Raw genomic sequence first — 72,089 nt, forward strand, 5'->3', positions numbered from 1 at the left:
GGCTACCCCAAAAATTTCTGAATTAGAAAAAGAAGACAGACTTTTCATAGGGACTCCATTGATGAACTTCTTTATGGAATTTTCTATCCCTTGGATTTTTAAATGGACTATTGAAGTCACTACAGATTCAGATGGTATGCCATGTATTTGTAGATTATTTCATACTAAATTCTGGTCAAAATTAGTTCAGAAAGACCAAAATGGGAAGCTTTATGGACAAGATTTGTTAAATGATATTGGTGAAGCCATCATTAAATATGGCAGATTTGATAAAATCAAGATTCCAGAAGAAGAAAGTCATTTTGCCAAAATGACTAAAAAATTGCAAATTAAAAAGGGAGGATTATTGTCCCAAGAAGAACTTGTTACGGCCTACATGGAACAAGTAAAAAGAGATCTTCAGCAACAATTTGGAACAGATGATGATGATTCCATGCCAGAAAATTCTGGAGAGGAGAATTTTTTTAATGATGCTCAAAGTCTACACAGTACAGCTTCCAGTGACATTCCAGACATTATTAAGAAGGCTGAAGAAGAGATTATGCAGTTCAAAAATAAAAAGAAAATTTAAACGGACTGCATAAGAAAGCGACCGGCAGACAGAATGATGGCATAAACAGTAGATTTCACTGTGTCAACAGTTATTTCACTATTCAATCGTTGAAAATTGGATGGTAACTGTAGATTTTTACTATTCGGAACTGTGTACTTTTTGACTTTTGCACATTTTACTGTGCACTTTTTCAATTATAAATGAATGCATTCTGCATTCATTTGGTTCCTAAGTTTTAGAACCCCTTTCTCTCTCTACTCTTAATACTCTCTACCTTCTCTCTACCTATAGTACTACTTAGTGTGTAATAGTTGTGAAATAAATAAAAGTTTGAAGTTTGCTGTAACAACCCCAGGCTACTGGTGGTCCTCCAGGTACTTATTTCTTTCTTCTTTATTATATTTTGCTTAACTTAGACCCATGATGGGCTAAGTATTTAAGTGTTAAATAATAACTTAAGAAGATTGTTAGAATATAAAATGGCAAAGACTCTAAAATAAGAGCTTTTCTTTAATGGGTTACGGTTTTGGTCAGGTTAAAGTTAAAATAATTTTATAGTAAACTAAGCTTAAACCATGGCGTTGGTAAGCCCTAAAAGGGGTGTTCCTGACATGGTTAGTGATGGATTAATTGGGTTAAAACCTTGTAATTCCGTTGGTAAGTCCTGTATGGCTGATGATATCGCCTAGGGATGTTCCCGGTTGGGTTTTAAACGATTGATTCGTGGTTTACATAAAATAGATTTGACTTTGTAAAATTACCAGACTAAGTAAAATTTCCAATAACCCCTAAGGTTATATAAAAGAAATACATATCCCATTATATCTATATTACACACTTATAGTATATATAAAAAATTGAAAGTATGAAAAGTTATTATTTTAAATTGAAAATCAAAAGAATAATAATAATAATAATTATTATTATTATTATTATTATTATTTTGTAAATTATGAATATCAAAATATATAGTTAATTAGATAAAAATAAAAATATAAGTTATATAATACTTTATATAAATAAAGGAAATCAGTTTCAAAATCATTTATTTAATCAAATAGCAATCTAAATGGGTTATAGGAATGAGTTTGATTGATATATTTTTCAGTAATGGTGGCCATGGTCAACTTGTGTGTACCTTGACTATTCCATTGGATATACTCTACTTGTATTGGGGAACTCTACCCACTACTATGTTTTTGGAATATATACCCTTTTTGAGGTTCTATACATCTGTCATTTCTTAATGTAATTGTTTAGACAAAGACTCTTCTTTTGAGATGATAAATTTTTCTCAGAACATGGAATGTGAATCAAATCTATTTTTGAATTGTACAATTGTGTTCCCTATTGTATTGAATTAATAAAAAGGAAAAAAGGCCAACGCTATGACCCCCCCCCCATGGTTTGATCCAATATTGGCCGGGAATGAGCACCCACTTTCATAGATCCTTGATTTGACCTCCTGCAATGGTTCTTGCTCTTAAGAAAGCTGAGTGGGGCCAATTTCTCGTACCTGCTCAGTTTGCCCCCTTTCTTCAAGTACCTTACCCAGTTCACTAGGTTGTTGGCTTTCTAAGCACTTGCCCACTGCTCATGCCATCCATATAGACTTAGGTAGATGGGGCGGCTTAGGCGGATGGAGAAAATCATCAAATGTATTTGGTCTCAATTAGAATTTGAACTCTGATCTTTAAAGATTTTTCACTTACTTCACTAACTGCTAGACCACATCCTTGGGTGTCTGAGTTTGATAGCTAATGTGCCTTGCTTTTAGTTTATGTTTTGAAAAAAACGTCACTTTTCATTAAAACTTAACTTTGGAGCTCATAAAACTGCTTGTTGGCATATATGGTGCCATTACATAACACAATTTACTTTTTGATTAAGGAGAATACAATGGACAAATTTTCATACCAATAAATTATGATGAGAATCTTTTTTTTTTGGTTAATATGATCAACTTACCAGAAATACTTTATTAAGATAGGACACCAATGATAAGTATTTAAGTGACTTCAAAATAAATACCATCTAAATATGTTGAAACAACCTTTTTTTCAACGCCCTATTTGCAAAAGTACTTCTCCAAAAGCATTATTCGAGTTTATTTAAGAGTGGTCAAAACATAATAACATCTTCATTGCTTGGCATGAATAGTACTTCCTTGTGACTGGTACGGTTAAGCCTATCAAGCTGTTGCATGAGGCAGAACACAAAATTGATGATTACAGTAATTGCTACATCAATATGTAGGACTTTAACAACTCATAAGAACATGTTTCACGAAGTGAAGGATAATGGATAAAACACAAAAAAAGTCATCCCTTAGTCCCACTCTCACAAAATGAACTCAATTAGCAGCATATATGAAGTGTTAGATGGTAAATCAACGAGTCACACTTCCTCTCTAATTAGTTATTATGAAGCATTTCACAACCTATTTTAAGTCTTATATCTCTTATGCATATCAGACTATTTATTGTTAGATACCTAATATAACGTACTGTTTAAACTTATATCCAATTATATAATGATCCAACTGCATCACAGCAATTATTTAAGCATACTTTATTTCTCTTTTGGACATTTCAAAAAGTAAATTTGTTTCGAACAAGTAATCTTCAATAAGAAAGCAAATTTAGGCCCGTTAAGAAGTATAGTATGTTCGAGCAATAAATATATTCAATCAAAGAATATTTTTTCTAAGTGTTTGATAAATAGACCTCATCAATAAGAAACTATATGGTGTTTATTGTCACGATCCAAAATCCGAGGTCATGATGACACACATCCCAAAATCCAACCTGATGTGTAAGCCTAAAAGTAAAACTCGTATGAGACTTCCAAAGAGGAAGTCAGGCCACAATTTAAACGAAAAGAAAGACAACGAAGAAATTATCCCAAAACCTAATGTCATTAGTATAAAGAACATCTAATACAAGGTCTGAATATGGAATACAATAAGTCTCTCAATATAAGTAAAGACTACAAAATGAAAGATAGAACTAGTGGCGATCTGGATCTCGGGATCTCACCACTAATCTAGAAGTATAGAATCCGCTAGAAACGTTAGTTGCCACGCGGAACACCCTGACTAAGATTTGCATCAAAAAGGAAAACAGAAGTAGGGGTGAGTATAATCCACATGCACTCAGTAAGTTAAGCCGACTGAGTATATGGAATTAATCAAATCTATGAAATAAACTAAGGAACGCTTCCACCTGCATACAGAAAAGTCTCACTCCAGCATTGGTACCGCCAATTTATATAGCATGGCGCAAGTAAAGTAAACCTCTAATAATAACTCATTATCACAATTAACCAAATAAGTCAAGTAGTGCATATATCAATGCAATGCAATATGATAATGCAATGATGTGGTGGTACGATGGAATTAAGACTATCACACAGCCTGTCATATACACCTACCGAGCTGTGCTACCAAGCAGGACCTATGGGCGCCTTACAAACCATATACCTCAATCACAATATCTCATCATCCTTGTCATCTCCTCGTGGTTAAGGAATCACAATGTATCCACTACCTTGCCGTAATACTACCTCGATCAGGGACTCAAAATACAATGGTTTAAAGGTGCTTCATTTTCTTTCTCAAAAAGAATTTCTATATTTCTCAACTTCCCATGTTTCATGATATGATGAATGAGAATGAATGCATCAAAACACCTATGTCATGGAAGCAATATTCAACTCTACATGTAATATAAGGTTCTAAGTTCTCAAAACTTAACTTCAGCATGATTTACACCCTTCATAGATATGATAAGCATAGGAAGGAAATGTACTTGAAATAATTGTTCACCCCTTTTTGAATAATTATGGTACTCAAGTGTACTCAAAAACTCCCAACTCAACCCCTCAGGCGGGTATCACAAGTCAAATAATATCTTTAAGCCTCTCTCACAGGCAAATCATGAATCACATGCTCTCAAAGCAAATAAGATAGCAAATAAGGCCCACATAAGGACTATACAATACAAATAAGCTCACACATGACAACACAGTAATAAATAAGCCTCCACACGGGCATCACAATATAGATAAGACTCCACACGAACATCATAATATAAATACAGTCTCAACTCATACTACAACCCCAACCCAAAGTCTATAACATAAGAATGACTAATTACCCCATCTCAATCACAAAGAAGGATAGCCAAACCTACCTCAAGGATGAAATCGCACTCGAACTGCTAAACCAAAGCTTTACCCTTCTGAATGGCCTCTGAATACTGCCACAACTATCAAAAATAGAATCGCAACGTCGTTACGATCGTTTTGACACTAAAATCATAATTTTTAGAGATAGATTACATTTTGGGGTAAAAAAGGAAATGTAGGGACCACATAAAAAAATTTGGAACTAACACCAAAGATATGTCCTAATCAACCCCCCAAATTCAAATACCAAATTGGAACACAATTCGGGAAACACCACAAAATTAATAAGCAGCAACAATTCCAAAACTAAGCTTAAGACAACAGCTAGAACTAATAAAATACCTCAAATGAAGGTTCCCCAACACTTTTCAATCATACCACTGCATTTCCACAGAAAAACCACACAATTTAGAGTTTTGAATCACTCAAAATGGACCTAAAATAATCAAGAAACAATTTTTCAAAATTCACCATAATTTTATTCCAAAAATGGCAAGAGACACCAACTTTGAATAGCGATTTACCAAAAACGAAGCCCCTATAACCAAAACCAATCACACCACAACGATCCTTACAAAAAACTCCGTAATTTAGCCTCAAGAATCTCTGAAAATGGAGCTAAAATAATCACGAAATTAGAACTCAAATTCATAGCAATCTTAACCCGAAAATGTTAAAAACAACAACTAAATCCATGATTTTGCCTCACACGAAGCCTCTCATCAAGATTTTGATCTTACCAATGGATTCTTCACAAAATGTTCTTGAAGTTAGACCCTTGAATCGCCAAGATCGGGTTTATATAGATTAAGAAATTAATTTCCAAAGTTTTTCACAAATTCACTCTGAAAATACCCAATACAACAATTAAAATCAAGATCTTACCTTAATCGATGCCCCAAATCAGTTTCTGAGCTCATCAATGGGTTCTCCTCGAAAAATCTCACAGGTTTACCTTTTAAACTTCCAATTTGGAACTTTAGAACTCAAGTTATGGAGTGTTGAAGTTGGAGAAAAGATGCTAAAAATGGACACCAACAATCTATTTTTGGCATAATCCAAAATCTCTGATCGGGTGCTCAGGATTCGTTCGAAATCCCGTGCACGCAAAAAAGATATGCTACCCCACCAAATTCGACATTCCAAACTCAATGGAATATTTGAAATTTCCATATGAGGTCATTTTAACAAAAAATAGATCCCACACCTAAGTGTCATTTTAAGCCAAATTCCACAACCGGCCTCAAGATTAGACCGGATGTCTGGAAAAGTGAACGAAGGGTTGTTCTAGACCAAACTTGACATTCCAGAACTAACCACGCTGTCAAAATTTTCATCCGAGTGCATTTTTCAAGAATGTTGACCAAACTCAATCATAGATTAACTTTTAAAGTCAAAAATGTCAAATGACCCCAAACTAGTATTGATTGCCTCGATACTCATGCCGACAATGCTACTAGACTAATTTGTCCATTCCAGAGTTGATGGAACCATCAAAATTCAAATTTGAGGTCTCCTTGACCCAAAACTCAAAAAGTCGCAACTAAACCAACTTAGGCATTCAAAATATCAAAAAGGGCTCGGTACCTCTAAAAATTAAACCAACACTTCTTCTATACCAAAAACCATCCCCGGAGTCCAATGGAGTCATCAGAATTCCATTAAGAGTATCGAAACTCCGAAAGTTGACCAAATTCAAACCTTGGCCTAAAATTCCTCAAATTCCCAACTCAAGACCTCAAATCTCCGTTACAACTCTAAAACTGATTCCGTAAACTTTCCTAGATTAATTTCCACATTTCAGAGCTACTGGAGTCAATGAAATTCCATTCTGAGACTCATAGCTCCAATTGACCCCAAATACCTCTTTTGAACACTTAAAGCTTATAAAAACTCAAAAGCTTACGCAATTCACAATCTATTAAGATTTTAACAAAACCATCTACACAAATTGCTCAAATAACACTCAGGGACACTAACAGGATAGAAAAGTAATTTATCAAGAATTGAGGTATTACATCATCCACCACTAAAACACATGTTCGTCCTCGAACAAAAAATAAAGTAAAGTACCTGTAGGGGAGAAAAACTTAGGATATCTACGACGCATGTCAGACTCCACCTCTCATATAGCCTCCTCAATAGGTCGCTGCCTCCACTGCACTTTCACTAAATCAATATGTTTTGATATCAACTGTCTAGTTTGTCTATCCAAGATAGCAAAAGGCTCCTCCTCAAATTACAAGTCCTGATCCAAAGCAACAGAATCCCACTGAAACACATTAGAATCATTATGTCGGTACCGCTTAAGCATTGATACATGGAACACAAGGTAGATAGTTGAAAGTCTTAGCAGTAAGGACAATCTATAAGCCACCTCCCCATACTTCTCTAACACCTCAAAAGGACCAATAAATCTCAGACTAAGCTTTCCTTTCCTTCCGAATCTCATCACACCCTTGGTGGGCGATACCTTGAGCAACACTCGCTCACCAATAGCAAATGACACATCACGAACACGCCTATCCGCATAACTCTTTTGCCTACTCTGGGTAGTCACAAGGCGCTATTGAATCAACTTTACCTTATCCATGACATCTCTCAATAAATCGGTACCCTAAGGTCGTACCCCAAAAAAATCAAACCATCCCACGGAAGATCTACACCTCCTCCCATATAATGCCTCAAAATGTGTCATCTAAATGCTGGAATGGTAACTCTACAAGAGGAAGAGACTGATCTCAATGAATACCAAAGTCCATAACACTAGCTCAGAGCATGTCCTCAAGAACTTGAATAGTCCGCTCCGACTAACCATTGATCTGAGGATAAAAAGTATGCTCAACTCAAGCTTTGTTCCCATTTGCTCCTACATAGAACTCGAGAATTGAGAGGTAAACTGCGTACCTCTATCAGAAATAATGAAAATGGGCACTTCATATAACCAAACTATCTCACGGATGTAGATCCTAGCTAACTGCTCTGCATTGTAGCAAGTCTTCATCGAAATAAAATGAGTTTATTTGGTCAAACGATCCACAATCACCCAAACAAAATCATGTTTACCCAAAGTCAAAGGCAACCCCGTCATGAAGTTCATGGTAATGCGTTCCTATTTCCACTCGGGAATGGGCATTCTTTGCATAGAACCACATGGTTTCTAATGCTCATATTTCACTTGTTGTTAATTTAAACACTTAGCAACAAAATCAACAATGTCTCTCTTTATGCCACACCACCAATAGTGTTGTTTCAAGTCATATAACATCATCGCCGCTCCCGGGTGAATAGAATACTTGGAACAATGAGCCTCCTCCAATATCATATGTACCCAATCACCAACCTTGGGCACACAAATGCGACCACTAATCCTCAAAACTCTCTCAGGATCAAGAGAGGTTAATTTAGCTTCACCTCTCAATACTTTATCGCGAATAATCCTTAACTTGTCATCGTCAAACCAGTATGCATGAATATGATCCATCAAAGAAGACCTAGCCTCTACAAAGGTCAAAATTCTATGAGGTGTAGAAATATCAAGTCAGACTAACTATCTAGCCAATGACTGAACCTTCAATGCCAAAGGCCTCTCACCAGCCTTAAGAAAGGCCAAACTACCCATGCTAGGTGCTTTTTGACTCAAGGCATCCTCTACCATATTAGCCTTTTCTGGATGATAAAGAATAGTGATGTCGTAGTCATTCAATAGCTTCAACCACCTACGTTGCCTCATGTTCAGATTCGACTTAGAAAAGATATATTTAAGGATAAGGTGATCGGTAAAGACCTCATAATGCATTCCATAGAGATAGTGCATCCACAACTTCAGAACAAACACCACCGCCGCAAACTCTAAGTCGTGGGTAGGATAATTCTTCTCCTGTATCTTCAATTATCAAGAATCATAAGCTATAACTCTACCCTTTTGCATTAATACACTACCCAAATAGACTCCTGAAGCATCAAATAATACAAAAAGGCCACACCCTCATCGAGTAAGGCTAGAATAGGTGCTGAAGTCAGTAACTTCTTGAGATTTTAGAAGCTCTCCTCACACTCATTAGTCTACTAAAATGTCACAGTCTTTTGAGTTAGCCTAGTCAATAGAGTTACAATAGAATAGAAACACTGAACAAACTGACGGTAATAGCCTGCCAACCCAATAAAGCTCCGAATCTCGATAATCGAAATAGGCCTAACCCAATCACAAACAGCTCCAACTTTAGATGGATCAACCATAATACCATCCTCGGTTACCATATGAACTAAGAATGCCACAGACTCGAGCCAAAACTCACATTTGGAGAACTTTGCCTACAACTTCTTCTTTCTTAATCTCTGAAGTACTCCCCTTAAGTGACTAACATGGTCGGCCTCCTTCTTGGAGTAAAACAAGATATCATCGATAAACAGAATCACAAATGAGTCCAAATAAGGCCGAAATACTTGATTCATCAACTCTATAAAAGTAGTCGGGGCATTAGTCAACCCAAATGACATAACCACAAACTTATAATGCCTATAACGAGTCCTGAATATAGTCTTTGGGATATCAAATTCTCAAAATCTCATAACCCGACCTCAAATAAATCTTAGAGAACACCGATACACCCTAAAGCTGATCAAATAAATCATCAATGTGAGGAAGAGGATACTTGTTTTTGATGGTGACTTTGTTCAACTATAGATAATCAATACACATCCTCATAGAACCATCCTTCTTCTTCACAAATAAGGCCGGTGCACCCCACAGTGATACACTAAGTCTAATAAACCTTTTTTTTTAATAAATCTTCCAATTTTTCTTTCAACTCCTTCAATTCCGCCGGAGCTATCCGATAAGGATAAATAAAGATGGGCTTGGTGCCCGGCTCTAAAATCACAAAATCGATATCACGGTCGGGAGAAACATCCAATAAGTTTGTAGGAAGTATATCCATAAACTCTCTCACCACCCTCATGATCTCTAAAGGAGATGACTCTTTAGTAAGATTACGTACATGAGCCAAATAAGATAAGAAACCTTTACCCAGCATATGACACGCACAAATACAAGATATCACCCCTTTATGATACGAACTCGAGTTATCTTTCCACACCAAGCTGGGCAGACCAGGGTAGACTAAGGTCACGATCTTAGCATAACAATCTAATATAGCATGATAGAGAGATTACCAGTCAATACTCAATATCACATCAAATTCAAGCATGTCTAATAAGATCGAGTCTGCTTGGTCTCTCTACCTAAAAATATCACTACTCACCTTTTGTATATCCGATCCACCACTAAAGATTCACCTACTGGGGTAGAAATAGTAATAGGCACAGCAAGGGACCCACTCACCTAATCAATACCCACATTGAAATAAGTCAACATATAAGAGTAGGTAGACCCTGGTTGAATAGTAGAAGAATCACACTTGGGCAATTATTTGCCTCATGCTCAAACTCACCATAACAAAATAATCTCAGTAAACTACTCCCAACTCATCATAGGAGGACCGACAAGTCTATGAGCAAGAACCGCCTCCACCATTCCTTATCTATTCCCGCAACTGTAAAGAGAAATAAGACATTCCATATGTCTTCAAGACACCCAATTTTGAACAACCTATCCTAAAACTTGTTCAAAACGATATAAGCCTTCTCATTAGTGAAAACATCAAACTTGGGAGGAAATACCCTGACGAATCTCTCCAAAACTCTTCTACTCTAAAGTAAACATAGCAAGGCTAGAAGAAATAGGTGGAGTCACAGGTCTAGAAGGAATAAAAAGTAGGGCTAATTAGATATCCAAAATTTGAAATCCAACACTCAAAGTTTAACTAGCCCTTTTCCCCACCTTTTTAGTTTGTTGATTCACATCTTCATGCTCATAATCAGGCTCGAATGGGGAATCTCTAGATCATCCTCAAGCAAGAGTTTCCCTCTCAAACCCGACAATTACTTCTAATGCGGAAGGAATAGATCAGAGGTATACAATATTTGATATGAACAAATTGCAACTAAACCAACTTAGGCCTTCAAAATACCAAAACAGGCTTGGGACCTCTAAAAATTCAACCAACATTTCTTCTAGACCAAAAATCATCCCCCGAATCCAATGAAGTCGTTGGAATTCCATTCTGAGTATCAAAACTCCAAAAGTTGACGAAAGTCAAATCTTGGCCTAAAATTCTTCAAATTCCTAACTCAAGATCTCACATCTTCATTCTAAAACTGATTCCGTAAACTCTTGCAGATCAATTTCCACATTCCAAAGCTAATAAAGTCAATGGAATTCCATTTCGAAATCCGTAGCTCCGGTTGACCCCAAGTACCACTTTTGAACAATTAAAGCTTATGAAAACTCAAAAACTTACACAATTCACAATCTATTAAGATTTTAACAAAACCAACTACACAAACTGGTCAAATAATATTTGAGGAAAATAATGGAGAGGCAAAATGGTAATTTTCATAGAAAAATAATTTCTCAAGAATCGGGGCATTGCATTTATGGAGATAGATATGTAGTACCAAAAATAAAATTTGAGACTGAAATGATGTTTAACTCCAAGCAAAATATATCTTTTAATTGGTAATTTTAAGCATATATATTGGATCAAATTATTGTTTTTTGTATGAAAGTCATCGGTCATAAAATTGGACCTTCTAAATTTAGTGGATGCATATTCTAAAAAAAAGAGTGAGGAGTGGTCTTGATTTCAATTAAAATTAAATGGTCAAACCAGATAAATTTCCCATTTGAACTCAAGGTCATCATCACGTACAGGACACAACTCGACTTCTCATGACAATGTCTAATTTATCAAGCTATATTGTAAGTTAGACAAAGAAACTAGTGGTCTACATAACAGCTCACAAGTTGAATAATTTTAGAGTTCAATAGAGAACGCATAGAAAACCACACCCCATAATATTTCAACTACAAGGATCACTGGTAATTGGATAAAGAAAGGTGAAGTGGTAAATCAAAAGTAGGATTTCAAATCAACTTTTTTCTTTCATTGGTTCTTCAAAAACATTTCACTTCCTTGTTTACTTCTTTTCATCTTTTTCCCCTTATTCCTTAAGGATTCGTACTCCTATTGTGTAACACCCCTCAAATTTTTTCCAAAGATTCGGACCCTTCTTATGTTTGGGAGGGGTCGAACCCGAGTATCTTAAAGTATATTCAGACCCATGATTTGAATTTATTTGTGCATCTTGAGTCTTGATTGATAATTGATTGAGAATTTGACTGATTGAATGACTGAGTTTTGATTGTGATTTTCACCCCGAGTCTATTTTTGACTTCTCGTCATTCGAGGATGAATGATCCCAAGGAGGAGATAATGTAACACCCCTCAAAATCTTTCCAAAGATTCGGACCCTTTTTGTGCTCGGAAGGGGTCGACCCCGAGTATCTTGAAGTATATTCGTGAGTTAAGATGAGTCTCTGAGGGACTGAGCAGTGTTAGAGGTGATGTGGGATCACCAAGGACCCCTAAGACCGAGCTAAGTCCAAAAGATCCATCGTGGCTAAGCTTAGGATGAGTTCATATAAGGGTCGACTTTTAACGACCCTATCTTTTGAAGGACGTCAATCTGGGTGGCCCACGACCTATCAAATTAAAGGTCGTCGAGTTTTCTTTCCAATGCCACCAAGAACATAAATTTTGGAGTTCGGAGTCAAAAGATATGACGATCCTAAGATGAACTAGCACGGCAGGAATTTCATTTTCAAGCCTGGGTTGCAATTGCTGGAAAACTGGGCTTGGCACCACAGTGGCGCGATGCGCCACTATCATGCCAGAAACATGCCTCAGTAGTTTGGGCTCTGGCGTGGTGCGCCACTAAAAGTTGTGCAGGGTTTTTAGGCCAAATTCCAGAACTTAGAACAATGGCCTTGGCGCTGTAAGGGCGTGACGCACCACTATCGCGCCAGAAACATGCCTCAGTAGTTTGGTCTCTGGCGCGGTGCGCCACTACGAGGTGTTCAGGTTTTAGGCATATTCAGCCTGGCACTGCAATGGCGCGACGCGCCACTATCGCGCCAGGTGCATTTTTAGCCTATTTTTAGAACTTTTGAGGAGGGGCAATTTGGGAACTTACCCAAATTATATATTTATTGCCTTTGGTCTTTTGGGAACACATTTCTCAGCCTCACTCTCTCTCTAAAAAGCCTTAGGAGCTTCTCTCTCTCTTCTTCTTCTTCTTCTCCATTTCCAACCAAAAAGAATCCAAGAGCTTCAAGATTTGAGTCCTCCATTGAAGACCCAACCACAAGGTTTTCTTCAAGTCTTCACTAAGGTATGTAAGGCTATCTAAAACATGGGTTGAGTCCACCCATGTGCCCTACTCTTGCTTCGAGGTTAGATGTTCATAAAAAAAATAGAGTTTCTTAGTATGATTTATGCTTGTATAAACTTTATCCCCTATGTATTTGATTTTATATGTGTTGATGTTGTTGAGCTAAGGAGTTCCTAAATTGAGCCTTTATGTGAGTATGAGTCAATGAAGATGAAGTTGTTAAATATGTTTTATTAATCCCCTTAACTATGTAGATCATGATAAAGGATGTTATTTTCTTGAAAATGTTGCTCAATATGAAATGTCAATTTAAAGTCTTGAAATTGTGATAAGCCTCAAAGATTTTCTCAAATGGATGAAAGAAATGATTGATTATATCTAGATGATGCTATATATGTGAATTTAAATTTCTTTTGGAGATGTGATTGAGATTGATCGGATAGTATGATTGGAAGAGATTGATTGTGATAGAGTTGATGAGTTGACAAGGTTGTAATGAGACTTGTCGATATGATTTGATTGAGTTGATTGGATAGAGTTTTATGAGCATTGAGTCTTGGGAGGAGTATCGAGAACCGAATTGGGCAAGAGTATAGTCCATACTCGAACCCAATACCTATGTTGCCAAACGTAGGGGGGATTGAACCATTAAAGTGGGATGTTTCCCCGAGAGATTTGTCCTGACATTATAGGACTTGGTTGGATTAGATCCATGAGTGTTTAATTCGTTCATACCCTGGCAAAGTATGAACGGGCGCGGCAACAACGTCGTTTTGTTGTACCTTCACTGGCTCATAAGTGATGGTTGTCGGATAAGAGAAACTCTCAAATAGGTCTTGATTGTACTCTGAGTCAGATTGAGTTGAATTGTATGTGATTGGTCCCGTCTAAATCATATTTTTATTTAGACTTTGGACATTTGATTGAGTTGTTATTCCTCTTGAGTTGAGCTCCCGAGTTGATAAATTCTTCCTTGATGTTTGTTGTATTCGGCCATTTTACATACTCGTACATTTCATGTACTGACGCCATTTGGCCTGCATCGTTTCATGATGCAGAGACAGGTACTAGAGATCATCAACCAGCGCTCTATTGAAGATCCACATACACCCTCAGCTAGTTGGTGAGTCTCCTAGTTTCCGGAGGATGTTGAGCCTTCATGTACAGTTTTGTTGACATTTCCTTATTTTGATTGTTGGTAGCCATAGACTTGTCATTGTGACCTCTTAGACTTTGATAGAGGCTTCATAGACTGGAGTGTGGGGAGGTCGAACTGTTATTTTGAGGAGTCTTATTTTATTGTCTTGTTGGGTTATAAAAGTTTGGCCTTCGGCCCCATATATGAATAGTATTTCATTAATTGAGTTTCCATTAAGAGAATGTGATTGAATGAATGTGTGACTGGACCAGGTGGTTTGCTCGGAGGTCAGAAATGGCCTTCGGGTGCCGGTTACGTCTAGGGTACCCTTCCGGGGCGTGACAAACATGGTATCAAAGCACAGAGTTCAAGTGTCCTAGGGAGTCTATGAAGCTGTGTCTAGTAGAGTCTTACTTATGGGTGTGTTGTGCACCACACTTATAAGCAGGAGGCTATAGGACATTAGGAATTGTTTCACTTCTTTCATACTCTGACTTCGTGCGATAGAGTTAAAACTCTATAAGACTCCTTTCTAATTCGTGCGTTTGTACGTTACAGATAATGCCCCCTAAACGTACGGCTAGCTAGAGAAACATTGATAATGCTGAGATGACCCAGTCTGAGGCACGCTCGGTAAGGGCTAGAGGTCGACCTGCGAGATACTCGGAGGCACCCCAAGTGCCAGCTACTCCACCTGCACCTACATCAGAGGCAGAATTTCGAGGGGCAATTGCAATGTTCATGCAACTAATAGCTGCCCGAAATGGTAACCAGAGTTCGCCGACTCTCAACTCTAGTTCCCAGGAGACATCTGCTGCCATTAGAATTAGAGACTTTCTGAGGATGAATCCACCAGCATTCACGGGTTCTAAGGTGGATGAAGATCCCCACAACTTTATTGATGAGATGTGGAAAATTCTAAAAGCTATGCATGCTACGGAAATTAAGGGGGTTGAGTTGGTATCTTATCAACTCAAAGATATGGCAAACATTTGGTATAACCAATGGGAACAAGGTAGGGGCAAGCATGCCGAACCTGCTAGGTGGGATGAATTTGAGAGAGCCTTTCTTGACCACTTCTTTCCCCGAGAATTGAGGAAAACGAAAGTGGAGGAATTTGTGAATTTGAAACAGGAGGGTATGACTGTTAAGGAGTACGGCTTAAAGTTTATCCAGCTATCCAGGTATGCTCCCAAAATGACCCTAGATATGAGGTTAAAGATGAGGAAGTTTGTCTCCGGTTTGGAGAGACATGTGAAGAAGGAATGCAAAGCGGCGTTGTTAATCTCCGATATGGATATTTCAAGGTTAATGGTGTACGCCCAACAGGTGGAAGAGGAGAAGAGGAAAGACAGAGAGGAACATCTGAGCAAAAAGGCAAGATCAGCTGGGAATGAGAATGAGTAGAGGCAAAGCAAGGACAACAGGTCCTTCTTCCAGAAGAGGCCTTCCAACTATGCCTCATCTACCGCCAGTGCACCGATACCGCAGAACAGGTATGATCGGCAGGGACAAGGTCGCCAGAATTTTAGACCCCAGGGTTCTCAATTCCAGGCTAGTGTAAGTCAAGGTACGAGGGAGAAGCCACCATGCAGCAAGTGTGGTAGGCTCCACTTGGGAGAATGCAGAGCGGGAAGGGTTGGTTGCTATAAATGCGGCCAAATAGACCATCTTCAGAAGGAGTGTCCAGCATGGGGGAACAGAGCCCAGTTCTCCACCACCGCACCGCCAGCTAGGGGTAATCAGAGGGGCGCTACTTCAGGTACGAGTGGAGGTACAAACCGCTTATATGCCATGGGCAGTCGCCAAGATCAGGAGAACTCTCCAAACATCGTGACGGGTATGATTCGAGTCTCTTCTTGTGATTGTTATGTATTGATGTATCCGGGTGCCACCCTATCTTTTGTGACTCCTTATGTGGCTAGTAAATTCAATAAAATTCCTGAACGTCTTCTTGAGCCTTTTTGTGTGGCCACTCCTATCAGTGATTCTGTCTTAGCTGAGAGAGTCTATAGAGATTGCACGGTGTCAATTCATCATAGGGATACCTTGGCTGACTTGGTTGAGTTAGACATGGTTGATTTCGATGTGATCCTTGGCATGGATTGGCTTTATGTCTGTTATGCCTCTATTGATTGTAGAATTCAGATTGTCATGTTCAAATTCCCTAATGAGGCTATCATAGAGTGGAAGGGTAGTCTTGTTGCGCCTAAGGATAAGTTTATTTCATACCTTAGGGCCAGGAAGCTAATCTCAAAAGGGTGTGTTTATCACATTGTCCGAGTGAAAGATGACAACATTGAGTCTCCATCCCTTGAGTCGGTTCCGATTGTCAACGAGTTTCTGGATGTCTTTCCTGAAGATCTGCCTGGAGTCTCTCCTGATAGGGAGATTGACTTTGGGATTGATATTCTTCCTGATACCTAGCCTATCTCAATTCCTTCATATAGAATAGCCCCAGCTGAGTTGGGAGAGTTGAAGGAGCAGTTGAAAGACTTATTAGATAAAGGATTTATTAGGATGAGTATCTCACCATGAGGAGCTCCGGTCCTATTTGTTCGAAAGAAAGATGGGTCCCTTAGAATGTGTATTGACTATAGGCAGCTGAATAAGGTCACCGTAAAGAACAAATACCCTATCCCCAGAATAGATGACTTATTCGATCAACTTCAGGGTGCCACTTATTTCTCAAAGATAGACTTGAGATCCGGCTACCACCAGTTGAAGGTGAGAGAATGTGATATTCCGAAGACTGCTTTCCAGACTCGTTATGGACACTTCGAATTTTTGGTCATGTCCTTCGGGTTGACTAATGCCCCCGCAGCTTTCATGGATCTCATGAACCGAGTGTTTAAACCATATCTCGATATGTTTGTGATTGTATTCATAGATGATATTCTGGTCTACTCCAAGAATAAAGAGGAACACGCCTATCATCTTAGAGTCATTTTATAAACTTTGAGGGACTAGGTATTGTATGCAAAGCTCTCTAAATGTGAATTTTCGCTTGTATCAGTGGCCTTTTTAGGCCACATTGTATCTGGAGATGGTATTCAGGTTGATGCTCAAAAAATTGAAGCTGTGAAGAATTGGCCTAGACCCACATCCCCGACAGAGATAAGGAGCTTCCTGGGTTTGGCCGGGTATTATCGAAGGTTTGTAGAGGGATTCTCATCCATATCATCACCATTGACTAAGCTGACCCAATAGAAGGCTAAGTTCCAATGGTCCGATGCTTGTGAGGAGAGTTTCCAGAAACTGAAGGTCAAGCTAACCACTGCTCCTGTCTTGACTCTGCCCGATGGGACAAAGGGCTTTGTGGTCTATTGTGATGCATCTAGAATCGGGTTGGGCTGTGTACTGATGCAGAGGGGAAATATGATAGCCTATGCTTTGAGACAACTTAAGGTTCATGAGAAGAATTACCCAACTCATGACCTTGAGCTGGCAGCTGTGGTATTTGTGCTTAAAATTTGGCGCCACTACTTGTATGGAGTGCATGTTGATGTATTCACCGATCACAAGAGCCTGCAATATGTCTTCAGCCAGAAGGAACTCAACCTGAGGCAAAGAAGATGGCTTGAGCTACTCAAGTACTACGACATGAGCATCCTCTACCATCCAGGTAAAGCTAATGTTGTTGCTGATGCTGTTAGAAGGTTGTCCATAGGTAGCACTGCCCATGTAGAAAAGGGAAAGAGGGAATTAGCGAAGGAGGTACATCGATTAGCCCGGTTAGGAGTTCAATTCGAAGAGAACAATGAAGGTGGAGTAAACGTTCGAGATGGGGCCACATCCTCACTTGTAGCAGAGGTAAAGGAGAAACAAGATCAGGATCCCATCCTCCTCCGGTTGAAGGAAGTTGTTCACAAACAAGGGGTGATGGTTTTCACCAAAAGGGGAGATGGTGTGTTGAGGTACCGAAGTAGATTGTGTGTACCTGATGTCGATGATATTCGAGAGAGGATTATGGCCGAAGCGCATAGTTCCAGATACTCTATTCATCCAGGCTCCACGAAAATGTATCATGACTTGAGGGAAATCTATTGGTGGAGTGGGATGAAGAGGGATATTGCGGAATTTGTTTCCAAGTGCCCGAATTGACAATAGGTAAAGGTTGAGCATCAAAGACCATGTGGTTTAGCCTAAACCATATAAATTCCAGAATGGAAATGGGAGATGATCAACATGGACTTTATTACAAGCTTGCCAAAGTCCCAAAAGCAACATGATTCCATTTGGGTGATTGTGGATAGAATGACGAAATTAGCTCACTTCTTGGTGGTTAAGACTACTGATACCACAGAAGATTACGCAAAGTTATATATATAAGAGATCATCAGATTACATAGGGTCCCTTTGTCTATCATCTCAGATAGAGGAGATCAATTCACTTCCCAATTTTGGAAATCTTTTCAGAAGGGATTAGGTTCGAGGGTGAACTTGAGTACAGCCTTCCATCCCCAGATAGATGGCTGAGCAGAGCGCACAATTCAGACGTTGAAATATATGTTGAGGGCATGTGTGCTTGACTTCAAGGGAAATTGGGATGATCACTTGCCTCTCATAGAGTTTGCATATAACAATAGCTATCATGTAAGCATTCAAATGGCTCCTTATGAAGCCTTGTATGGAAGGAGGTGTAGATCGCCCATTGGGTGGTTTAAAGTTGGTGAAGCCGAGCTGATTGGGCCTGACCTTGTTCACCAAGCCATGTAGAAGGTGAGAGTTATCCAAGATAGGCTAAAGACAGCCCAAAGCCGCCAAAAATCTTACACCGATGTGAGGAGGAGAGACTTGGAGTTTAAGGTGGGTGATTGGGTGTACTTGAAAGTATCACCCATGAAGGGTGTCATGAGGTTTGGAAGGAAAGGGAAGCTCAGTCCTCGATATATTGGTCCTTACTGTATTTTGAGGTGGATTGGGAGTGTTGCTTATGAGTTGGAGTTACCCTCAGAGCTAGCTTCTATTCATCCGGTGTTCCACGTTTCAATGTTGAAAAAGTGCTTGGGCGATCCCTTGTTGGTAGTCCCCATTGACAACGTTGAAATTAAGGATAGCTTGTCTTATGAAGAGGTCCCGGTCCAAATTCTTGATCGCCAAATTCGCAAACTGAGGAACAAAGAGATCGCCTCGGTCAAAGTCCTGTGGAGGAATCAACTTGTTGAGGAAGCCACATAGGAAGCGGAGGAAGCCATGATATCTAAATATCCCCATTTATTTGTGCCTACCGATGAGAATGTTGAAGGTAATGTCCATTTCCTTGATTTGAATTCATTTGTGCATCTTGAGTCTTGATTGATAATTGATTGAGAATTTGACTTATTGAATGACTGAGTTTTGATTGCGATTTGCACCCCGAGTCTATTCTTGACTTCTCGTCATTTGAGGACGAATGATCCCAAGAGGGAGATAATGTAACACCCCTCAAAAATTTTCCAAAGATTCGGACCCTTCTTGTATTTGGAAGGGGTCGAACCCGAGTATCTTGAAGTATATGCGTGAGTTAAGATGAGTCTCTGAGGGATTGAACAGTGTTAGAGGTGATGTGGGATCACCAAGGACCCCTAGGACCGAGCTAAGTCCAAAAGATCTGTTGTGGCTAAGTTTAGGATGAGTTCGTATAAGGGTCGACTTTTAATGACCCTATCTTTTGAAGAACGTCAATCTGGTTGGCCCACGACCTATCAAATTAAAGGTCGTCAAGTTTTCTTTCTAACACCACCAAGAACATAAATTTTGGAGTTCAGAGTCAAAATATATGACGATCCTAAGATGAACTAGCACGGCAGGAATTTCATTTTCAAGCTTGGGTTGTAATTGCTGGAAAACTAGGCTTGGCGCCGCAGTGGCGCGATGCGTTACTATCGCGCCAGAAACATGCCTTAGTAGTTTGGGCTCTGGCGCGGCGCGCCACTAAAAGTTGTGTAGGGTTTTTCAGGCCAAATTCCCAGAACTCAGAACAATGGCCTTGGCGCTGTAAGGGCGCGACGCGCCACTATCACGCCAGAAACATGCCTCAGTAGTTTGGTCTCTAGAGCAGCGCGCCACTACGAGGTGTGCCGGTTTTAGGCGTATTCAGCCTGGCGCTGCAATGGCGCGACGCGCCACTATCGCACCAGGTGCATTTTTAGCCTATTTTCAGAACTTTTGAGGCGGGGCAATTTGGGAACTTACCCAAATTATATATGTATTGCCTTTGGTCTTTTGGGAACACATTTCTTAGCCTCACTCTCTCTCTAAAAAGCCCTAGGAGCTTCTCTCTCTCTCTCTCTTCTTCTTCTTCTTCTCCATTTCCAACCAAAAAGAGTCCAAGAGCTTCAAGATTTGAGTCCTCCATTGAAGACCCAACCATAAGGTTTTCTTCAAGTCTTCACTAAGGTATGTAAGGCTATCTAAAATATGGGTTGAGTCCACCCATGTGCCCTACTCTTGCTTCGAGGTTAGATGTTCATAAAAAAAATAGAGTTTCTTGGTATGATTTATGCTTGTATGAACTTTGTCCCCTATGTATTTGATTTTATATGTGTTGATGTTGTTGAGCCAAGGAGTTCCTAAATTGAGCCTTTATGTGAGTATGAGTCGATGAAGATAAAGTTATTAAATATGTTTTATTAATCCCCTTAATTATGTAGATCATGATAAAGGATGTTATTTTCTTGAAAATGTTGCTCTATATGAAATGTCAATTTAAAGTCTTAAAATTGTGATAAGCCTCAAAGATTTTCTCAAATGGATGAAAGAAATGATTGATTATATCTAGATGATGCTATATATGTGAATTTAAATTTCTTTTGGAGATCTGATTGAGATTGATCGGATAGTATGATTGGAAGAAATTGATTGTGATAGAGTTGATGAGTTGACAAGGTTGTAATGAGACTTGTCGATATGATTTGATTGAGTTGATTGGATGGAGTTTTATGAGCATTAAGTCTTGGGAGGAGTATCGAGCATCGAATTGGGCAAGAGTGCTTAGTTTACCAGCTCTATTGGACTACCTTCCTATGCACCTAAACAAAGTCACTTTCCTTCCTTCCACTCTACATTAACGCTTTTTTACGGACCAGAAGAAGAACAAATACCTATGTTGCTAAACGTAGGGGGGATTGAACCGTTAATGTCGGATGTTTCCCTGAGAGATTTGTCCTGACATTATAGGACTTAGTTGGATTGGATCCATGAGTGTTTGATTCGTTCATACCCTGACAAAGTATGAACAAGCGCGGCAACAACGTCATTTTGTTGTACCTTCACTGGCTCATAAGTGATGGTTGTCGGATAAGAGAAACTCCCAAATAGGTCTTGATAGTACTCTGAGTCAAATTGAGTTGAATTGTATGTGATTGGTCCCGTCTAAATCATATTCTTGTTTAGACTTAGGATATTTGATTAAGTTGTTATTCCTCTTGAGTTGAGCTCCCGAGTTGATAAATTCTTCCTTGATGTTCGTTGGATTCGGCCATTTTACATACTCGTACATTCCATGTACTGACGCCATTTGGCCTGCATCATTTCATGATGTAGAGACAGGTACTAGAGATCATCAACCGGCGCTCTATTGAAGATCCACATACACCCTCAGCTAGTTGGTGAGTCCTCCTAGTTTCCGGAGGATGTTGAGCCTTCATGTACAGTTTTGTTGACATTTCCTTATTTTGATTGTTGGTAGTCATGGACTTGTCATTGGCACCTCTTAGACTTTGATAGAGGCTTCAAAGATTAGAGTGTGGGGAGGTCGAACTGTTATTTTGAGGAGTCTTATTTTATTGTCTTGTTGGGTTGTAAATGTTTGGCCTTCGGCCCCATATATGAATAGTATTTCATTAATTGAGTTTCCGCTAAGAGAATGTGATTGAATGAATGTGTGACTGGACCAGGTGGTTCGCTCGGAGGTCAGAAATGGCCTTCAGGTGCCGGTTACGTCTAGGGTACCCTCCCGGGTTGTGACATATTGTTAGGCGTTACTAAACATGATGCTTCCAATACAAAGTATATTTTGACTTATATTATGTTAGAATATTGTTAGAATAGGATTGTGTATAGTATACTACCTGGAAGCGGAGGAGTGGAGCAGATGGAGAAGGAGGCAAAGGAGGTGAAGATTGTAGCGAAAAGGAGAGGGGGAGAGGGGGAGGTAGAGACTTTATATAAATAATAAAACTTAATGGCTTTTAAAATAAATATCATTAATATTAATTACAAAAGAGTCATATCAATCTAATAAAAAACTTGAGCCACCATACTTAAATATTGAAACTTGAAAATCACCCTTTATCAAAAGACCCCATGTCATTTGGCCTTCTTTATAACAAATATTTTTGGTTTTTCTTTTTTCATGATTTTTCTAGACTTTATGAACAAGGCTTTTTTTGGCTTCTTTGGAAAAAAAGTAGTTATTTTTTTCTACTTCTTTCTTTTATATATTTATTTACTTCTAAAAAATCCATGGTATACCAAGAACAAAAGAGTCATCGAGTCAATCATAATTCTGGAAGCATCACTTCTTCATCTGTCACATTCAACTCATTCCAACAAGTGAGAATATGGATTCGAGAAAATTTTGAAGGAATAAACTACATGGTGCTCTCACTAGCTTTTGGAAAACAGATGTTCTTGAATTACCAAATGGAACCTTCAAATTTACCGTAAGTTTTCATAGTACTACCTCAAGGACTTGGCAATTTTAAGTTATCTTTTCTCTAAATTTTCACCCTAGTCTTGTTCTTATTTGCACTTTGCCTAAAATTGAACACCACATCAGCCCCATGTTTTATCTCCATTTGAAATAAAAGGTCTATATATTCCTCACTACCTGTGAATATGAGCACATACTCTTTCAACAATCTCCCATTTTCATCTCCTTGTACTTCAACTCAAGTACATATCTAAAGAATAATAGGATAATTCAATAAAATGTTCTATTTTCCTCGTCATATAATCTGCTTATAAATTCGTCAATTTTCATCTTCAGGCTTCAGAGATATATTGTTTCATATGGTCCTTACATCACTCATTGGCAAAACATAATCAACAAACCATTTTCAAAAATCTCTGTTCCGTATGACGGTCCTAGTGCAGAGGCACTATTTTTTTCCAAAACACTATCATTTTACGTTGTTTTTTTTGAAAAGGTAATTTTTCAACTCTTGTTATTATAGAGTAAGACAGGCAATGGTACCGGAACCGGGATAACCGGATCGGTATCTACTAGAATCGGCCATGAAAATGGTAGTTCCGTCCAAAACCAGATCAGATCGGTCCGGTATCAGTACGAACCGGTAGATCTAATGTAGGCCGTCTCGGTCCGGTATATACTGGGACCGGACCAAATTGGTACCGAATCGGTACTTCGGGTTTCGTCAATTTATTTTTTAAAACTTAGTTAAATAAATGGTTGAAAAATATTCTCAAATAAATAATTTATTTAATATTTCTTCCAAAATTATAACTTAAAAAGCTAAGACTTTTTTAAAAGGTCAATTTTAAATTTTAAAGTTTAAATTTTCAAAGTTTAATTTCAAATTTTAAACTTTAAAAATTTAAATTTTTCAAAGTTTAAATTTTAAAATTTAAACTTTTAAAGTTTAAATTGAAGACAATAATTTTAAAAAATTAAGGCGAATAACCTATAATTTTATTCATAAAAAATTAATTAGTGCAATTTATATTATAATTTACAAAAATTAGAAGAGTATCTAATCTACGCAACCACCTTCTAGGAAGGGTTCTGTTTTAATTAGACCTTGAATTATCTAATAGTTATACTCTCCAAAATAGTCTCGTCTTAATTCTTCTAACATTTCTCTAGTTACTTGATTCGGAAGTGGTTGTATAGCTTGTTTCTCCAATGCATCCTTTCCGTCTTCACTTGAATCTACCAAATATTGTCAACATCATATTCAAATTGGGTAGGTAAACTTGGACGCCCAAAATTCCTACGCTCCGCATTGATCCAATCCCTAAATAATATTGATATCTCTAAGATATTAGATGTTAACGAATGCCTATCTATCCTATTTGAAATCAGGCCGCACTAAAAGCTCCCTCCGAAACTACTAAAGATGCCTGAATAGCAAACAAATCTCGAACAATCCGTTGAAGTTTTGGAAATGTCTTGCCGTCATTCCTCCACCAATTCAAAAAGTCGGGTTTGCCTTCTGCATCCTTAATGTTTTTCGTTCCCTAATTAAGATATTCATCAAAATCTCCACATTAGAGATATCGACATTTGAGGATGGGTCATCAGGAATGGAACGACTATCATCTCGACCCATCTTCGGTTGCTTTCTTCTTGATGAAATATATTTTGAAACACATAGGTCACGAGTCAAAAAGAATCCTTATAGGGTTCAACTCTATCGCACGATGAGATCATGAAATAAGTGATGCTTTTCCTAAAACGCCTCATAGCCTCCTATACATAGATGTGGCGCGCTTCACACCAATGAACAAGACTCTACTCAATGCGGTATGTTAGACTCTAAGTACCATTTTAAAACCTCGAGCTCTGATACCAAGTTTGTCACGATCCAAGCCTAGGGCCTAGACATAACACGACGAATGAGATACCTGGGGGTACCTCACCCAAGCCTCTTAGTATTCATTAAGCATTTCATTGATAATGATAAATAAATTAAGCAGAAAACAAAAGGGATGTAGGGACTAAGAGGTTTCACATTTAATAAGAGTCAAAGATAATATAACATCTTTTTCTATGTCCAACCATACCTTCTACATTAAAGACTTGGCGGGGGCTAAGACATGTCCCTAGCTCACCCTCAAAATAAGTGTCAAGAAATGCCTTAATAAAAGTCTTAATGTTTTACATAACATAAGCTTAGAATAAAAAGGATGTTGTTCCCAAACCATGGGAACTCACTACAAGCAATCTTTAAACTAATTCGAGCTAGCCACGTAGAGGAGGTCGAGGAGCGACGTCGGTTCCTACATGGTGATATCATGTAGGCAAAAATATGCGTTAGTACTTTGAATGTACTAAGTATGTGAGTATGCTATGAAATGAAGAACATAAGAGAGACATAAGTAAACAATATGCATAAGTGAATGCATGAATTAGACATCATCATATGAAACCCTATAATATTCATTTTATGGGAAAGTGACCATATTCGATATTTAAGATCATGCGAGCTATTACATGGAATCAAATATAACTCCTACGTTGGCACGGGGAGTCTACTTGCCGGTAGAACTCCGTCAATTTTAACATTCTTTAACTTTAACTTTATTGGCTAATTGTGGATCCACTAGCCTAAATAGCCTATAAGGGCTCCTATGGTGGCACATAGTTAATGCAACATGAGACTTTACTTAAGAACTCCTTAGGTCGAGTCCCCATCTACATGCTACATTTGGTGCTAGGTCAAATCCAATGGAATAATATTTATATATCATAATAACATAAGCATTGTATAACTTTAGACATCAAATCATCATCGGTGGAATAGCTTATTAAAACCTTTGGTTTATAATATCATCATGACTACCATGCCCTATTTACCATTCTACTAATGAACCTTTATAAGAAAATTAGGTCTACAATCAGTGATGTCATTTCGAGTACCATGCTAATTAGACCTTCTATTTTGGAAAAATGTTCAAAAGCATTGACGGCCTATAGGGAGGTCAAACATATCATATCATAACGTTAAACATTTCATTTGATTGAATGTGAGAATTGTCCTTTCACATTGAAACCTTACTTTGGCTAAGAATCCCTTTCATAAATCAATCATTTCATAAAGACTCCTCTTCATAAGCATTTACTTCATAACATTCATTGGAGTCAAACTTCATTTCAATTTTACTTTATCATAGGAAACTAGGTGGGTTTATTTCAAAAGGACTTTCAAATACATTTAAAGGATACTTGTATGCATGAGGGTGATATGAATGCTTCCAATCAAACATCTTAAAAACAACCCACCATATGCACTTTAAAACTACCTTTCAAACCTTCATATAAGAACATTGATAATCCATCCATTTCATGTAAATAAGAATCAACATAAGTCAATATAAGTAAATAAACTTCAAATATTCAAGAATTTATGCGTTTGGAATCGTAGTATGAAAATCCATAGAAAATCATCACTTGAAATTAAGAGTCAATATACATATAAATCAATAAGAGTAAATAAACTTAAAATATACCATAATCTATGCATTTGGAACCATCATGTGAAATCCCATAAGATTTCATCATTTAAAATTGATATACTAAGTTGAGAAAACATTTGGGCTCCATGGGTGGAAGAACCCATGAATGAAAACCCACATACCTTACAGTGAAACATTAAGAAAACTTGATTCTTGGTCTTCAACAAGAATCCTTGAATCCTTTGAGTTTGATAGAAAAATTGGAGAGGATGATTTGAGAGAGAGGAGGATGAAGATTAGGGTTCTTTGGAGGTGAAAGACTGCAAAATTTGACCCCAAAACATTCCAAGTTCGTATATGTAGATATTAGGTAATTTTCCCAAAATGTCCCTACAAAATCTGGAAAACTGGACAAGTCCGCTATAGGTCCACAAGCGGACGTGTCGCGCACATTTCTGGTCGACAAAAAATGAAATCTGGAAAAATTGTCCAAGTTTGCTGCAGGTCCGCGATGTGGACTAGTCGCGGACCTCTTTGTTCATCTTGGTGTTAGAGATCTTTTATGACCCTAAAACCCATCTAATACTCTTAAAATACTTAGGAATGGATCCTAACTCATATATACAACTAAAAGTTGATGAGTTCGACCCTATACGCCTAAAGAGAATGGTTCGAATCTTGGCATAGAAATTTTTGAGATGTTAGACATAAATATAAAGAGCTTTTAGATACAAGATCTGAATCTGAATACACAGTTTAAGTCTTTGAATATAAAAAAGATTGTAAATAAAAGATAGACTAACGGTGATCTGGGTCCCAAGATCTCACCACTGACCCGATGATGATATATCATCTAGAATCAACTACAACACTGGTATCCTAATTAGTATTTGTATCCAAAAGGATACAGAAGTAGGGGTGATTACAATCCATGTGTACTTAGTAGGTTTAATCGATTGAGTATATGGAATTAATCAAAAGCTATGAAATAAACTAAGGAACTCTTCCACCTGTACACAAAAAAGTTCTACTCCGATTACGCTGCCACCAATTTATATAGAACAACGTGAATAAAGTAGACACATAACTACAGTTCAATATCACAATTAAACAGATAAAACAATTATCACAGGTATCAATGCAATGAAATGCATTATGATGATGTAATGATATGATGGTATGGTGGGATCAAGGCTGTCGCACAACCTGTCGTATACACCTGCTGAGTTGTGCTACCAAGCAGGACCCATAGGGGTCTCGCAGACCATATACTTCATCACAATCTCAATGTATCAACTACCTCGCCACCCAACTCATGGCCAAGGACTCATGATACTAATGTCCCATTCACTTGCCACCTGTCTCGTGGTCAAGGATATAAAAGATGTCACATTTTCTTTCTCAAAAGGATTTCTACAGTTCTCAACTTTCCAATGATCAATAATAGTATGAATGAGGATGAATGCAATCACAATGTATAAGGCATAGAGGTAGTATTCAACTCAACATGTAGTACGAGTTCAAAGTTCTCAAAACTTAACCTATGCATGATATTCACCCTCAATAGACAGTAATGGGAAGAAAATACATCAATTAAGTGTTCACCCTTTTCTCAACATTGTACCACTACATAGGCATGCTCAAAACCGTTAGCTCAACCATTACTAGTCAAATAACCCCTACTCATCTTTATTCAGTCAAGTCATAGATTACATAGTCTCAATCACAAATAAAATATCACATAAGGCCCCCACACGGGCTACACAACACATGTACACACCCACACGAGCATCACAATATCAATTTTCAATCCCAAACTATACTACGACCCCATCTCAAAGTCTACAACATAGAATTTGACTAATCACCCCAACTCAGCCCCAAGAAGGATAGCCAAACCTATCTCGATAGCTGAAAATACACTCGAACACCTCCATCGGACGATCAAATCTCGAATTCAATGTCCGGAATGACAACCCACTATCAAGAACAAAGCACACCTATATTGATAGGTTTCAGAATCGGGGATAAAAATAGTCCAAATATTGACAACTTTTAAAAAGGGTCAAATCTGAAATTTATTGAAGAATCATGGTCTACTCATAATAAGAAACTCATGGTTGAAAAACTCATAAAAATAGGTCAAGAAACAAGGTAGAAATCAATGAAACCCAAATTGAAAATTTCAAGAACAAAACCCCCAAAATCTCAATTAAACTAGACTTATTCAAGGATTAAAGGAAGGAAATTCATAGATAAATAATGGAGAATTGAAAAAAAGACTTACCCATAAGATATTCATCAAGAAATCTACCTAAATTCGTCTTCTCCAAGCTACAAATCGACAATAATGGTGGTTTTACGGAAATTAGATTGTTTTCACGACTTAACACTGTTCACGCATAATTTGTGCATCCCGATTGTGAGCTACTAACTCTTGCGATCGCGAAGCACTGAGAAAATACACTTTGCAATCGCGTCCCCACCTTTCACGATTACAATACACAAAGAAGTGAACCTTCGTGATCGCATGGATAGTCTTCACGATCACATAGAGTAAACATTGGGCAAGTCGCGAATGCGAGGAATTCTTCGTGAACGGGAAGAATAAAATCACCTACACCAGAAATCAAATCACAGCTGAATGCTAAATCTAAAAATGCTCTCGTTTGGACCCTCAAAAATCATTCGGAGTCTAATAAAAATAAATTGGATATGTTACCACACTTAATTTGATATTTGGACTCAATGAAATCGTCAAATTTCATAAAAGAAATCGTTTTAACCAAAATACCCTCCCGGACCCCTTATAGGTGTAAAACCCCACTTTTATCCTAAAGACTCAAAACTCTGATTAAGGTCCCAAGGTTCTAAGTCAATGCTCAAATAGACCAAACTCAAAATTCTAGATGTAACAGAACTGACAGAATTCTCATCCGATGCTCGAATCTCAAAATATTGACCGAAATCAAACCAACTCCTTTAAAACTTCACTTTTCAACTCAAGACCTCAAATTCACATATCAACCCCAAATCTATTTTCGACGACTCTTCTAGATCAAATTTCCCATTTTGGATGTGATGGAACTTACGAAATCCCGTTCCGAGACCTGTAGCTCCATTTGGTACCAAAAATTACTCTTTCACCTCTTAACTCTATAAAACTCAAGAATATGCCCATTTCACTATCTATTAAGACTATAACACATTCGACCATACAAACTAAATAAATAATACTCAGGGGTAGTAATGAAAGGGGTAAAATGGTAATTTCATGCAAATTTCTGAATATGACCCTCAAAGTCATTACAAGATGAAAATTGTAAGTTGTAACGAATCTATTAGTTAGAAAATTGTATGCTTTTACGCAAACATTCGGTACATTCGTTACAACTTACAATTTTCATCTTGTAATGACTTTGAGGGTCATATTCAGAAATTTGCATGAAATTACCATTTTACCCCTTTCATTACTACCCCTGAGTATTATTTATTTAGTTTGTATGGTCGAATGTGTTATAGTCTTAATAGATAGTGAATTTTTAGATTATTTGTAACGGCTCTAGTTTTTTAAAAAATAATTAATTTTTGACGGATTGTACTGGACCGGAACAGATTGGTAAAACCCTCCCCCCCCCCGTCTTTTTCCCTATACTGATCCCCTACCCTTTCTCCTATCGGCACCTTATTAGATCGGGATAAAATTGGACCCCAATCGGGACGGACCGATACTGGTAGGTGCCAATTCGACTGTCAACCTTAGTTCCTATCATGCAACAAAAATAAACGCATGATCAATGATGAAGAAATTCACATTTATATAGAAGACATAATTAGAGAAAATGAAGATTCTGGAAGAAAATGTGACATCCCTGCGCTTTCGAACCCCAAGTTGGTGGTGGATTATGAAGTAGCTGTTGACACCCAATTTTTACTCTCCATATTTAATTAAACCTCCGTATAATAATAGGTATTATTTCAATATTAGTATTTTTAATTAATAATAATTTTTTTGAATGTATACTATATGCTAAATCCTTTTTAATTTCTTTAGTTATTTTGTGGTGGTCCAAACCGCTCAATTTTTGTACAAGTTAGCCTTTCCTAATTAATGACAACTTGGGTCGTTACATTTTGTTCTATCTTTACGCGAGCCAATTATTAGTCTGATTCAAGTGTGAAGGACTAGGTGAACAATGCTATAATTTAAGGTGTATTAATTAATTTACTTATTTTATTCAACATATTTTTTTTAATGTTATAGATGTGGAATCTACCTAATGTGTTAAAATATAGGGCTATTGAGATCGAAAAATTGAAATTGCAGGAAAAGTTAAAAGGCATTTGAGTAGATATATTTTAATGGTTACTTTTTTGAAGATTTGAGTAGATATGTTTTAATGGTTGTTTTATTGAATATTTAAGTAGATATGTTTTAATGGTTACTTAATTGGGACCTTCGATAGGGAAAAGACCATTGCCCTTTTATTTTTCTCTTATCGAGATCCCGAATAAAACATCCCGCTAAGGTGTAAAAGGGTGTTTCTATTATCTAGAGTTTGAAAATCTTGAACTCCCGGTATCTTGAACAAATGACTCATTATCCACTATTGGAGGGGTATATTGCATCCTTAAAAATAACTACGCCCATTCTTACACATATGATTTTGATGCGCCAGAATTACAGCTCTTTAAAGACGTATAAAGTGCCCGCTGTCAAATATTAAACCCGATTAGGTTGGGGTTGAGTCCACAAAGAATGCGAAGGAAATACGTCTACTAGCACTTATATTCAGTTGTAGTCAATATTTTCGGAAAGTAAAAATGCATTAAGTAAATGGGGGTTTTGATTTCAACTAATTAATTAGTAGCAATAGTCATAGTAACAAAGTAAGACAGACTTAGAATTGTGATCAATAGATAAAAACCACTAGAATTGCGTTCTCCATGTTGATACTGAATTTTGACTCTAATAATAATAATAATAATAATAATAATAATAATAATAATAATAATAATAATAATAATGATCACGATAAATTTTATAGTTTATTATACACTTCTAGTTCTGAATCAAATTATTCTTCTGAGTCTGAATCAAGTACTGAAGAGTCTGAAAGTAAAGTTGCACTCATTGATTTTTCTGATAATGAGAATGAAATTTCTCCTAAATATGGTGTTAATTGCACAGGTAATAACTGTTCTTGCAAAAATGATGAGTTTTATAAACTACAGTCTCAATTTCAAGATTTGAATATGTATACTATTACTTCTGATAATGTAATAGAACTACTGAAAGAAATTTCTGATGAAGAAACTAGGAGCAAAATCATTAAAATGGCTTCTGCAATCAGCTCCCAGTCTAATAAATTTAAATCTAAAATTGATATTGATTCAAAACTATACTCCCTAACAGAAGTTTTGGCTCATCTTGATACAAATACTAATACCACAGTAAGAGATATTTCTCTAGATGATTTAAAATTTGAAGTTAAAAAGCTTAAAAAAGAAATTAAATCTCTTAAACAGAATCAGATGATTCATGATCATAGGATCTCTCAACTAGAAACTAATGATACAGACATCTCTTTCATTAATAAACGGAAGGAAAAAATCACTGATTTAGATCGGTTGTTTAGTTTTAGGATCATTTCTTGTTAATTTGTCCCAGAAATTATTATAATAAATACGGTAGAGACCTTGTATCTTTTCATCTGGGGTATATCCTACCTCAGAAAGCCATTTATGAATCCATGGTATAGAAAACTCAATGAAGAAATACATTTAATCGATTTTATCTAAATTGCATACATGATCAGCCAAGTATAATTCTGTTAAAAATGAAGAAATCTTTGTCCATTCTTTATAGAAATTGAGATAGACATACAGTAAAATGTTTACCGTAGGACCGTGGAATGTCCACCATCTTATGAACCAATTGGGGATTGGTCCTTCAAAAACCTTTGAACAAACCTTTATGAACCAAGTGTGTTTGTTTTTATCATTGTTGTAATAGAAAACTTTGTGAAAAGCTTGGATATAATCCCAATAAGTAAGATTAATGTTCATATTATTAACACAAACATGTCGTTCATTCATTGTGGAGATTCCCCGCTCTTCAACAGATAAAATCTATTTGGTGTGTCATCATAATTCAGAGTTTATTTCTATCAACAACCTCATTAGGGTCAAAATCCATTTCTGATGCAGTTGGATCTAAATTAGACAATTTATCAGTAGTCTGTACAATATTAGTGACAGGGTTAATTTTAACTCTTTCAACCTATTTTTCACTCAAAGTATGATCCTGGTTTGCGATGGTATCAGAGCCTAGGAACTTTCATAATACATAGATTATAGATCTGCAAATTAAGTCATATTTATGTCAAATATTGCAGATCTATAATTCATGTATTATGAAAGTTCCGTATTAAAAGTACTAGATTAGAAGAGGTAGATGTACCTCAAAACCTTGATTTACTAAACAAATGGACTATTCCAAAGATTGATATTAAAACCATATATGACTATAGATGGTTTGATAAATTTTTAACTAAATAATTAATAAAGACAACTAAACAATCTTTAACTCTTAATTCTGACGAGCAAACTATTTGTTTATTAAATAAAAGAGATATTGAATCTTATAGATCTAAATTTAATTTTATGCACATAGGCATGGTTCAAATTGTTTTTAAACCCTTAACTCTTAAAGGATTACCAGAAACTTTTCTAGCTGCACTTAGGGATGCTAGAAATTTAAATTTTAGACAATCATTAATGGGTCCTATTGAATCAACTGTGGCGTATGGTCCAATTTATTTCAATACACAACCTAACCTTCAATTACCTTTCTCATATTAATATTCTAGATGCATTAACATTAAATGTTAAAACACATGGTTATAACTATGTTCCAGGTTTTGAGTTAATATGTTTATCTTATAGAATCTATTTCAAACTGTTATCTACTTTGAATCCTCGATATAAATTATATGATACATCTAATCAGACTATATTAGTTGAAACTAATTTTACTAAATCAAAGGTCACTACTAGAAGACCTATTAGGTGGAAATAAATTAATTTCCCAACCACATGGACTTTAGAATCAGTTATAGCACCCAATCAAGTTACCAACAACTTGACTAATATTGAGTATTCTCATATAACTCAAAATCCCAATGGAAAAATATGCATCCAGTTTTATGATAATAAATCTCCGATTTATAAAACCCCTATGTATAACAGACAACTATTTTCTGGATATAAGAAGCTCTTCTTGATAAGAAACTAGCAAACTTAAATGCTAAGCCTATTGGTATTATAGACAACTTTCCAATGGAAGAAGATATTTCGGAACTAAGTTTATAGATGGCCTTCCTCCAAATTATATTTCTCCTTTTTACAAAAATTTATCTAGAGATTTATCGCCATTATATGAAAGGTTTTGTTTTGAGTCCGAATCAAGTACTGAAGAATCTAAAAGTGAAGTTGCACTCATTGACTTTTTTGATAATGAGAATGAAGTTTCTCCTAAATATGGTGTTAATTGCACATGTAATAACTGTCTTGCAAAACTGATGAGTTTTGATACATTTGGTTTTTTAGTAATAAAAAGAAATGAGGAAATCAAACATTATTTTGGCAAATATAAGTATTAGATAATTTGTATTTTATATCTAAAGTATGTCCTAAACTTTTCTAGCCGCACTTAGGGATGATAGAAATTAAATCTTCTTTAGTTTGATTTTAACCTTGTTTACTATAATCTATGTATTATGAAAGTTCCTAGGCTCTGATAGCATCTCAAACCAGGATCTAAAAGACTGGCGGTAGTCCATGTGGCCATCCAGATCTTGCTTGAAACTATATCCCTAAACTTGTAGTAAACAAGGTTAAAATCAAACTAAAGAAGATTTTTTTAGTTCATGGCTGTATGGAAGCTTTCACCTGAGCAAGGGGCCTGTCAGATATTCTGATACATATTATTAATAATCTGGCAACTAGTAGTTCTAACAGTGTGAAAACACTGCCCTTTTTTTTTCTTCTTTTAACGGGAACTTACACCATCACTGCTTTCTAGGCTGAACTAATATAGTAGTGTCGGAATCGACTGTATCACTATTTCAGAATCAAGTCATGGAAGTATGATAAATTCTTCTTAGAAGTTGATTGAGTCTGAGTCTTTCATATTATATATATTATACAACATAGATATCTGGCATAGATATGATATTTCTAGCCGGACATAATCTCGGCTATGGACAAGATTAAGAATTAAAAGATAAAAGATAAAGAGCATACCTTGACTTGAAGGCTATATCCAACTTTAAGCTTTTATTTTTTTAATTATTTATAATGAAGAGAGATGTATACAAGAGAGAAGGTAGAGAGAGAGGGAGTAGAAAACTCTGCCTAAGAAATGAAATGAAATGCCCTTTATGTAGAAGGGCTAAGGAGACACACAGAATAAAAGGTAATCCTCATATGGGTTCTTAAATAGTACGAGTGGGTCCCTTATGTGGGTCTCTAAAATAGTATATCTACTGTGTACATACAGTGTTTCTACTGTAGTTACAAATATAATTTGTTTCCATTTGAAGCTGCTGGGGATATATCCTCGCATGGCTTCTTCATTTTTTTAATCGTTTGATAGTTTTTAATGGCCGTCTCATTCTATTTTTCTTTTCCTTTTACAGCTGTGCGAAGGAAATCTTCCTTAACTTGTAAGGACTCAAGGAACTCTTCTACCTTTTCAAGTTCACTTTCAAACAATATAGGTCTAGGCCCATTAGACTAAGCATCAGCGATATCATCGCTTGCTTCACTTTTCATGGAAGTGTCTGATTTATCATATTGTGTTAATGTTTGAAGTAAATTCTTCTTGACTTCTTCCAAATAATCATTGATCAATTCAGTTTTATCACCTTATTGAACCAAAATTCTTTGGACAATATGTTTGACAGAATTATCAGCCACCAGGTTCTTTTGAGGGTGCTCAATATACTCCTGGAGTTTTGTTTTAATACTGTCGATAAGTTCTTGGCCATAAGGTTGTTTAGTTTTGGGATCATTTCTTGGTAATTTATCCCAGAAATTATTATAATAAACACGGTAGAGACATGGTATCTTTTCTTCTGGGGTATATCCTACCTCAAGAAGCCATTTATGAATCCATGGTATAGAAAAATCAATAAAAAAATACATTTGATCAATTTTATCTAAATTGCATACATGATCAGCCAAGTATAATTCTATTAAAAATGAAGAAATCTTTGTCCATTCTTTATAGAAAGTGAGATAGACATATGGTAAAATATTTACCGTGGGACCATGGAATGTCCACCATCTTATGAACCAATTGGAGATTGGTCCTTCAAAAACCTTTGAACAAACCTTTATGAACCAAGTGTGTTTGTGTTTATCATCGTTGTAATAGAAAACTTTATGAAAAGCTTGTATATAATCCCAATAAGTAAGATTAATGTTCATGTTATTAACACAAACCTGTCGTTCATTCATTGTGGAGATTCCCCACTCTTCAACAGATATAATCTGTCTGATAATGACTTTTGAGAAGTTATAAACATTCTCTTCTGTGGTAAAATGTTGGAAGTCAGCACTTTCTGTTTTAATCAAGATCATTTCATAATATGTTTGAGTCTTGTACGACTCTCCTGGGAAATATAATCTCCGTACCAAATATCGCTGGAAAATCTTCCAAGGTTCATCTTGTCTCTGAATATCAGAATTTTCTAAAAGAAATATAATTTCTTTTGTGGGTACTTCTTCATAATATTTGTTATCATCTATTTCTTTTGTTATTATAGCAAAAATATCTTTTTGCTTTTTTTATTCCAAGTATGCTTTCAGTTGCCCATGTAATGAACTATCTTCTGGAATATCTTCCAGATTAATTGAAGAAATATCTTCTTTTTGAGTTGATGAAGAGGTTTCACCAACTCTGGAGTTTATCAAACTCCTGTTGCCCATTCTTAGAACAGAAAAATTGCTAGATGATGAAGAGCCATATGATGGCCTTAGTGAAGGGGCAGATCTTCCCCTGCCTCTAGCTCGAGTAGTATTTTTGCTTCTGATTATAGACCACGGTGGGTCTGCCATTGCTGCAAATATCAGCTGATATTAATGAAAGTCAAAGAAATTATCAATATCAAGATAATATGGACCATCATCGTCTTCATAAGAATGAATAGAGAAGTTAAAAGGCTCCATTTCTTCTCTTATAATTGTTTCAATTATTTTATCCAAAATTATAATTTGAATATCTTTTCCTAAATAAATGGATTTTAATATAGTGATAAGAGTTTTATTATCAAAGAAGGCTGTAAAATAATGCATGGTTTAACTAGAAAGGTATTCCCTAGATAGAAAGTCTGGTAGAGAATTATCAATTCCCTTTTTATACTGAATATCAAAGTCGAATGGGGCTAACTGAGCCTGTCACCTAGCAAATATTAATTTTGAAGCATCATGTTTAAAATCTTTATCAAACATATATTTTACTGATTGAACGTCTGTTTTAATCAGGAATCGTTGATTGTATAAATCATCCTGAAATTTTAAAACACATTTAACTATACACAATATTTCATGGGTCATAGTTGCATATTTTCTTTGGGCCTCAGTCTATTTTCCTGAATGGAATCTTATAAGATATTCATGTTTATCATTGGGGTTTACTTGTTTAAGTATCCCTCCATAATCAATATTGGAAGCATCAGTTTCAATAATTTTTGGCCAAGCTGGATTAGCCAGTGTTAAATACGGTAAGGATTTAACATGCTGCATAACAAATTTAACTAGTTCCGTTAGACTATCAGTCCAAGGGAATTTATGATTCTTTTTTTAACCTTTCATATAATGGCATAAATCTCTAGACAATTTTTTGTAAAAAGGAAAAATATAATTTAAACTTCCCAAATTTTTTTGAAGCATAGTCCGATCAGTTATAACAACGGAAAACTTAGAAACAAAGTCAATGGACCGTTGAATAGGAGTTATTTTACCTTGCTAAATATTATGTCCAAGAAATCTAACTTCTGTCTGAAATAGACTCATTTTGGGTTTAGATATAACCAAACCGTTTTGTATGACAATCCTTTTGAAAATATCAAGATGTTTAATATGAGTTCCAAACGTCTTGGAGTAGACTAAAATATCATCAATATAAATAATGATAAAATCCAGATAAGGATTAAAGATATCATTCATGATTTTCTGAAATTCAGATATGACATTTTTTAATCCAAAAGGCATTACGTTCCAATCATATTGCCTAAATGGATCATTAAAAGTAGTTCTATAAGTGTGCTCTTTAAAGATCTGAATCTGTCAATATCTCGATTTTAAATTGAATTTTGAGAAGATATTAGCATCATATAATCTAGACAATAATTCTCTTTTATTTAGAATAGGGTATCTAATCCATTTTAAATATTTGTTTAATGGTTTATAATTAATAACCAGGTGGGGAACACCTTGTTGTTTTTCTGCTGCATTATTAACATAAAAGGCAGTGCAAAACCATGGTGATTTTGAAGGTTTAATCAAGATTATCAATCTCGTTTTTACAAAATTCGACTAACTCACCATTCATTTGACAGGTATGTGATTTTGTGGGAATATTTTCTTCAGAAAAATCATCTTCATATGGAAGAGTTACATTATGTTTTTTCTATTTCAGAAAGCACTGGGATGATCGGCACAAACATCAATAGCCAATTGTTCAGAGATTAATTTTTTTTTTAACCTTAGCAGATTTTATTATATCATAAATATTTAAACTGTATATTTTCAGTTGTAAAGAATCTACATGCTTTTGTTTCATATGGATTAAAGCATTTATGTATCTAGTAACTGGTTCAGTTATGAATGAAAAGTTATTTCTTTATTTTTATAACTGGAAGTAAATCCTTTTGCATTTATTTTTGAAAAAGGATATATTGTATTAATAAAAGGGGTTCCAAGTATAATTGGAAGATGCATTTGGTCTTTTACTAATAAAAAGAAATTAGGAATGCAAACCTTATTTTGGCAAATATAAGTATTAGATAATTTGTATTTTATATCTAAAGTATGTCCAGATGCAGATTTAACTGCATGAGTAATTTTTTTAAAATATCTTGAAGAAATTAATTCTTCTTGAATGCAGCTAACATTTGCTCCACTATCAATCATGGCAGTGTTAGTAATGGTGAATTCATTATTAATAAGAATGGTACATTTAATATACCAACGATGAGCAGTTACTATCTGAAGCATTTCTAAGAATGAATTTTGTTTAGGTGAAGGGTCTTCATTATCACCTTCACTTAGATCTACATCAGTGATTTTTTCCTTTCCTTTATTAATGGATGAGGTGTCTGTATCATTAGTTTCTAGTTGAGAGATCCTATGATCATGAATTATCTGATTCTACTTAAGAGATTTAATTTATTTTTAAGCTTTTCAACTTCAAATATTAAATCATCTAAAGAAGTATCTCTTTTAGAATAATTTTTTGTAAATCTAGTAGATTTATGGTGAGTTCTTTTTGCCTCACATTTTTCTTTACTCCAGCGATATGTTTCTTCCCAACATATCACCTGTAAAATGATAATAGCAGGATTCACTGGCCAATTATGAGGTTGGTGGGATAATTTTTTACGAATAGTCCAAATACCCTATAAATATCGTCGGAGTAAAAAAAACATGAGGCAAAAAAAACTCACCATAAATCTACTAGATTTACAAAAAAATATTCTAAAAGAGATACTTCTCTAGATGATTTAAAATTTGAAGTTAAAAAGCTTAAAAAAGAAATTAAATCTCTTAAATAGAATCAGATGATTCATGATCATAGGATCTCTCAACTATAAACTAATGATACAGACACCTCTTCCATTAATAAAGGGAAGGAAAAAATCACTGATTTAGATCTAAGTGAAGGTGATAATGAAGACCCTTCACCTAAACAAAATTCATTTTTAGAAATGCTTCAGATAGTAACTGCTCATCGTTGGTATATTAAATGTATCATTCTTATTAATATGAATTTACCATTAGTAACACTGCCATGATTGATAGTGGAGCAAATGTTAGCTGCATTCAAGAAGGATTAATTTCTTCAAGATATTTTGAAAAAATTACTCATGCGGTTAAATCTGCATCTAGACATACTTTAGATATAAAATACAAATTATCTAATACTTATATTTGCCAAAATAAGGTTTGCATTCCTCATTTCTTTTTATTAGTAAAAGACCAAATGCATCCTCCAATTATACTTGGAACCCTTTTTATTAATACAATATATCCTTTTTCAAAAATAGATGCAAAAAGATTTACTACCAGTTATAAAAATAAAGAAATAACGGAGTAGGTATGTTTTCATATCTAACAACACAATCATCTTGTTTAACAAGCAATATCAAACCTCCTAAAGGAGAATGTGTTATGTCTAATATCAGCATAATATTAACAATAGAGTAATTTTTTAGAACAATACAACATTATAACAGTATAATATCTTAACTTAAATAAAAAGATAAGGGTCCAACATGCTTTCATACCTTGTTTTACTCGGATGATGTTGACATGACGTCTTTAATTATTTTCTCCTTTTTTGGAGAGCAGAATTCGCACGTGCCTTTGGTATGTTGCCTAAGCTAGCATAATCTTTTATGTGCATGTGGACTTGATTTTAAAATACCTTTTTCTATCATATTGTACTTAGCCTATAAATATCGAGCAGCCACTGGTGGAGTATTCCGCGCCGGTGCTATCATAACTGAGAAGTGCATTTTTTCTCCTCCGTAGGTTCTGAATCCTTTTTTCGCATAGCTATTGATCCCTTGTAATATTATTCGAAGGTCGATGGCTCTTCGATAATGAATATCAGTTTTATTCAATCTATTAAATTCTTTTGTAGTGTTATCATATTGAGTAATATAAAAATATGTAGATTTTTCCAATTGTATCATATGATAGGCAGGGTATCGTTCTTCCTTGGAATAATCTGGTCCTGCTGAGAAGAATTTGAGAACCAAAGTATCTTTGGGGTGATAGTGTCATGACCCAAAATGGGCCATGAGTGGCACCTACACTTAACCTCCTAGGTGGGAGAACCAACGATACAAACCTCAACTTACATTAACAATTCAACTTATAGATCATGACAATATTGTGGAAGCTCAATCTTATTAAAGTCAGAAATAACAAAAGCCACTAAAATCTATTACATAACGTTCCCCAAAATCTGAAAGCATCACATTAAGAACATCTAAATTCTAAAACTAAGTCTGAAAATGTCAAGAATCAGAATAAATAAATAACAAAATGTGTCTGAAAACTAAGGACATCATGCCATAACTGAGAGAATCCATCAAGATCTAGAAAGATAGCTCACCCTGAAATCTTATGAATTGAAGACTGACTAGAGATGAGGTCGAGTTGAAGTCGGTGGAACACTCGCTGCACTCCACAAAATAAAATAAGAAAAGATACAAGTAGGGGTCAGTACAGGACAACATGTACTGAGTAGGTATTATCGACCAACTCAAAAAAGAAATCAATATACATAAAGTAATAGCAGGAAATCAACAATAACACTTAACATGTGGCAACCAATGAACAATTACATAACCAGTTAACAATATCAAGATCACATGAGGACTCAAGCCTCCACATCACACTCTTTTGGAAAATGAGTTATTGGAGATTGGGTAGTATTAAGTTATTTTAATTTGTTTTCCTTTAATATTATCGTGCCGGAACGTGACACCCAATCCAAAGATACCATGATGGAATATGACACCTGATCCAAATATATCATGTCGGAACGTGACACCTGACCCAAATATACCGTGTCAGAATGTGACACCCGATCCAAATATAGCTTAATTTATCATTCTTTATGGTTATATTCTATTTCATTAACAATATTTCATCAAGCTTTTTTTATTTAAGGCATCATTTTTGATAGGGAAAAGTTCAAGATTATGGATTTCACGGTCTTGGGATTTCAGACAAATCACAAGAACATACCAACCATCCAAACCACAATAATTAAATGCATAGTAAACTTCACGCATTACTCAATGACTATCAATCACTATTAAGAGTCTATCTATGATATAAAATAAACCATAACCTACCTCAATTGAAGAACGAAAGTCGAGCGAGCTAATCCATCAATGTCTTTCCTTTATTTGATGCCTCAGAACGTTTCCAATCTATCAAATATATAATATTCATAAGTACACGAGAGTGTAGAGACCCATATTACTATAATCACTTTTCCAAGTCTCAAGCCTAGAGTTAAGTCTCAATTTTCTCAAATATCATCTACAAATGGATATACAATACACCTAATATTTAATTACCCATCTTAATACGTCAAAAATTAATTTGTGATATAATAACAAGGAACGTAAATTCCAAATTATACAAAATAGTACCCAACCTAACTTTGCAAAACCTTAAACCTAATACTAAAAAATATATCATCTACACCTAATCGTTCCTCATGACCACCGAATGATTAGCCTATAATCATCTTCCAGTCATTACCAATTGACCTCAACTCTATAGAAAATTCCGAAAATACTCCAATCCCCTTTCTTTTCGTAAGAATCTAAACCATTAAATAAATAATTTTGGATAAGACTAAGAAATAAAATATTACTAAAAATATTACTTAGAAGTGCACAATATAAATAGTGAATGAGAATGGTTTAATAAATAATAAATTCCCCTCCCCCACCCATCGGTAACCATTTTTGTTCAAAAGATATTTACTTAAGAATTTCAAACATAAGATTTTCTAATTGATATTCTATTAGAATAACCTACGAACATTAGTGCTTTCTGAAGATTCTCACCTGGGGTCACTGCTCGCCGCCACTGCCGCACTGGTATGTCCTATCTTCCAATTTGTTTTCTTTTAAAAATTAGGGCAATTAATTATGTACCAATACATAAATAAAAGTGAAATCACACTAACTTATTAATAATATAGAACAAGTGGTAAAACATATTAACCAAATTATTAATTTAGCCCACCAATAAAATTAATTATCTAAAAGCACCCCTCAACTAATTAACCATAGTTATTGAATAGTCCAAATACCCATTAAAAATTTACAGAGTGAGTCTTTTATGAAATAAAAGGTCTTAGTACTCAAAATGACCTAATGGGTCATTACAGATAGTAGGGTTGTTTAGGTAACAATCTCTAAAACCATTTTTTATCCATCAAGGGAGTCTATCAATTTCAGTAAAATCGGGTGTAGTTAGGTATATCGAGTTAATGGCTCCGAAATCATACCAATAACGAATCTCCTGTGGAGAGGAATCTTGCAAATAATTGATTCGGAAATAAATTCCGCCAAAATCGACATATCTGGTGGGAGTATTTTTGAGAGAAAATAAATCTTTCATTATCATTTTCCTGGCTTTCAATTGTGGGTTGTAGAGCGTTTAATCTTTCTTCTATCAAAATTTCTTTTATAGGCCTTTGAGGCCTAAAGGACATTTGCTTATATTTATCAGTTGTTGTGGTAGTAGTAGATGTAGTATTAGATTTTTTGATTTTGATCAAATTGTTGATCATATCGTAGTTGTCACTGTATTGTCCAACTTTGGATGTTATCTTAGCATATATGTTGATTAGTTTGTCAGTAATCTTTGAGTCACAATCGAAATTAGCAATTTCGATAATATTGGATATTGAAGTCTGAATATCATCAAAGCATTTATTAATATCTTCCAGATGTGTTATCAGCTATTGCTTAATATCGTTGTCCATCTCTTGTGAGAAAGTCTGCTGCAATATTTTTATCAAATCGAATGATTTCAATATCAAAAGAATATTCAGATAACAACATCTTCCATCTAATAAATTTTATATATTCCGATTTAGAAGGAAGATTATTGTGAATAAAGGCTTTTACCTGTGTATTATCAGTTCTAAGGGTAAATCATTTAGGTAGTAGAAAATAATACAGCTTTTGACAACTTTTTACCACTGCCAATAACTCCTTTTCATTGATGTGATATCGTGTCTGAGTGTCTGAAAAGGTTCCCGAGCAGTATCTGCATAAACTTTCTCCCGTCTTATTTTTATTGAAATCATAATCTAACTTTTTAGTATGCCATTCCAGCAGTATTCTGAAGCATCCATTTCTAAAATTAAATTATTACTATCTTTTGGTAGTTGTAACTTTGGTATATTATTACAAATAGATTTAATATCTTTAAATTTTCTTATTAAAACATCGTTGAATTCAAAGCTTTTAGACTTTTTTAATAATTCTTGAAATGACTTTCTTAATTCAGCCAAATTCTGAATATAATCTGAAGCATAATTAAGTATTCCTAAAAAGCTTTGTACTTGCTTTTTATGAACTAATTTATCTGGGAAGACAGATATCTTTTCTACTATATGACTTTATAATTTTATACTATTTCGATCAATTATCATTCCTAAAAATTATATCTTATTTTTTAATAAGCTTGCTTTCTTTTTGGAAAGTGCTAATCCATTTTCTAAGCATAAGTTGGTAAACTTATTTAAGTGTGTCAAGTGTTCTTCAAGACTATCAGATAGAACTAAAATATCATTGACATAGACAAATATATAGTCATAATCTTTAAAGATATTATCTATCTTTCTTTGAAATATTTGTGGTACATTTTTTAATCCGAATGACATGACTAACCATTTATACTATGCTTGTGGGGTTGAGAAGGTAGTATATTGAATGTTATGTTTATTCATTTTTATCTGCTAGAATTCACTTTTACAGTTGAACTTAGAAAATATCTTTTTGTTAGTAGTTCTATTAATTAAACTTTCTTTATGGGGTAAGAAATATCCGTCAAATATGGTATTATCATTTAGTTTTTTATAATTAATAACCATTCTTGGTTTACTTCTTACTATCTCTACATGGTTTCTTACCATGAAAGCAGGTGAGCTGTGAGGAGAGTTACTAGGTCTTATTATCCTAAGACTTAATAATTATTTAATCTGTTTTTGAAATTCTTCTTGGTCTTCAAGAATATATCTCATTGGTTTTACTCTAATAACTTTATTTTTGTCTTTCATTTCTAGCTTGGCTTCTATCCTATTTTTATCCCAAAATTCTAAGGAATTTTCAGAGAAACATTGTTCTTAGTTTTGTTTAATTGTATCTATACTTTCTTCTAATTTGTAGAAAGTTATCTGATATTCGAGCAAAGAATATCGTTGATTTATTTCTCAAAGATTATCACAATCAGTATCATATTGTAGTAAGGGAGTACTTTTTGGAAAAATCAGTTTATTTTGAAGAAAATATAGTATAACAGTATAATATCTTAACTTAAATAAAATATATCTTTAAGATCTATCATGGCTCTGATATCAACTGGGGGAGGGGGTCCAGAAAGTTATTTTTGTCTGAGTAAAACATACTTCATATGTTTACAAAATGTGGTTTTGTTACACTTGTGAGAGGATTGTTTGGATTATGTCAATATATGCTCCAAAGTGATGTTAATCTTTTTCTTTCTCTATTTGGTTTATTTCAGCAAGTCCATCTGGATTCTCCATATTTAGTATAGTTTATGTTATGATATGAATCATTTGTGTTTGAAGTCTAAATGCATGCTTTTCCAAAAGTTATTGAAAGATTATTTTTTTTCGTATACTAATATTTTATTTTATTTTCTGTTTTGTCTTCGTCTTATGGGTAATATACGGTCTCGTTGCCTATCTATGCTTAATGTTCACCATGTTTGATTGAGTAACATTGTTGCCCTATTTTAAGCATTTCAATAATATATTTTTTTTTCTTTGCTTAGTTTTCTTTATGTGATCCTTTCCAGATTACTTTATTTTAATTAAAATGCCATTGTGATTACAACTAGACATGATCACATTTTAAGTTTACAATAATACATGTGATGTCATTTCAAAGTCGCTTCTTGTTTACAACTTGTATTTTTATATCACCTCAAGTTTCACTTTTACGTGCTTTTGTTTGTTTAATTTTTTGTTTCATTGAGTTATTTATTTTTTGGTCCACAATATGGTATTACTCATTTTTCTCCTCTTATTTTCATGTACAACCTGAATGCTGGAGTGTCTACTTTGAACTCGTTTTGGCCCAAAATATTGGGCCAACAGTTGTTAGGATCATCACAACGTTTGGAGTCTCATAAATTAGGAGTCCAACTTCTCTTAGCCTCTCTACCATTTTGCTTACGTTTCTTTTGACATATTAAATAATTCATACTTGTGTTAGTGTATCTCTTAAGTTCTGATATGTTTAATCCCTTGCCTTTTTATTTTGACTTTTATTTGTGTGATACAATAATATTTGATAAGAAATTTGATAGTATGTTACAAACTCTTGGCAATATCTTTAGAGTCAAATAATAATAATAATAATAATAATAATAATAATAATAATAATAATAATAATAATAATAATAATAATAATAATAATGATAATGACAATGACAATAATAGTAATAATAATATTAATAATAATAATAATAATAATAATAATAATGACAATGACAATAATAATAATAATAATAATGATGATAATGACAATGACAATAATAGTAATAATAATAATAATAATAATGACAATGACAATAATAATAATAATAATAATAATAATAATAATAATAATAATAATGATGATGATGATGATGACAATGACAATGATAATAATATAAATAACTACAACAACAACAACAAGCTAACAGCAAAAAGGAAAAATCTCAATTAAGAGACTTCTGTATACAATTTGTTGTAGATGGTCCTTCTCATTAAACGGATAAAAAGACTAAAAAGTATAGTCAATCTAGGAAAGATAGACCCTATAGAAAATATCTTTCTCTCATGGAGCAAAGAAAAATGTGAAGCAAAGAAATGTCACCGTAAATCTACTAGATTTACTAAAAACTATTCTAAAAGAGACCTTAGCAAAATTAAATGCTATGAACGTGGTCAATATGGACATATTGCTCCCAACTATAAACTTCAAAAATTTAAAGGTTTAAAACTTGATAAAAATCTTCATGATAAAGTTTATAGCTTATTATACACTTCTGGTTCAGAATCCGATTATTACTCTGAGACAGAATCTAGATTTGAAAGATCTGAAAGTGAAGTTGAACTTCTTGATTTTTTTGATCATGAAAATATTTCATCTACTAATTGTGGTACAAATTATATAGGTGATAATTGTCCTTGTAAAACTGATGAGTTTTATAATTATAAACCATTAAATAAAATTTTAAAATAGATTAGGTATCATATTCTGAATAAAAGAGATTTATTATCTAGATTATATGATGCCAATATATTTTCCAAATTTGATTAAAATCAGGCTATTGGCAAATTCAGATTTTGAAAGAACATACTTATAGAACTGCTTTTAATATTTCTTTTGGGCAATATAAATGGAACGTGATGCCTTTTGGATTAAAGAATGCCCATATGAATTTCAGAAAATTATGAATGATATCTTTAATCCTTATTTGGATTTTATCATTGTTTATATTGATGATATTTTGGTCTACTCCAAGACTTTTGAAACTCATATCAAGTATCTTGATATTTTCAAAAAGATTGTTATACAAAACGGTTTGGTTATATCTAAACCCAAAATGAGTTTATTTCAAACAAATGTTAGATTTTTTGGACATAATATTTGTCAAGGAAAAATCACTCCTATTCAACGATCTATTGACTTTGTTTCTAAATTTCCTGATGTTATAGAAGACAGGACTATGCTTCAAAGATTTTTGGGAAGCTTAAATTATATTTCTCCTTTTTACAAAAATCTATTTAGAGATCTATCCCCATTATTTGAACGATTAAAAATGAAATTATAAATCTCCTTGGACTGATAGTCTAATTGTAACACCCCAAAAATTTCTACGCCAAGACCCAAACCATTTTTCATATGCATATAGGATCGAACTTGATGAATTCTAGTTGTATATATGAGTTAGGATAAATTCCTAAGTAATTAAAGTGTGTTAGATGTGTTTAGGGTCATAAGGGACCTCTAACACCAAGCCGAGTCCAAAGAATTTCTATCGGCTAAGTTTTCGAATGAGGTCGTATAAGGGTCAACTTCAAATGACCATATCTCCTAATATATTACGAATTAGGTATTCCATGACCTATCAAATTAAAGGTATTTGAGTCATCTTTCCAAGGCAATCGAGTTTCCCTCATTCTGATTCGGAGTCAAAAGTTATGACCATTTTACTATAGACTATTACTGTAGGAATTTCAGGCTTGGGGCTACAGTGGCGCCCTACGCCACTATAGTGCCCAAAACTAGCCTCGGTAGTTTGGCCCTTGGCGCGGCGCGCCACTATAGCGCCAGCAGGGTTTTTAGCCCATTTTTTAGATTTTGAGGGGCATTTTAGTCTTTTCTTGTAGTTAACCCAAAGTGAGGTCATTTTGGGGACTAAATGATCCTATCTAAAGATCCTAAACCTTCTAACTCTCTCATTTTCTCACAATTAGACTAAAAAACTAAATCCTCTCCTCTCAAAGTTCTCCCAAGGGTTTCAAAAAGAAAATCTAGTGTTCCATTCAAGGCTCTTCAAGTCTCCATTACTCTCAAGCTTGCATTTGGGAATTTTTCTCCAAGGTATGTGGGTTTTCATCTATGGGTTCTTCCACCCATGGAGCCCAAATGTTTTCTCAACCTAGCATTTCAATTCAAAATGATGAAATCTTATGGGATTTTACATGATGGTTCCAAATGCATAGATTATGTTATATTTGAAGTTTATTTACTTATATTGATATATATTGACTCTCAATTCCAAGTGATGAGTTTTTATGAATTTTCATATAACGATTCCAAATGTATAGATTCTTGAATATTTGAAGTTTATTACCTATATTGACTTATGTTGATTCTTATTTACATAAAATGGATGGTTTATCAAGGTACTTATATGAAGGTTTGAAAGGTAGTTTTAAAGTGCATGTAGTGGGTTATTTTTAAGATACTCTCAATTTCAAGTGATGAGTTTTTATGAATTTTCATACAGCGATTCCAAATGTATAGATTCTTGAATATTTAAAGTTTATTACCTATATTGAATTATGTTGATTCTTATTTACATGAAATGGATGGTTTATCAAGGTACTTATATGAAGGTTTGAAAGGTTGTTTTTAAGATATTGGATTTGATGCATTCATATCACTCTCATGCATACAAGTATTCTTTAAATGTATTTGAAAGTTATATGAAATGAACCCACCTAGTCTTCTTATGTTGAAATGAAGTTGAATTGAAAGTTTGACTCTAAATGAAAGTTTATGAAGCAAATGCCTATGTTTAAGGGAGTCTTGTGAAATGATTGAATGATGATGAAAGGGCTTCTTATCCAAAGTAAGGTTTCAATGTGAAAGGACAATTCTTACATTGAATCAAATAAAATGTTTAAGGTTATGATATGACATGTTTGACGTCGTGCCCTAGAGTTGTCCTAAGACTTCCCTTTTCTAACAAATTGTTTCGTGTTCTCTATATAGTACCTCGAAGAAGAGTACCTTCACCTAAAGTAATGGATACTATTAAGGACCGAGTTACTCCAATTTCGTAGCCTCTAGTTCAAGGAGGGGTTGATGCTAATGTGGAACAAATACTTAATGACCCTCTAGCCGAACAAGTGACTAATGCAGAATTTCGTGATGCCATCCTATTGTTGGCTCGAGCAGTGATGGCTCAGTTGAATCGACAAAAGGTGATTCCTATGAATGTAGGTAGGAAGGAAAGGAAGTAGGTGAGTAAGATGAATGCTATAAGGGAGAAATCTAGGGGCTTCAACGATGTGTGCACTAATAGTGGTTCATCTTTTGCTAATGCCCCAATGTCTAGGCCTAATATGGAGAAATATCCTTTTCCCCTTTGTGATAGGTGTGGTAAGACCCACCAAAGAGAATGTATGGCCGGTAAGGAGGGTTGTTACAGGTGTAGTTATATGGGCCATAAGATGAGGGACTATCAGGTGGCTACTAGTAAATGGAGGGAGTCTAAGAGGGCTTGATGCAAAGGTGAGGCTTCACAACCTAAACTCGGTGGTGGTCTTTATGCATCTACTTTTTCCAAGTATTCCAAGTGTGGGAAAAACTATAAGGGAGAGTGCCTAGTGGGGTCGGGTGCTTTCTATAAGTGTGGAAAGCCAGGTCATTATGCAAAAGAGTGTAGAAGTGGTACTACACCTCAAGCTCTAGCCCAGACTACAAGTCATCTGGATTAATGTGCTACTACATCGGGTCATGGTCCGTGCTAAGAAAGATGGTATGCCTTTCAGATTCATCAGGGGTTAGAGGAGTCTCCCAATGTTGGGACTGGTAAGTAAAAGGTTTCTGATTTTGAAGTGCTTGCATTGTTAGATCCATTACCAAATTGTGGGTTGTTGTTTTATTTCTTGCTAAAAGGTTTGATGTATATCTCAAAATATTATTAGAACCCTAGTTGGTGTCTACCCCCATTGGTGAGTCGGTTGTTGTTAAGAAAAAAAATCTATAAGGGTTGTCCCGTGTTTATCTTGCACAAAGTTATTCCTTGTGATCTCATTGAGCTTGACATGACAGATTTTGATATTATTCTTAAATAGAAGGGTCATGATTCGGTAGTAAAGGGTTAGTTCATTTCCTTTCTTAAGGCCCGAATATTAATTTCTAAGGGTTAGGGATATCAACTTTGAAAGTCCTTCTCTTGAGTCGGCTCCCGTGGCTAATGAGTTTTATGACATGAGTGTGAATTCTCATCCAAGTAAAGCCAATGTGTGGTCGGTGCACTTAGTAGGGTTTTTATAGCGAGCGTGCCTCATATTGATGAATGAAAGAAGGAGTTATAAGGGATGTTCATCGGTTGGATAGATTGGGGGTAAGGTTGAGTGGTTTTGATTATGGTAGTGCAAATTTGGTCTGAATCGTGTTTGGTTGTAGACGCTAAGTAAAATAAGACCTTGACCCATCATTGGTAAAGTTGAAGGAATTAGTAGGAGATAAGAAAGTAGAAGTCTTTTCCCAAGGGAGAGATGGAGTATGTCATTACCAAGGTTGGTTGTGTGTCCCAATATAGATAGCCAAAGAGAAATGATATTGAGTAGAGTTCATAGCTCTCGATGGATGGGTTAGGGAAGATTGAGGGAAGAGTGGGTGTTCCATATTATGATAATTATAGTATGCTTGGTCCATTTAAGGTTATAGACATAGAAGAAGAGCTAGATAAGACCTCGTTGTGTGCAATAGTTAGGTAAGAGTATATTGGTGTGACCTTTGGTAGGAGTGAATACCACTGAGTATATAGAGATGCTAAGGTAGACACAACAATCACTAAGTGACGTTGACTTCAAAGGAGCCATAAAGTGGTTAGAATGGTAGGCTTGAATATGTGGTTGTAAATATGTGAGTGATTGTAGTAGGCTATTGATGACTTTTGTTAAGGGTTTCAAGTGATTGTATTAGAGTGGTTATAGAACTAGTCTTGAATATAATGTTGATGGCATAGGAGTGAATGTACGATATATTAGATGTTTCATTATTAGGTCTTGAGGTTTATGAAATATGGTAGTAAGGGGTAGTACTCTTGGAATAGATCTTCCTATAGAGGTATGGGGTCCTAAGGCTTTTTGGTAAGGTGGCCTATGAATGTGATTTGTCGTTGGAGTTAGCCTTCTTTCATCCGGTGTTTCATATGTCATTGTTTAGAAAATGTGTGGGTGATCCTAGTTCCATCGCTCTATTGAAAGTAGTGAATGTTGAAGAAATCTCGACCTATGAAGAGGTTTCAGTTGGAATTTTGAACCGATAAGTTAAGAGATTAAGGAACAGGGAAGTTTCATCTTTCAAAGTCCTTTGGAGAAATCAACAAGTTGAAAGCGCTACATGGGAAGTGGAAACGGATATAATGAAAGGTTACCCTCATATGTTTCACTCTACTCAAGCCTAAGGCACTAAGTTATCCAAGCTCAAGTATTTAAGGCTCCTATGTTTCAATTTTTCCAAAGTCCTCATATGCATGCATTCATGTTCATGAAGTTGAATTTAAAAGTTATGTTTTATGTTTAAGTTTAAAGATTTCATGTTTGATGCATTTCAAGTGTCATTGTATATATGTTGGGTTGCTAGTCCTCGTGCCATGTCCCCTTCTATGCTAATGATTCTCATTCGAGGATGAATGTTCCCAAGGGAGAGATATTGTAACACCCCAAAGATTTCTACGCCAAGACCCAAACCATTTTTTTATGCGTATAGGATCAAACTCAACGACTTCTAGTTGTATATATGAGTTAGAATAAATTCCTAAGTAATTGAAGTGTGTTATATGTGTTTAGGGTCATAAGGGACCTTTAACACCAAGCTGAGTCCAAAGAATTTCTATCGGCTAATTTTTCGAATGAGGTCGTATAAGGGTCAACTTTAAACGACCATATATCTTAATATATTACGAATTAGGTATTCTATGACCTATCAAATTAAAGGTATTTGAGTCCTCTTTCCAACGCCACCGAATTTGCCTCATTCTGATTCGGAGTCAAAAGTTATGACCATTTTACTATAGACTATCACTATAGGAATTTAGGGCTGGGGCTATAGCGGCGCCCGGTGCCACTATAGCACCCAAAACTAGCCTCAGTAGTTTGGCCCTTGGCGCGGCACGCCACTATAGCGCCAACAGGGTTCTTAGCCCATTTTCTAGATTTTGAGGGGCATTTTAGTCTTTTCTTGTATTTAACCCAATGTGAGGTCATTTTGGGGGACTAAATTGACCCTATCTAAAGATCCTAAACCTTCTAACTCTCTCATTTTCTCACAATTAGAATAAAACACTAAATCCTCTCCTCTCAAAGTTCTCCCAAGGATTTCAAGAAGAAAATCTAGAGGGTTCCATTCAAGGTTCTTCAAGTCTCCATTACTCTCAAGCTTGCATTTGGGAATTTTTCTCCAAGGTATGTGGGTTTTCATCCATGGGTTCTTCCACCCATGGAGACCAAATGTTTTCTCAACCTATCATTTCAATTCAAAATTATGAAATCTTATAGGTTCTTACATGATGGTTCCAAATACATAAATTATGTTATATTTGAAGTTTATTTACTTATATTGATATATATTGACTCTCAATTCCAAGTGATGAGTTTTTATGGATTTTCATACAACAATTTCAAATGTATAGATTCTTGAATATTTGAAGTTTATTACCTATATTGAATTATGTTGATTCTTATTTACATGAAATAGATGGTTTATCAAGGTACTTATGTGGAGGTTTGAAAGGTAGTTTTAAAGTGCATATGGTGGGTTGTTTTTAAGATATTGGATTTGATGCATTCATATCAATCTCATGCATACAAGTATTCTTTAAATGTATTTGAAAGTTATATGAAATGAACCCACCTAGTCTTCTTATGTTGAAATGAAGTTGAATTGAAAGTTTGACTCCATATGAAAGTTTATCAAGCAAATGCCTATGTTTAAGGTAGTCTTGTGAAATGATAGAATGATGATGAAAGGGATTCTTAGCCAAAGTAAGGTTTCAATGTGAAAGGACAATTCTCACATTCAATCAAATGAAATGTTTAACGTTATGATATGATATGTTTGACCTCCCTATAGGCCGTCAATGCTTTTGAACATTTTTCCAAAATGGAAGGTCCGATTAGCATGGTACCCGGAATGCCATCACAGATTGTAGACCTAATTTTCTTATAAATCAAGGTTCATTAGTAGAACGGTAAATAGGGCATGGTAGTCATGATGAAATTATAAACCAAAGGTTTTAATGAGCTATTCTACCGATGATGATTTGATGTCTAAAGTTATACAATGCTTATGTTATTATAATATATAAATATTATTCCATAGGATTTGACCTATCACCAAATTTAGCATGTAGATGGGGACTCAACCTAAGGGGTTTTTAAGTAAAGTCTCATGTTGCATTAACTATATGCCACCAAAGGAGCCCTTGTCGGCTAAGCCTTTGTAGCCACCAAATATTAAATAATTGAATGTAATCTGAATAGAGTTCTACCTGGCAAGTAGTCTCACAGTGTCAATGTAGGGTCTTATGTTTGATTCCATGTAATAGCTCGCATGGTCTTAAATATTGGTTATGGTCACTTTCCTACAAAATGAATATTTTAATGTTTCATATGATGATGTCTAATTCATACATTCACTTATGCATATTGCTTACTTACGTTCTTCATTGCATTGCATACTCACATACTTAGTACATTCAAAGTACTAACGCATACTTTTGCCTATATGATATCACCATGTAGGAATCGATGTCACTCCTCGACCCCCTTTACGTGGCTAGATCGAGTTAGTTAAAGATTGCTTGTGGTGAGTTTCCATGTTTCGGGAACAACATCCCTTTTTATTCTAAGCTTATGTTGTGTAGAATAGTAAGACTTTTATTAATGAATTTCTTGACACTTATTTTGAGGGTGAGCTAGATACATGTCTTAGCCCCCGCCAAGTCTATTAGTAGAGGTATGTTTGGACACAAAATGGAAAATGTTTTTAATTTCTGCTTGTTATTATTTACCATTACTAATGAAATGCTTAATGAATGCTAAGAGGCTTGGGTGAGGTACCTCCGGGTGTCTCATTCGCCGTGTCACATCTAGGCCCTAGGCTCTGGTTGTGACACTAACTGAACTGATTAAATCTGTTAAACATCGTATTAAATCTTTACCTTATTTAATACTGGTTAACTCGGCTTGGCCAAATATTATAGAAACTGATGCATCAAACATTGGTTATGGAGAAACACTTAAACAAGTAAATCCAAATAATAAATGTGAATATCTTATAAAATTCCATTCAGGCAAATGGACTGAAGCACAGAAAAAATATGCTACTGTGGCACATGAAATGCTATGCATTGTTAAATGTATTTTAAAATTTCAGGATGATTTATATAATCAACGGTTCTTAATTAAAATGGATGTTCAATCAGTCAAATATATGTTTGACAAAGATTTTAAATATGATGCCTCCAAATTAATATTTGCTAGGTGGTAGGCCCAATTGGCCCCATTTGATTTCGATATTCAATATAAAAAGATAATTAATAATTCTCTACCTGACTTCCTATCTAGGGAATATTTAAATAATTGATTATACATTATTTTGCAGTTTTCTTTGATAATAAGGAATTTATTACTATCTTGAAGGTAATCCCTTTAGAAAAAGATATTCAGAAAATAATTTTGACTAAAATAATTGATGCAATCATTAGAGAAGAAATGGAGCCATTTCACTTCTCTATTCATTCGTATGAAGATGATGATGGTCCTTATTATCTTGATATTGATGATTTCTTTGAATTTTATTAACATGATTTGTTATCTATTACAGAATGGCAGACCCTCCTTGGTCTATAATCTGAGGACGAAACAATCGAGCTAGAGGCACGGGAAGATCAACCCCTTAACAAAGACCATCATATGGCTCATCGTCATCATCATCTAATAATTTTCCAGTCTTAAGATTGGGAAACAGGAGTTTGATAAACTCCAAGGTAGGCGAAGCCTCTTCGTCAAATTCAAAGGAAGATACTCTTTCTATAAATATGGAAGATATTCCAGAAGACAGTCCATTATATGGGAAGTTGAAAGCATATTTGGAATCTAAGAAGCAGAAAGATACTTTTGCTTCTATGGTTAAAGAGGACGATGAAAACAAAAGTTATAAAGAAGGTCCTATAAAAGAAATTATATTTCTTTTAGACAACTCTGATATTCAGAGATAAGATGACCCATGGAAGATATTCCAACGATACTTGGTACGGGGATTATATTTCCAAGTGAGTCATATAAGACTCGAACCTATTATGAAACCATCTTGATAAAAACTGAAAGTGCTGACTTTCAATACTTCACAATAGAAGAGAATGTTTATAACTTCTCTAAAGTAATCATCAAACAGATTATATCTGTTGAAGAGTGGGGAATTTCCATGATGAATGAAAGACAGGTTTGTGTTAATAACATGAACATTAATTTAACATATTGGAATTATATCCAGGCTTTCAATAAAGTCTTTTATTATAACAATGATAACCATAAGCATTCTTGGTTCATTAAAATTTATGCTAAAATATTTGATGGACCAATTCCGAACTGGTTTATCAGATGATAGACATTCCATAGACCTACGGTGGAGATTTTACCGTATGAATACCTGAACTTATACAAGGAGTGGACAAAGATTTCACCGTTCCTCACAAAATTATACAGGATTGACCAAATGTATTTCTTTATTGAGTTTTCAATACCATGGATCCATAAATAGCTCCCAAAAGTCGGGTATACCCCAGATGAAAAAATTTCTTAATTTTTGGGATACATTAACCCATAAGGATCCTAAAACCAAGCAGCCATATGGCCAAGAGCTTAGTGATAATATTCGAGCAAAAATACGAGATTATACCGAACTACCTCAAAAGAAATTGGTAGCCGATAACTGTGTTAAAAACATTGCACAAAGAATTTTGGTACAATAGGGCGATAAGCACGAAATGATTAATGAATATTTTGAAGAAGTCAAAAAAAATTTGCTTCAAACTTTAAATCAATATGATAAATCTGACACCTCTATGAAGAGTGAAGCAAGTGTTGATGATATCACTGATGCCCAGTCCGATGGACTCAGACAATGTTATCCGAGATCGAGCTCGAGAAAGTGGAAGACTTCCTCGAATCACTACATGACAAGGAAGATTTCCTTAAAATAGTTGTCAAGGATAAAGGCAAAGTAAAATGAGGCGATCTCTACGTACCTCAAAAGGCTGAAAAGGTACCGAGCTATGAGAGGATATATCCCAAGCCCGGTCAAAATAAAGAAAATCATTTTCCTATCAAAAGTAGAAACACTGTATATTAACAGTAGATATACTGTGCTAGGGACCCACATGAGGGACCCACTTTTATTCATTGTGTCTCCTTAGCCTTTCTATATAAAGGGAATTCATTTTAATTTTTTAGGCAGAAGTTCTTAGACTTTCTCCCCTCTCTCTCTTCTCCCCACTTATAAACAATTTCTTTGTAATATATCAAGTTTGAAGAAATAAAGGTTCGGGTTTGTAGTAGCCTTCGGTATAAGGTATTTTTCTTTTCTATCTTTCATGTTTTAATTTTTTTTTCTCTATAGTTGTGACTATGTCCAACTAGAAATCTCATATCTATGAAGGATATCTAAGTTGTCTAACATATGCATCATGAAAGAACCAGACTCAGTTAAAATATATAAGCTTTCATCATATTTCTATGACTTGGTTCTGAGATAGTAGTATAGTCGATTCTGGTACTACTTTGTTAATCTAGCCTAGCAAGCAGTGGTGGTGTAAGTCCCCGTTAAAAGCAGAAGAAAAAGGGGAAGTATTTCACTCTGTTAAAACTACTAGTTGCTGGATTAATAATAGTATGTATCGGAATATCTGACATGCCCCTTGCTCAGGTGAAAGTTTCCATACAGTCATGAACTAAATAAAATCTTCCATATTTTGATTTTATCCTTGCTAATTGTAAGTTTAATGATATGTAACACCCCTTAAAATGTTGTATGTGGTATTTCAATTCTAGATGAAAATGATACTACTTCTGTAATTTAGGTATAACTTTTCATAGAATAATCCAAATTAGGTGATTCAAAATTCTGAATAACCCCAACGGTATTATCTACAACTTTCATAGACCATATCTTAAGGTTTGGAGGATACGTAGGTTAAATTAATTAATTTTTGTCAGACATGGTATTGTGATGAAATAGAGTGTTTGTAGAATAAAAATTATATCTCACCGTAGGATGCTCCAAATCGGCTGATTCTTGAATGATATAAAAATATACTTCTAGATCTACAATCTATATGAATAAATCATAATTAAGAAGTTATCTTGTTCAAACGCAGCTCCGGAAAAGGCTTTTCCTTTAAAAGAAGGTTCATCTCACCAACCATGGAAAAATCTAGATCTATTTGACATCACCCATGACATCAATAGTCCTCCATTTGACATCACCCATGAGATCACAATTCTCCATTGAATTTTCAAAATCATCCTTTGTAATTATTTTTATTTATTGTTAGGTACCTCCTCCACACCTAAAAATACCCACTTTCTTTCCTCATTTTATTCATCAAGCTTTCTCTAACAACTTTTTTCTCTATAAACTTCTTTACTCATTCTCAAATATAGTTTTAGTTTTTAGTAGTGTAGAAATATTATTTCGGTGATTCTTATACTTCGGATAGTACATAAAATGCTCCAGCGGGGAGAAAAGGCTAGGGATTCAAGAGTGGTCATTGAGTTCTTCAATTCAGAGTAAAGCTTCAAATTCCAAGTATGTAAGGTTATTCATAGCATTAGATTGAGTTCATCCATGCGCCAAATAATTAAATTCATTATAATTGAGTTATAGTTGAGTTTTACCCTAATTTTTGAATTCTAAATGAGCTAATTCTTCTTCTATTGAGTTAAATATATTTATTCATTGAGATTATTATTATTTTTATCTCTCATATTATTAGAATTATTATTCATGGCTACTTTCTCATGAACCATAATTGATTTGATGTTCATGAATATTTTTATACGTATTTTGAGTAAAGATGATGGCTTTTAATATTTATTGACAAAAATAGTGATTTGAATTAATACTCTATATGTATTTTATTGAGTTTTGAAAGAACAAAAGAATTAAGTTTAAATGAATTTGAGTAAATGATGTTTTGAGCAAGATGTTTTGATGTGTAATGATTGATAAAGAGGTAATAAGATGAGTTTGTTATTTTTTCAATAAGAATAGATGATGATGTTAATATGAACATATATTTTTGGAGTAGTATTGTACACCGAGTTGGGTAAGAGTTTAATTGAATCAAACCCTAAAAATACGCAACCAGCGTAGGATGGAGGCTATACCTCTTAAGTCCCCAAAAGAGGACTTTGAGTCAATTTCTATTGTGAGTGAGTTTCCTAAAGTCTTTCCTAAGGATCTACCTAAAATCCCTCCTGATAGAGAGATAGACTTTGGTATTGATGTCCTTTTTGATACACAACTTATATCCATTCCTCCTTATAGGATGGCTCCCATTGAGTTGAAATAATAGCTGAAAGACCTCTTAGATAAGGGATTTATTAGGCTAAGTATCTTGCCTTGGGGTTCTCAAGTCCTATTCGTGCAAAAGAAAGACGGGTCCCTTAGAATTTGCATTGATTACCAATAACTGAACAAGGTCACCATAAACAACAAGTATCCTCTCCCCAAGATAGATAATTTATTTGACCCACTTCCGAGTGACACGTGCTTCTCTAAGATAAACCTCATATCAAGCTATCATCAGTTGAAAGTGAGAGAATGTGACATCCCGAAGACAGCTTTACAAATCCGCTATGGTCATTTTGAGTTTTTTGTTATGTCCTTTGGATTGACAAATGCTCTTGCAGCTTTTATGGACCTCATGAACTGGGTATTCAAGCCATACCTAGATACATTTGTGATTTTATTCATCGATGATATTTTGGTCTACTCTAGAATTAAGAGTGAGCATGCTAACCACCTTAGGATTGTCCTTCAAACTCTTAAGGAGAGGGAGTTATATGCTAAGTTTTTGAAGTGTAAGTTTTGGCTTGTGTCTGTAGCATTCCTAGGCCATATTATACTAGTGATGGAATTTGAGTTGATACTCAAAATATTGAAGCAGTTAAGAACTGAACCAGACCCACCTCTTCAACTGACATAAGGAGTTTCTTAAGTTTGGCTGTTACTACAGGAGGTTTGTTGAGAGATTCTCATCCATATCCTTACCATTGACTAAGCAGACTTAGAAAAAGACTAAGTTTCAATGGTTTGATGCTTGTGAGAAAAGCTTTCAAGAGTTGAAAGCTAGATTGACTACTACTCTAGTACTTTCCCTACCTGAGGGAATAGACGGTTTTTTAATTTATTGTGATGCTTCTAGAGTTGGGTTGGGATGTATGTTGATGTAGAAAGGTAAGATTATTGCCTATGCCTCCAGACAACCTAAAACTCATGAGAGGAACTACCCCACTCATAACCTTGAGTTGGTAGCGGTGGTATTTGTCTTAAGATCTGGAGTCACTATTTTTATGGTGTACATGTGGATGTATTCACGAACCACAAGAGCTTGCAGTATGTATTCAGTCAGAAGTAGTTGAACTTGAGGCAGAGGAGATGGCTAGAGTTGCTCAAGGATTATGACATGAGCATTTTATACCACCCAGGTAAAGCAAACATAGTTGCCAATACTGTAAGCAGGTTATCCATGGGAAGTACGGCCCATGTAGAAGAGGAAAAAAAAGAGTTGGCAAAAGAAGTCCATAGACTTGTGCATTTAGGAGTTCAACTTATTGACTCTAGTGATGGTGGTACAATAGTCTGTAATGGGGCTGAATCATCTCTAGTTGCAGAGGTGAAAGGAAAGCATGATCAGGACCCCATTCTCCTTCAATTAAAAGACGATGTTCACAAGTAGAAGGTAATGGCTTTTGCCAAAGGAGGAGATGGAGTGTTGAGATATGAAGGGGGATTATATGTTCCAAGTATTGATGGCATTCGAGAGAGAATTATGGCAGAAGCCCATAATTTTAGGTATTCCATCCATCCAGGTTCGACAAAGATGTACCACGATTTGAGAGAAGTATTCCGGTGGAGTGGAATGAAGAGAAGTATAGCAAAATTGGTGTCCAAATGCCCGAACTGCCAACAAGTTAAAGTTGAGCACCAAAGGCCTTGTGTAGTAGCTGAAAATATAGAGATCTCAGAATGGAAGTGGAAGATGATCAACATGGACTTCAATACTGGTTTACTACGAACCTGCAAACAACATGACTCTATTTGGGTGATTGTGGATAGGATGACCAAATTGACTTATTTCTTGTCGGTTAAGACTACAGACACCGCAGAGGATTATACCAAACTGTATCTTAGATAGATTATTCGGCTGCATGGAGTTCCTTTATCTATCATCTCATATAGAGGAGCTCAATTCACTGCTCAGTTTTGGAAGTCATTTCAAAAGGGTTTGGGTTCAAGAGTGAACCTTAGTATTACTTTTCATCTGCAGACAAGCGGCCAAGAAGAGCGTACGATACAGAATTTGAAGGATATATTGAGAGCCTGTGTCATCGACTTTAAAGGTAATTGGGATGATCATTTACCTCTTATTGAGTTTGCATACAATAACAGATTCCATTCGAGTATTCAAATGGCTCCTTATGAAACTCTACATGGGAGGAGATGTAGATCATCAACTAGATGGTTTGAACTAAGTGAAGCTAAGTTGATTGGACTAAACTTGGTTAACCAAGCTATGGAGAAGGTACAATAATAGATGATGTTTTTTAAATTTTTTACCTGATTTATGAGAAGGGCCTACAACAGCAAATTGAGTACAAAAATCTCCTAATTGAGACTTCTCTGTTTTACTTTTTGCTTTTAATTGTTGAGCTAGTTTAAGCTCATTGCATATATTTAATCCTTCTTGAGTGCAAGTGTCAATTAATTAGCCATAAGTGAAGACATCATAAGGAATAGCAGAATGAGTTCCTCGTAGAGTTTTTTGAACTCTTTCTGCAAATAAAGGAGGAAGGCCATCTATGAACTTAGTCTTCAAGAATATACTGAGCATCCCCAAAAGAACTTGGTGGCTGATAATTCAGTCAAACATATTGCTCAAAGAATTTCAGTTCATCAAGGGGATAAAACTGAACTAATCAATGATTATTTGGAAGAAGTCAAAAGAAATTTACTTCAGACCCTAACACAATATGATAAATCAGACACTTCCATGAAAAGTGACACAAGCGATGATATCGCTGATGCTCAGTCTGATGGGCCTCGACCTATATTGTCGGAAAGTGAACTTGTAAAGGTAGAAGAATATCTTGAATATCTACAAGATAAGGAAGAATTCCTTCGTACAACTGTAAATGGAAAAGGAAAAGCAGAATGAGACGGACACTAAAAACAATCAAAAGATTGAAAAGATGGCGGGCCATGCGAGGATATATCCCCAGCAGCTTCAAATAGAGACAAATTATATTTGTAACCCCAGTAGAAATAATGTATATACATAGTAAATATACTATTTTAGAAACCCATATAAGGGACCCACTTGTACTATTCAGGGACCCATATGACGACTACCTTTCCTTTTATGTGTCTCCTTAGCCCTTCTATATAAAGGGCATTTCATTTCACTTCTTAGGCAGAGTTCTTTTACTCCCCTTATCTCTCTACTACTATCTTCTCTCCCTTCTCTCTTATAAGCATAATCTATTGTAAGATATTAATAAAGGTTTGCAGTTTGGAATAGCCTTCGAGGCAAGGTACGTTCTTTATTTTCTGCTTTAATTATTGTCTTCTTTTATCCATAGCCGTTGTACTTTGACTGTCTTATCTATCTTATCTTATCTTATTAATTTATTTATTTATTGTAGTTATGCCTCTTTTTTCCCGTACCACTCTACTACGACTTTCCCTTTTGCTATTCCTGTTTTCATCTTGTTTTCTATATGTTTGCCCCTATCTGACCTTTTATCTTGTCCTCTCTTAAAGCCGAGGGTCTTTCGGAAATAGCCGCTCTACCTTTCAAGGTGGGGGTTAGGTCTGCGTACACTCTACCCTTCCCAGACCCCATATTATGGGATTATACTGGGTTTGTTATTATTGTTGTTGTTGTTGTTATTTATCCATAGTCGTGACTATGTTTGGCTAAGAACCTTCATATCTATGCCAGATATCTAAAGGTATATGATATATGTAATATGAAAGACTTATACTCAATCAACTTATAAGAAGAATTTATCATAGTTCCATGACTTGGTTTTGAGATGGTGGTACAGTCGATTCCGGCACTACTATGTTAATTCAGCCTAGCAAGCAGTGGTGGTGTAAGTCCCCGCTAAAAGAAAGATAAAAGGGGCATATTTTCACACTGTTAGAACTGCTAGTTGCCAAGTTAATAATAGTATGTATCGGAATACCTGACAGGCCCTTTGCTCAGGTTAAAGCTTCCATACAACCTGAACTAAATAAAACTTTCTTCTATTTTAATTTTGATCTTGCTAACTACAAGTTTAAAGATATAATTTCAAGCAAGATCTGAATGACCGCGCGGACTACCGCCAGTCAATTTTAGACCCTGATTGCGATGGTATTAGAGCCTAGGAACTTTCATAATACATAGATTATAGATCTGTAATATTTGGCATAGATATGACTTAAATGTTCTATGGATATTGGAGAAACAAGTATTAAAAGTACTAGATTAGAAGAGGTAGATATACCTCAAAACCTTGATTTATTAAACAAATGGACTATTCAAAAGATTGATACCAAAACCATATATGACTATGGATGGTTTGATAAATTTTCTACTAAACAGTTAATAAAAACAACTGAACAATCTTTAGCTCTTAATTCTAACGAGCAAACTATTTGTTTATTAAATAAATGAGATATAGAATCTTATAGATCTAAATATAATTTTATGCATATAGGCAAGTTTCAAATTGCTTTTAAACCATTAACTCTTAAAGGGTTACCAAAAACGTTTTTAGCCGTACTTAGGGATGCTAGAAAATTTAAATTTTAGACAATCTTTAATGGGTTCTATTGAATCAACGGTAGCATATGGCCCAGTTTATTTCAATACACAACCTACCCTACAATTATCATTGTCGGATGTTAATATTTTAGATGCATTAACATTAAATATTAAAACACATGGTTATAACTATGTTCCAAGTTCTGAGTTAATATGTTTGTCTTATAGAATTTATTTCAAACTGTTATCTACTTTAAATCCTAGATGTAAATTATATGATATATCTAATCAGACTATATTAGTTGAAACTAATTTTACTAAATCTAAAGTCACTACTAGAAGACCTATTCGGTAGGAAGAAATTAATTTCCCAACCACATGGACTTTAGAATCAGTTATAACACCTAATCAAGTTACCAACAACTTGACCAACAATGAATATTATCATGTAACTCAAAATTCAGATGGAAAAATATGCATCCAGTTTTCTGATAATAAAACTCCTATGTATAACCGACGGTCATTTTCCGGCTATAGATCTTTGCCTGAGATTCAGTATATTTCTCCTATTTCTTCTGGAACTCCTGTATATGGTCCAGCTCGTAATAAAGCTTTATCTTTGCATACTCTAAGTGATACTTTGAGTGAAAAACAGGTTGAAAAGTAAAAATTAATCATGTCACTAATATAGTGCAGACCACTGATAAATTGTCTAATCTAGATCCAACTGCATCAGAAATGGATTTTGACCCTAATGAGGGTATTGATAGAAATAAACTCTGAATTATGATGACACACCAAATAGATTTTAGTCCAGGAATCCCTGGCACGTCAACATATTCAGAAAGAATTTCATCAAAATAAATGGAACAAATTTAAAACTTGGTTTTTTGAGACTTATAGTCAAGATGATTTACATAATATTTCCCAAGAATTCTATGAATTTTGTGCACTACTGTAACACCCCTCAAAATTTTTCCGTAAGATTCGGACCTTTCTTGTACACGTGTAAGGTCAAACTCGGTTATTGTGAAGCAATTTCATGAGTAAGGTGAGTCTTTGAGAAATTGAGCAGCGTTAGAGGTGATGTGGGGTCACGAAGGACCCCTAGGACCAAGCTGAGTCCAAAGGATCCGTCGTGGCTAAGCTTTAGGACGAGTTTGAAAAAGGGATCGACTTCTAATGACCCTATCTTTTGAAAGACGACAATTTGGGTGGGCCATAACCTATCAAATTATAGGTCGTCGAGTCTTCTTTCTAACGCCACCAAAAATGTAATTTTTGGGATTCGGAGTTGAAAGATATGACAATCCGAAGATGAACTAGCGCAGCAGGAATTTCAGGCCTGGGGTTCAACTACTGGGAATCTGGGCTTGGTGCCATAGTGGTGCGATGCGCCACTATCGCGCCAGAAATATGCCTCAGTAGTTTGGGCTCTGGCGTGGCGCGCCACTAAAAGGTGTGCAGGGTTTTTCAAGTCAAATTTCCAGAACCCAGAACCTTTGGCCTTGGCGCTATAAGGGCGCGACACGCCACTATCGCGCCAAGAATGTGCCTCAGTAGTTTGTTCCTTGGCGCGGCGCTCCACTACGAGGTGTGCAGGTTTTAGGTGTAATTAGCCTGGCGCTGCAATGGCGCGATGCACCACTATCACGCCAGGTGCATTTTTGCCTATTTTCAGAACTTTTGAGGAGGGGTAATTTGGGAACTTACCCAAGTTATATATGTATTCTCCTTGGTCATTTGGGAACATATTTTTCAGCCCCACTCTCTCTCTAGAAAAGCCCTAGGAGTCCCCCTCTCTCTCTCTCTCTCTTCTTCTTCTTCTCTATTTCCAACAAAAAGAGTTCCAAGAGCTTCAAGGTTTGAGTTCTCCGTTGAAGACCCAACCACAAGGTTTTCTTCAAGTCTTCACTAAGGTATGTAAGGCTATCTAAAACATGGGTTGAGTCCACCCATGCGCCCTACTCTTGCTTTGAGGTTAGATGTTCATGAAAATAGAGTTTCTTGGTATAGTTTATATTTGTATAAACTTTGTCCCCTATTTATTTGACCCTATATGTGTTGATGTTGTTGAGCCAAGGAGTTCCCAAAATGAGCCTATATGTGAATATGAGTTGATGAAGATAAGTTGTTAAATATGTTTTATTGATCTCCTTAACTATGTGGATTATGATAAAAGAGGTTATTTTCCTAAGAAATGTTGCCTATTTTAGGGTGTGATCTAAAGTCTTGAGTTGTGATGAGTCTCAAGGATTTCTCAAATGGATAGAGTAAATGATTGGTTATGTCTATATGTTGCTATAATTGTGCATTTAAATTTCTTTTGAAGAGATAATTGAGATTGATCGGATAGTACAATTGGAAGAGATTCGATTGTGATAAAGTTTATGAGTTGACAAGGTTGTAATTAGACTTGTTGATATGAGTTGATTGAGTTTATTGGATGGAGTTTTATGAGCATTGAGTCTTGGGAGGAGTATCGAGCATCGAATTGGGCAAGAGTATAGTGCATACTCGAACCCAATACCTATGTTGCCAAACATAGGGGGGATTGAACCGTTAAAGTCGGATGCTTCCCCGAGAGTTTCGTCCTGACATTATAGGACTTGGTTGGATTGGATCCATGATTGATTGACTCATTCATGCCCTAGCAAAGAATGAACGGACGTGACAACAACGTCGGCTTGTTGTACTGTCACTGACTCATAAGTGATGGTTGTTGGTTAAGAGAAACTCCCAAATAGGTCTTGATAGTACTCTGAGTCAGTTGAGTTGAGCGAGTTGCTATATGCTTATGAGTTAGTCCTGTCTAAACTATTTCTTGTTTAGACTTAGGACATTTGAGTGAGTTATCCTGTATGTATATATATATGAGTTGAGATTGTGAGTCGACTGATTCTTCCTTGATATTCATTGCATTCGGCCATTTTACATACTCGTACATTCCATGTACTGACTCCATTTGGACTGCATCATTTCATGATGCAGAGACAGGTACTAGAGATCATCGACCAGCGCTCCGTTGAAGATCCACATACACTCCCAGCTAGTTGGTGAGTCCTCCTAGTTTCCGGAGGATGTTGAACCTTATTGTATAGTTTTGCTGTAGCTTCCTTTACTTTGATTTCTTGGTAGCCATGGGCTTGTCATTGGCACCTTTTAGACTTTGATAGAGGCTTCATAGACTAGAATGTGGGGAGGTTGAATGGTTATTGGGAGGAGTTTTATTATATTTATTTTGTCGAATTAAACATGTATGGCCTTCGGCCCCCATATTGTGAATAGTATTTCATTAATTGAGTTCTGCTAAGAGATTGTGATAGAACGAATGTGTGACTGGACCAAGTGGTTCGTTCGGAGGTCAGAAATGGCCTACGGGTACCGGTTACGTCTAAGGTACCCTCCCGGGGCGTGACAACTACATAATAAAATTATGTATTTTGTCCCATGGTTTATAACCACCTATTTACCATTATATGTCAAAGTTCTAGAACAACGAACTTTTAAAGATAGCACTGGTAATATTATTAAGGCTATCTATCCACCTCAAAACCCTTTTATTTTGCCTAATAATATAGGCCTCACCTTTTCGGCTTTTCAAAATCTTATTGAAAATGATGTCGCAAAAATTAGCATAAAGGAAATTAATAATTTGATTGCACAAAATAATTATTTGAGCCTTTATGTTAAGGTCATTGGTGAACACATTAGTTCTCTTGACACCAAACTTGAGCAATTAATCTCGCTAGTAAAGGTGTTAAATAAAAACCAATCTTCTGATATAGCCTCCACTTCAGAAAACAAAGTCATTCGTCAGACTCCTACTCATATCCAACGACCTATAGAAGTAAAAAATTTCAAATCTAAGTCATTAACTGATTTAGAAGAACTTCTTGAAAAGAAATTAGCAAACTTAAATGCTAAACCTATTGGCATGATAGCCAACCCTTCAATTGAGGACGATATTTCTGAACTTAAGCCATTTCGATCCAAAGGTACAAAAATGAATTCTAAGTTCAAATCCGGTAGCAGATATGCTACTAAATCTTCTATGCTAACCTATTATTATCCTCTCCCTACTCCTCAAGATGTTCTCATAGAAAAAAGAGATTGGATTCAAACCAACATATCTTATAGTAGTGATCAAATTTATGAATGGAATGTTGACGGCTTAACTGATAGACAGGTCTCCATTCTTCTACATAGAATGTTAATGTACGCCACCATTTGTAAATCTACAAATCACAATAATAACCATACCACTTGTAAAATGATAGTGGCAGGATTTACAGGCTAGTTATGAGGCTGGTGGGATAATTTTTTAACAAACGAAGCTCGTACAGCTATCACTTCTTCAATAAAAAGAGAAGTAACAATAGAGGTTGTCATCTCTGAAGAAGGAACATCTCAAAGACCAGTCAAAAATGTTCGACAAGATGCTATTTATACTTTGGTTCTAACCATATTAGAACACTTTAATGGTAGATTTACCAACCAAAATGAGACTCTTAGAACACTTCTAAATAGAGACTCCGTTGTAGACATTTAGGTGAATTTAGGTGGTATAAAGACACCTTTTTAAGTCGAGTAATGGACTTGCCCGAAAGTAATAATATTCATTGGAAGACTAAGTTCATAGATAGCCTTCCTCCTTTATTTGCAGAAAGAGTTCGAAAAACTCTACGAGGAACTTATTCTGCTATTCCTTATGATGTCTTCACTTATGGCCAATTAATTGGCACTTTCACTAAAGAAGGATTAAATCTATGCAATTAATTCATAGATGGCCTTCCTCCTTTATTTGCAGAAAGAGTTCGAAAAACTCTACGAGGAACTCATTCTGCTATTCCTTATGATGTCTTCACTTATGGCCAATTAATTGGCACTTGCACTAAAGAAGGATTAAATCTATGCAATGAGCTTAAACTAGATCAGCAATTAAAAGCAAAAAGCAAAATAGAGAAGTCTCAATTAGGAGATTTTTGTACTCAATTTGCTGTTGCAGGCCCTTCTCATAAATCGGATAAAAAATTCAAAAAATATCATCATTCTAGGGAAGATAGACCTTATAAATATCATCGGAGTAAGGAAAAACATGAGGCAAAAAGAACTCACCGTAAATCTACTAGATTTACAAAAACTTATTCTAAAAGAGATCTGAGCAAAATAAAATGTTATAAGTGTGGTCAATATGGGCATATTGCTCCAAATTGCAAATTACAAAAACTAAAAAGCTTAAATCTTGCTGAAGATATTCATGATAAAGTTTATGATTTGTTATATACTTCGGGTTCAGAATCAGATTATTCCTCTGAGGACGAATCAAATACTGAAGAATCTGAAAGTGAAGTTGCACTTATTGATTTTTCTGATAATGAGAATGAAGCTTCTACTAAATGTGGTATTAATTTCACATGTAATAATTGTTCTTAGAAAAACTGATGAGTTTTATAAACTACAATCTCAATTTCAAGATTTGAATATGCATACTATCACTTCTGATAATGTAATTGAACTACTGAAAGAAATTTTTGATGAAGAAACTAGGAGAAAAATCATCAATATGGCCTCTGCAACCAGCTCCCAGTCTAATAAAACTAAAACTAAAATTGATATTAATTCAAAACCATACTCTCTAATAGAAGTTTTGGCTCGCCTTGATACAAGGACTCATACCACTGTGAGAGATACTTCTTTAGATGATTTGAAATTTGAAGTTGAAAAACTTAAACAAGAGATTAAATCTCTCAAACAAAGTCAGATTATTCAGAATCATCGGATTTCTCAATTAGAAAAACTTGATCATATAGTATCACCACCTTCTACTGATAAAGAAAAAGGTATTCTTGATGAAAAAGAAAAGATAGAAGAAATTATTGAAACTCCTAAACCAGATTCATTTTTAGGAATGTTAAAAATTGTAACTGCGCATAGATGGTATATTAAATGTACCATTTTGATTAATAATGAGTTTATTATTACTAACACAGATATGATTGACAGCGGAGCAGATGTTAGTTGTATTAAAGAAGGATTGATTCCTTCCAGATATTTTAAAAAAACAACACATGTGGTTAAATCTGCATCCGATCATGCCTTAGATATAAAATATAAATTATCTAACACATATATTTGTCAGAATAAAGTCTGTATTCCTTATTTTTTCTTATTGGTAAAAGATCAAATGCATCCACCAATTATACTTGGAACTTCTTTTATTAATACTATATATCCTTTTTCTAAGATAGATTCCAAAGTATTTACAACTAGTTATAAAAATAAGGATATCTCCTTTTTATTTATAACTGAACCAGTTACTAGAGATATTAATGCTTTAATTGATATGAAACAAAAGCATGTTAATTCTTTACAATTGGAAATTTACAGTTTAAATATTCTGGATACATTGAAACCTACTAAGGTACAAGAAAAAATTAAATTAATTTTTAAACAATTAGCAATTGATGTTTGTACTGACCATCCTAGTGCTTTCTGGAATAGAAAAAAGCATATTGTCACTCTTCCATATGAAGACAATTTCAGTGAAGATAACATTCCCACTAAGTCTCGTCCCTGTAAGATGAATAGTGAGTTTGTGGAATTTTGTAAGAAAGAAATTGATAATCTTCTATAAAAGGGTTTGATTAAACCCTCCAAGTCACCATGGTCTTGTACTGCCTTTTATGTTAATAATGCTGCAGAAAAAGAACGTGGTATGCCTAGGTTAGTAATAAATTACAAACCATTAAACAAATATTTAAAATGGATTAGATATCCTGTTCCAAATAAAAGAGATTTATTATCTAGATTATATGACGCCAATAATTTCTCAAAATTTGACTTGAAATCAGGATATTGACAAATTCAGATTTTTAAAGAGCATACTTATAGAACTGCTTTTAATATACCTTTTGGACAATATGAATGGAACTTAATGCCTTTTGGGTTTAAAAATGCCCCATTTGAATTCTAGAAAATAATGAATGATATTTTTAATCTCTATCTGGATTTTATCATTGTTTATATTGATGATATTTTAGTCTACTCAAAGACGTTTGAAACTCATATTAAACATCTTGATATCTTCAAAAGAATTGTGATACAAAATAGTTTGGTTATATCCAGGCCCAAAATGAGTCTATTTCAAAAGGAAGTTAGATTTCTTAGACATACTTGGAGTCAAAGAAGCAAAAATATACTTTTGCTACAATAACAAAAGAAATAGATGATAACAAGAATTATGAAGAAGTACCCACAAAAGAAATAATATTTCTTTTAAAAAAATTCTGATATTCAGAGGCAAGATGAACCCTAGATGATTTTCCAGCGATACTTGGTACGGGGATTATATTTCCCAGGAGAATCGTACAAAACTCGAACATATTATGAAACAATCTTGATCAAAACAGGAAGTGCTGAGTTCCAACATTTTACCACAGAAGAGAACATTTATAAGTTCTCAAAAGTCATTATAAGACAGATTATATCTGTTGAAGAGTGGGGAATCTCCACAATGAACGAACAACAGGTTTGTGTTAATAACATGAACATCAATCTTACTTATTGGGATTATATCCAAGCCTTTCACAAAGTTTTCTATTACAACAATGATAAATATAAACACACCTGGTTCATAAAGGTTTGTTCAAAGGTTTTTGAAGGACCAATTCCCAATTGGTTCATAAGATGGTGGACATTTCACGGTCCCACACTAAAGATTTTATCGTATATCTACCTTAACTTCTATAAAGAATGGACAAAGATTTCTCCATTTTAAACAGAATTATACTTAGCTGATCATGTAAGCAATCTCGATAAAATCGATCAGATGTATTTTTTTATTGAGTTTTCTATACCATGAATCCATAAATGACTTCTTGAAGTGGGATATACCCCAAACGAAATAATACCATGTCTTTATCATGTGTATTATAATAATTTCTAGGATAAATTAACAAGAAATGATCCCAAAACTAAACAACCTTATGGTCAAGAACTCATTGATACTATTAAAACAAAGCTCCAAGAATATACTGAGCATCCCCAAAAGAACTTGGTGGCTGATAATTCAGTCAAACATATTGCTCAAAGAATTTCAGTTCATCAAGGGGATAAAACTGAACTAATCAATGATTATTTGGAAGAAGTCAAAAGAAATTTACTTCAGACCCTAACACAATATGATAAATCAGACACTTCCATGAAAAGTGACACAAGCGATGATATCGCTGATGCTCAGTCTGATGGGCCTCGACCTATATTGTCGGAAAGTGAACTTGTAAAGGTAGAAGAATATCTTGAATATCTACAAGATAAGGAAGAATTCCTTCGTACAACTGTAAATGGAAAAGGAAAAGCAGAATGAGACGGACACTAAAAACAATCAAAAGATTGAAAAGATGGCGGGCCATGCGAGGATATATCCCCAGCAGCTTCAAATAGAGACAAATTATATTTGTAACCCCAGTAGAAATAATGTATATACACAGTAAATATACTATTTTAGAAACCCATATAAGGGACCCACTTGTACTATTCAGGGACCCATATGACGACTACCTTTCCTTTTATGTGTCTCCTTAGCCCTTCTATATAAAGGGCATTTCATTTCACTTCTTAGGCAGAGTTCTTTTACTCCCCTTATCTCTCTACTACTATCTTCTCTCCCTTCTCTCTTATAAGCATAATCTATTGTAAGATATTAATAAAGGTTTGCAGTTTGGAATAGCCTTCGAGGCAAGGTACGTTCTTTATTTTCTGCTTTAATTATTGTCTTCTTTTATCCATAGCCGTTGTACTTTGACTGTCTTATCTATCTTATCTTATCTTATTAATTTATTTATTTATTGTAGTTATGCCTCTTTTTTCCCGTACCACTCTACTACGACTTTCCCTTTTGCTATTCCTGTTTTCATCTTGTTTTCTATATGTTTGCCCCTATCTGACCTTTTATCTTGTCCTCTCTTAAAGCCGAGGGTCTTTCGGAAACAGCCGCTCTACCTTTCAAGGTGGGGGTTAGGTCTGCGTACACTCTACCCTTCCCAGACCCCATATTATGGGATTATACTGGGTTTGTTATTATTGTTGTTGTTGTTGTTATTTATCCATAGTCGTGACTATGTTTGGCTAAGAACCTTCATATCTATGCCAGATATCTAA

The sequence above is a fragment of the Solanum dulcamara genome, chromosome 8 (genome assembly GCF_947179165.1).
Source record: "Solanum dulcamara chromosome 8, daSolDulc1.2, whole genome shotgun sequence".
Classification (NCBI taxonomy): domain Eukaryota; kingdom Viridiplantae; phylum Streptophyta; class Magnoliopsida; order Solanales; family Solanaceae; genus Solanum; species Solanum dulcamara.